This window comes from Nuphar pumila, chromosome 3, assembly GCF_984573655.1.
Source record: "Nuphar pumila chromosome 3, dmNupPumi1.hap1.1, whole genome shotgun sequence".
NCBI classification, from domain to species: domain Eukaryota; kingdom Viridiplantae; phylum Streptophyta; class Magnoliopsida; order Nymphaeales; family Nymphaeaceae; genus Nuphar; species Nuphar pumila.
In genome coordinates, this window is record NC_143251.1 from 36,051,505 (window position 1) to 36,123,593 (window position 72,089).

Sequence of the window (72,089 nt, forward strand, 5' to 3'; positions counted from 1 at the left end):
AGTCCAAGAATAAGTGTATTTGTCGACATCCCGCTGCCTAGAAGGTAACATAAGTTAGAAGTCTAACCTATGGGTAGGTTTAGACCAAATGTGTATATTTATTGATATTGTTTTTTTTTCATCAAGGTAGATGTCTCTCCATCCAAAAAGCTAGAAGCGGCAGAGGGACTTCTTTATTCAAGCCCTCGATACCTTGACGTAGCTCATGCAAGCCTAGTAGGACCAGCAAGCATGACCTCCACAGCCTCAGGTAGTCACCTTCAAGCAGTTCATGGAGTGGAAACTGTCATCTTTTACGGGGAAGACTGACTCATAAAAGATCCATGAGATTGAGCAGATTTTTCTCATCCTCAAAATTTCAAAGGATAAGAAAACCTTGTTTGGGTCCTACAGACTGATTGAGAACACTGAGAAATGGTGGGAACCACCTATGAGGTGTGATTCGCAACAATGCCTATCATGGGTAGAGTTTAGCCTATAGACCCACTTATTGTGAAGAGGTTTCTTTCCTTCAGGCAATTAGACCAAATCCTGGGTTCGATTTGTCATCAAGGAGTCCATCTCCTCATCCATAGCTTTTTGCCAATTTGTGCTGCTATCTACCTGTAAAGCTTCTTTAAAACACACTGGTTCACAATTGTCAATTAGCAATAAATGATGTAAAGATGGAGAATATCAACTAGGATCTTTAATCATTCTTGTAGATCTCCTAGTAACAATAGGGGCCTCTGGTTCTGCAGGTTCCATCCTCATAGAGGTCTCTGGTATTGCAGGTGCCACCCTAATCTCTTTACCTTTTAAAACATCTTTTTCATTTATTTCTTCTAACTCTATATATTCTTTTATTTCATATTGTCTTTTAGATTTGTCTTTGTATATAATGTTTTCATTGAATATGACATCCTTGATTCTATTGACTTTTCAATTTTCTTCGTCCCAAAATCGATACCCCAGTTCATTTTGTCCATATCCAATGAAAATGCACTTTCTAGACTTGGCATCCAATTTGTTTATATTTTCAGAATCAATATGAACACAAGATATCCAACCAAAAGTTTTTAGGTGTGATAGATTTACCTCATTCCCAGTTCATGCCTCCTTTGGCTATGCTTCATTTAGTGGAACTGAAGGCCCCCTGTTTATCAAATATGCAGTAGTGTTCACCGCATCTTCCCAAAACTATTTAGGCAACCTAGTATGTAGCCTCATGCTCCTAGCATGCTCCATAATAGTGTAGTTCATGCGCTCAACTACACCATTACGCTATGGTGTCCTTGGAATCCTCTTTTGTCATATGATTTCATGAGTAGCACATAATATTCTTCAAATTATTTGCTTACAGTACTCTCCCCCCTTGTCTAATCTCATACACTTCAATTTCAGTCTTATTTCATTTTCAACCAAAGTTTTTCACTTTTTGAAGACATCAAACACATTAGATTTATTTTTCAAAAAATTAACCCACAATTTTTTTGCAGCATAATCTATGAAGGTTATAAAGTAAGAAAAACTACCAAATGAGCATACCTGGGTTGGTCAAAAGACATTAGTATGGACCAACTCCAACCTTTGTGAACATCGTGGTCATCTCAACTTTGAGAAGCTTACTCTCCTCTACTTTCCATAGATGCACTCTTCACAAAACTCCAAATACATTGATTTGAGCCTTGGGAGCTTTTCCTAGGAATGCATGATTTGCATTCTCTTCTCGCTCATCTGTCCAAGTCTATTGTGTCATAAAGCTAAATTTATATTTAACTCTGCAACTGAGATAAAACTCATGGTGTCTTCTGTCACATAATGAGTGTCCTCCTTCTTACTATAGGCTAGTACCATAGCTCCTCTAGTGATTTTCTATGAATCACTAGCAAACACAGTAACATAATCTCTACTAGCAAGTTGTCCCATGGATATGAGACTTTTTTTTTAGATTGGGCACATGTCTCACATCTGTCAGCTTCATAATAGAACTATTGGACATGTTATCTGAACTTCGCTTTTACCAACAATATTACAAGGCTCTCCATCTCCAAAATCTCCTTGGACATAATTCTTGAGAATGTCTTTTTATGTAGTAGCATGAAAGGAAGCGTTAGAGTCTATAACCCATTACTCAAACAGACTATCTAAAGACAAAATTAAGGCATCGGTGTCAGAATCATCAGAAATATTTATTGAAGGGATTGTCTCTTGAGTGGTGCTCTCTGTCTAATTTTTATAAGCCTTGCAAAAATGCATGATATGCCTCTTTTGCCACAATGCCAGCAACCATCTCCTTTGTTTTTGGTAGATCTAGATTTGCTCCTTGATTTGGATCTTCCATGGGTCTTTGATCTGTTATGTGATCGGCCCCTACCCTCCATATGTAGAGTTGTTCTCGATGCTTCTCTAGAGGATTTTCTTTGGATCTCCTCGCTGAGCAAAACACCTACATCATCATACTTTAGATTTGATAATCTTGAGGAGTTGCTCACGATTATCATAAGACCGTTATAGCTTTTTGGTAGGAAAGATAAGATCAGTAGCTCACGGATCTTATCATCGAAGTTGATGTTGACCGAGTTCAATTGACCGGCAATGGTATTGAACTCGTTTAGATGTTCAGAAACACTTTCGCTTTTGGCCATCTTCAAATTAGACAACTTCATAAAAAATACCTTATTGGATGCTAACGGTTTCTCGTACATCTTGGCCAAGGCACTCATGAGACTTGCATTCGTCATCTCCTTTGAAATATTAAAGGCAACAAATGCTGCTAAGTAGTGACAGATCCTTCTGAGGGCTTTCCGATCTAGGATCTCCCAATTGTCATTGCTCATGTCATTCGACTTTTTGGATTTTCCTCTGAGCAGTTGATAAAGATCCTTCTGATAAATGTAGTCCACAATATGCATCTTCTAGAGTCTGAAGTTCATCCTGTTGAATATCTTGATTCTCAGTTCCTGTCTTTCATCGCTCTCACTCGAACCACAACTGAGCTCTCATACTAGTTGTTGGGATACCGATGAATCGACAAACAAGAAAATGAAAGAAGCAAAAGAAAGAATCAAACCACACATGAGGAACAAAGATTTTATGTAGTTCGACAAGAGTTGCTTAAATCCGCGGTCACACTGAAATTTCTTATTCAATTGAGATACCACATATCTATAGAAGACAGATTTGCGTTCACTAAATAAGAGTCTATGAATGTTACATGGAGTCTAGGCTTGGATATGCAGAAATTAGGGATTTATATCAAGGTAGGAAACATGCTCCACACACCTTCAATAAGTTTGTCCCCTGATAAGATCGAAGTTGAGTGTACATCTTCCTCGGCAATAGGGTTTCATTTTTATCAGCAGGAAGCCCACTAATGTGACTGGTGATGAAGGTTTTCCTTGGCCAAGCCTAGCCTTAAAAAAAATGGCAGAAAGCAATGAGTACAATGAGAAGAGTCCCCTGTGACAATTCAAACTATTGATCCATACTAATCAGGGGTAGCTTGTTCATGCCCTTATTCACTTCTCTCAAAGAATGTGACAAATTTTTTGGAACTATTTATGACCTCATTATGACACTCCATGATGTGTTCTCAAATTATTTACCCACGTAGAGAGTTCCAAAGTTGACCATTCAACGAAAAACTAAATTCTATGTTTACATTTAAGTTAGGTGTCCAAGCCTAAGTACAAAGGGAATGACGACAAGCTTTTCTTTTTCAAGTGGAAGCAGAAGCAATTTTGGGTCTGCTTCAATAGAATGCAACGTTTGGCACCACCAATGTTTTGTTCTCAATCTTCTGTGGCTGAGCGTTTGTTGGCTTACCAAATTAAGAAATATTATGAGAATGTTTTTGTCTGAACATAATGTGGTTTTACATGTTTACATTTTAAAATTGGATGATTTCAATCGACATCCCCTTTGCCAAGATAATAATCCTAAAGAGGCTTTTTATCAAGAGGGATGATTTGGATATAAAATCATGGTTCCAGTCAGATATCCAACAAACCCGATTCCGTCTAGTCAGGTTTGGTAGACCCTATCCGAAATGAATTGATAATCCATCATCTTTTATAAGGGGATCTCAATAATGGTTTAACAGGTTGGTTGCAGCCAGAAATCTGCTAGCCCGAGATCTTATGCAAGGTGCCATACTAGTGTAACTTAACTGAGTCCAGATATGTTTATGTTAAATCAGATTAGGGTAAATCAGTTTTACCACGTCCTATACATGTCCTTGGGTCTAAATGAAAAAGAAAGGTGGACCCCCTTGGCATGAGTTGGAAGGGATGCAAACGGGTCCGATTAGGTTCGCATATCAACATTACTGAAACTAACCTAATCAGATTCCCAGCTGGATTAGAAAAGCTCATACTAAATCTTGGACCAGCTAGCTTATATAGCTAATCGGATATGTAACTTGATTTGGATATTCAATGGATCTGGAAACGTTGGGATTGAGATTGAGATTTTGATTAAAAAATCTATACAGCAACTGAATTAAATTATTATACGGATACTGCTTATCCAAACGAAATCCAGATTTGGTCGGATCGGTATCCCCAATGACATCAGTATGCAAAAAAAGACAACTCACAGAGCACTTGGTTAAAATTTCCACTGGAGAAGAGAATCCATTCAAAAAGATACCAGTAACTCTCGTCCATAAGTTGCCTAATTCTGGTCCTGTTTGTTATCTTCCCTGTCTCCATCCATCTTACTCTTGGTTAACAACAATTGGATGGCGGGCACCTTTCAAGTCATTGGTTGTTTAATGTTTGCCTCATAAATTTCAAAGGATCTGGATAGGCTCTGTTGGGATCATTTCATCTAAAACTAGGTCATTCTAAAGACTTTCTTTCTCAATTTGGCTGTTTGCATGAGCTGACTTTTTAACACCATGACTTTTTTCCTACTTTGATCTCCCTCACATCTTTCTTTTCACATTAACAATCCGAGCACGAATTTGTTTATCTTGACATTTTACATGGTCAAAGAATACAATCAATTCTTACACCCTCAATTGTCAGAAGCATGTGTTGGAGGTTGGTTAAATTTTGTTAATTTCCCATAGAAAAAACCTGGAAAGCACAGGTAGACTTCACACAGAAAGCACTTGTAGATCACTAGAACAATGCTGCTGAGGTCATACCAGAAAAAATATAGAACAAGGATCATCTTTCAAATATATTAGGAGTTTTGTGCCAACCCATAGTCTCCCTTCTCCCAGCCGCCGTTGGGGCCTGCATTGCTAGTCGTTAGCCATTAAGGGTCATTCATTGCTAGCCATTTGTTACCTTTGTAAGGCTGGTGGAGCATACCCCGGTTCCCTCTCATTCTTCTCATCACACAAGCTCTCTCTCTCTCTCTCTCTCTCTCTCTCTCTCTCTCTCTCTCTCTCTCTCTCTCTCTCATGGGTTCAAATCTTGACTTAGTCAAGGCTATGCTTAAGTTGAGCCTAAGATTTAAGCCTAGCCTAGGGTTTAAGTTTATGTTAAGCCTAGGGTCTACCAAACCTAGCCAAGAGGCTATTCAAGGTGGTCCATGTTGAGTTGTTGAGTCTTACCCAGTGTAGGGTATTGACCGACCTTTGCAAAAAGGCAAGCTCGATTGTATCTTGGGAGCGAGGTTGCACGAATACCCATTAAACCAAGGACATGGTTCTAAGTGGGCAACTATTGCTTAAAAGATTTTACGTCTAACACATGCCTCTAAACATACATAGTTCAAGCTTAGTTGTCACACCCATTAAGATAATTTTTTAACAATTTTAAAGTGATAGTTTTGCAACACGACTAGTGCATCCAAAGGTAAAAACGAATATCGTGTAGTATGATTTTTAACCTTATATTCAGTTTGTTACATTCAGCTAGATGCTTCTACATATGCCATGTGGGTGATCATATCCTTTGTCTACCTACTAGAATCATTGAAAATATTTTAAAACATTTTCTTATTTTGAAACCACTATAATATATAGAAAATATGAGTATTTTTCATGATTAAAAGGTAGAAAATGACTATGTTCTTGTTCTTTTATTTTTACCCTTTTTGGATCCAAATTTTGTTGTTTGGATCTTATCTAGGATCCAAATCCATTGCTATAATTGATCTTCTTGAAATTCGAGTTAATATATTTTGCCTTAAGAGTTTTTTTTTAAACGGGTGTATTCACCTGAGGTCATTAATGTTTTTGCCCTTGAGATATTGTTTGTGGATCCTATCTTGGATTTGGTTCTATTTTTAAAATGATTTTTTGAATCTGTTTGTGATTGTGATCTGTCTAGTCATTATTTGTAGTTGGGCATATAAGAGATGCATTTTATTAATTTATGGCTTTTACCAGATCTTGAATTTGATTTATTTAGATATTAACCTGCTTCTTATGTTTTCTGGATCTGGACCTATACTTGTTATTTTTATCAGATCCAATTGTACTGAAGATCTTTAAATGTCATATGCTTGCTTTTGAGTAGTATGCCTTTTTAGATAATATTGGACCATTTTGTGATTCATTTTAATCCTGATCCATGATTTTTGTTTTGGGATCTGATTTAGATCCATAATTTTTTAGACTTGGATATCAAGTATGATATCACATTTAAACTAATATTTTGAGCATGATATGCATATTTTGATGCCTATGTGCTATTTAACATGGTTCAATGTATTAATTGTTTATCTTATGTGATGAACAAACAATTTATGTATGGATTAAAGCAATAGTGTATTATTCTTTGAGATATCCAATTCAAGAAACTATTACTTGGTATATTTGGACACATATTCAAAATCATTCTTGAACGATGGCTACACTACAAGAGAAACCTCTTTTACTATTGTGTCCCCCCTGGCATGCCAGTAAAAGGGCATTTTCAATGGTGCTATTTTACGTAGTGCCAATGAAAATGTTTTTTATATTAACACTAGATGTATTGTGCCAACATAATAAACTTTTTCTAGTGCACACAAAAAGTGCACTAGTAAGTAATATTTTATGGTGCAAAAAAAAATTCCTAGAGCAAATAAAATGTAAAAATACTCTCTTTTTTGTTCATATCAGGGAAATTGATAGCTTCCTTAAAAGAAAGTCAATTGCAAGCAATTTGAATTTAAATCTTGATTCTACGATGTTAAGCCCAATCGGAGGTAATACGTCAGGTAGAAAAGAGAGAATATTTTTGTATCAATGTGCATCATTTTCAATTATTTTGAATCAACAATAGTTTTCAATATTTTGACAATATTTTCTGGTTATCCTAGCGTGAAGTGAGAGCTTGAGGTTCATCTTTGGCACATCTTGACACCATTTGTTATCCCTTGTCAGCACTTAATAACAGGAGTTTTCAAGATTTCTTTCCTTGTGTGGTATAATCTGAACGCCTAGGCTCTCAGATTCGCACACTTCCCTGTGTCTCCACTGTCTCACCATAGACAGTCTAATTTTGACTTGAGATTAAGCCACCAATCATTTTCTTGCAAAAGGTCATCAATTTCAAAAGTTATTTAGTCTCAGCAATGGGGCGCCCAAAATCAAACCCCCTTTCAAGCTTTAGGGACCCCAATTTCATCCTTTTGCAAAACCCCTATCAGATTCATTGTGCGGAAGTCCGAAGGTCCTATCATGGATTCTTCAGTCGAAGATTCCGTCATTTTCTTTTTCGGTCAGGTTAAAGGTTAAACCTGAGCCTCATTTTGATGAGGTATTTTATTTTTCAGTCAAGTTAAGGGTTAAACCTGAGCTTCATTTTGATGAGGTATTTCATTTTTCGGTCAGGTTAAGGGTCAAACCTGAGCCTCGTTTTTACATGAGGTATTTCTCGTCCCATCCAGGTTAAGGGCAAAACCTAAATCTCACTCCTTTGAAGTAAATATTTCTTATTAATTCTCCATTTCATATCTACCATTTTCATCAGGGTTAATTTCTTCATATTTAGTCAGATCCTTCTAACTGGGGCATTTTTATAGCCCAAATTTGGTGTGTTTTTCTTTTCCACTAAGTTCGGCCCTAAACCGGCTTAGCAGCAAAGAGAGGCATCTGTAAACACCCAAAATTTTCTTCATCCATTCTCAGACAACCCTCCTCGTGTAGTGTCAACCCTGTTAGATCTATGTAGGAGTCCAACCCCAAGTTTGTGTTTTTCTTTTTCACTAAGTTTGGCCCTAAACCGACTTAGTAGCAAAGAGGGGCATCTGTAAACACCCAAAATTTTCTTCATCCATTCTCAGACAACCCTCCTCGTGCAGTGCCAACCCTGTTAGATCTATGTAGGAGTCCAACCCCAAGTTTGTGTCAAAAAACTACCATTTTACCCACTTTTATTAAGAAATTTATCATTTTACCCCTAGGTCATCCCAGACCCCCAGTCAGTTGGAGTCAACCAAGCTCATTGGTCAGTTCAGAATAGTTAGAATATCAGTCATTTCAAGCTCATCTGAGCTCACAATGAACAAACCATTTTCATTTCTGACCATTCCTGCTAAAATGAGATCATTTCTTCATAAATGAGCTCATTTCTCACTTAAATCCAAGCCAATTATCTCCAAGTCAGTCATTCTCGATCAATCCTATTCTTCTGAGTCTAGCTTGGGCTTACCAGGAGTTCAAGTACCTCAGTTTCAGTTCAAAACTACTTTCAAGTGTCTAGGAGCCCATTTTAGCCTGTTTCAGCTCTTTCAGCTGAAACTGAGCTGAGTCCAGCCAGTTGAGCTAGTGTTCCAACTTCAATTTTAGTTTATCTCAGTATTATTGACCTTTGTTTCAGTTCAAACCCAGCTCTGGTCCGCAATTCACTTCACTCTAGTGACCATTTCTGTAAAAATGACAGTTTTTCTTGACAATTTAGTCCGAGAGTTCAATTGAATCAGTGTCTTGTTAGTTTATTTGAGTTCTGAAACTCTAAAACCCAGCTCAATCCAGTTTATTTCAGTTTAATCCAGCTCACACCCTAATTTTCAGTATCACTCTAGTCCGGTAGAGCCCAAAAACCATTTCTTGAACCATTTTGCGATTTTTATCAAAATTATCATTTTCTGGACTAGTACAACTGTCAATCGGGGTCTAATGTTCAAAATTCTTCATTCAGGGTCTGCATTTCGCATGACATTTCATATCATTTTACATCATTTCATATCATTTCTTATCATTTCATAACATTTCATCACATTTCATTTCATTTTCGAGATCCAAAACTCTAGTTTTATAAATTTCAATCCAGATTGAGTTTTAAAAGTTTTCATAAATCAATTTCAAACCCTGGGTTTCCAAAATTGACATTTTTATCCCCAAGATTCTAAATTTAGAAATATTTTCTCGAGAAAAACAATATGGATTCCTTTCAAACTCAAAATTTCAAATTCTAAACTGGATTTGCTTCGCAATGGGGTATGAAACTTCAAATTCTGAGCTCATTTCAAAAACTGCCAAAAATAGCTCGTTTCATCCAGAAATTTTCTAAAAAGACTATTCTACCCCTATGATCCTCAAAATGAATTTCAAATTTGGAAAGTGAGCCCACTCTGAGATGGTTTCTTCATTTACATTTACATTTTTATTTTGAATAAAAAATAAATAAAATAAAATAAGTATATTTTCTTGTTTATTATTTTATTTTCTTTCATTTTGTGGGACCCACAAGAGGGTCGATCAGCCCTCTCCCCTTCTTCCATTTTTTCTTTCCTTTTCCCTTTTTCTTCTTTCCTTTCTTTTTTCCTCTTTTCTTTCCTTCTTCTTTCTTTTTCTTTTTCTTTTCCTTCTTCTTTTCCTTCTTTCCTTCCCCTCCTCTTTCTATTTTGGCCCCAAGGCACCATACGGATGCCTCTCCTCTCTTTCATTGGACTTAGCCTTAATCCTATCATCCCCATTAAAACCCTAAGTTTGCCTTTTAATAGAATCTAACAACACTACATGGCTGCCCCCCTTGGAGTCTCTCTCTCTCTCTTTGGGTCAAGCCACCAAAGCATGCTGGTTTTCTCATTTTTCACCAAGGGAGCAACGGGACCATCCCTCTCATCCAGCCGGCAGCCACCACCTTCACCACCGGTTCACCACAACCTCAATTGCAGCCTCCTCCACTCTTGCCTTCAGCAGCTACAGCTCCAACCACAACAAGCAGCAACTTCAACCTTTGTTCCAGCCTCCTATAGGCAGCAACTTCAACCTTCAGTCGGCGCCTTCCAACACCTCCAGCACCACCTCCAGTTCCTTCATTGCAGCGGGTTCAGCTACATCAAAGTGGTGATAGCCACCATATCAAACAGAAACCACCTCCTTTGTGACGCCACCTGCTACCACCACAACCTTCTCACCAACCTATCCAAGCTATCCCAAGGTAAGATATCCACTTTGTTTTTTCCTGTTTTTCCTTTGTTTCATGCTTTTGCTATTGAGAGAGAAGGATTCGTCCGATCAATGGATTGGACCCTCCTTTCTCATAGCCACAAAAATAAAAGAATATGATTCGTATCTTCCTAAGTTTTCATGTTTTATTCCATGTTTTAGATAAACTTTTATGTTTTATGTTACTTATTTCAATTTATAATAGTTTGTTATGATCTACCTTAGGCATCCAGTCCAGTCGTAATTTCATGTTTGATTTCCCACCAATAAATCCTAAAAATTTCGTTGAGAATGTCTCTATCTATCTGTGATATTCTGCCAAAAATTTGAATCCATTTGAGTTCTTGAATTCCAGCAAATAAACTGAATCCCAAACTGAGATTTTACCCTTCTAGAAATTCTAGGTTTTGTTTTAGCATACAAGAATATCTGAGATCTCGTAAATGGACGATCTAAATCCTTCTCTAAAAAACACAGTGGATCCCTGTTAGAACCTATTATTTTTCAGTATTTTCCCAAATTTTTCCAATGAGGTTTGATTTATGTCAAAAATTGAATTTCTCAGGTCCCTGTGAAAACCTTGATTTTTCCTTGTTAGAGTCTAGACCGACTCTAATTCGTTGTGATGCTTCAATTTATAGGTTGGATGTCAAAACCTTCAATAGTTAAGTTATTCTTAACTATTCCCTTTGTCATTCTTTAAAATTTGAGAATTTTAGGAGCATTCTATGTATTTTTCCCGAAATTAAATTCTCTGTCTGCCAAATTCCAGTGTCTGAGAATTGCAGCTGATAATCCTTTGCTCTTTTCCAAACCGTTCATATAATCCCAAAACTGTAAAAAAAAGAATTTTCCCTATGTTTGTCAAGAACATTCTTCCAAAATTTCAGTCATTTTCTCTACTATTTTCTATTTTTCCCATAATTTTTCTCAAAACCTGTCAGTCTGCCCTAAGTCCTAGAGTCGCCGGATTCTGATCTGACTTGTCAGAGCTGTCAAGCTCCGACCATAGGTCAAAACTAGAATATGTAAAAGGAAAAAATCTTTGCCTAACTGTCATTTGTCACCCCATAAAATTTGGGAAATTTTTATGGTAGTTTAGTACTCAAAATTCAGTTTAGAGTTAGGATTTTAGTCAAAATCTTGATTTTTAGGATTTTAGTTAATTTTTATATTAAAAAAATATCAAAAAATATATTTTTGAGTTTTATTCTATTTTTAGGGTTAGTCTAGGTGTTTGTGCCAAATTTGGCTCAATTCCAAGTTCATTTACTTTATGTGTTAGTTTACTTTTAAATTTAGAGGCGAAAATCAAGTTAAATTCGATAATTTGTGATATTTTTGCCATTTTAGGATTTTTATCATGTAAATAAGCATATAGTATCATATTAGGGTTAATTTCAATATCATTTGCATTTCATATTCCAACTTTTTGCAAAATTTATTTCAGAAAACCCTAGTCTCAAGGTCATAGTCTTGCTATCAGGGGCATTTCGGTTATTTTGACCTCAATTTCGAAATTCCAATCTTTAATTCTCTAATTTTTCATGCATATCATCATATTTCATCATATTGTGTTTAATTTTATTTCATTTGATTTTCAAATTTCCAAATTTTATAAAAATTCTCTCAGAAAACCCTGATTTCAAGGTCATCAGGGGTATTTTGGTCATTTTTACTCTAATTTCGAATTTCCAAGTTTATTTTTGAATTTTATTACTTATTTATCATGTTTATAGCAAATGGAGTATGAATTAGGGTTTATATCTAAATAATATCCTATAATTTTTGATATTTTCGGATAAATCCAAATAAACCTACATTTTTGTTCTAACATGTTTTCTAGTTTTGCAGAAACATTCAAGAAGAAGACTTAGCTATTTTATTTATTATTCAATTCATTGTAATATCAAGATGTAATATTTGGAATAAGAGTTACATTTCCTGCATAGAATAGGACTGCATTGCATATAGTTTAATTTCTGTAAATTTCAATGCCTGATATATGATGCATATGCACATTTTCCAAAATTACTATGGTTGACATGAATGGCATGTGCACAAGCTCTTAGAGAGTTCATAAACTCGGTGAAATTCGTATTTATGGTCATAGTCAGAATACGAAGAAAACCAAGATTTGTGATCTTCGTATTAACCACATTCAACCTACACTCTTAGGCTAATTTAAAAATTGCACTGCATTTCTCAAAAACTCAAAAGAATTTTCTCAATTCCTCAATGAAATATCTTTCAAATTCATATTCATTCATTTAATTTGCGTCATTTTCAAACTCATTTCCCAATTCCATTTCAGAGAAATCGATTTAAAAAAAAAATCAAGTCTTTCTCGGGATTTGATTTTCTCAGAACTCTGAATTTTCAAATGAGATTCTAAATATTTTCCAAGTTCAAATCATGATTTCCCAAGATTTCCACATTCTCAATTTCATTTTCAAATCCCAAAATCGATTTTTCCAAAGTCCCTGAATTACTTATGAAATTGATTTTTCTCAGAATTCTCAAATCCATTTTAGAAATTGTTTTCCTCAGAAAAGCAATCCAAATCTTAAAATCGATTTTCTCAAAGCTCAAGTTTCCCTGAGAATTCATTTTCCAATACAAATTTCTGATTTCCAATAAAATTCAATGATTTTCCCAGGAATTCCATTTTCAAGCACTTTTCCAATCATTTTCCAAGTACAACTCAATTTTCCAAAGCAAACATAATATTTCTCAAACTTACATATTTTCAAAATTCCATAGCACATGCTTGATATTTTGTGCATTCTTGGAAAATAGAACATGATTTAGATATTTGATTCAAGTTAAAACACACATTTGATCCTTGGTTTGATTACCTCTGGTAAAGGCGTCAGGAACGGTTGAACCTCGTACCGACAGGCGGATCCCATTCCACAAAATTTTTCCGCAAATTTTCAAAACAGAGGCGAGTAATTTTTAAAAACCATTTTCAAAACTTTGGTCGAGTTTGACTCGCAGAATCGTTTCTCTCTCTCTCTCAGAGAGGGGGGGGGGGATTTTGCGATGATAACAATGTCCTACTCAGGTTAGAATTTTGAAAAAAGTTAAAATCGATTTTAAATCTTATTTTCACCCTAGTATTTTAAACCTTGGTTTTAATATGTAAATGAAGCTTTAAAAACTAAATGTGGGCCCGGATAGGTGGAGCCACATTTGAGATTTCTCTTAAACCACTAGGAGTCTTAGTTAGGCTTAATTAATTTCAATTAGGTAGTACCTTGATAGGTTAGAACTCTACCAAAAATCGCCCCCCCCTACTTGGCCTATCTTAATTAATTAAAATAAAAAATTCCAACTCTTTAACTAAGAGTTGAAAAATTTATAAAAAGGGGGCCATAGAGGTCGATCCCCTCATGGTATTCTCCCCTCTTTCTTGCTCTCTCTCTCTCCTCCAGTAGACTCTCTCTCAAGCTCCTCCTTCCATTGTTGCAGCCCAAGGTGAGTTCTTCTTCTTTTACTTGTCTTTCTTTATTTTTATGTGTTTTCACCATAGCCGCCCCTATGTGTGTGCTCTTTTCATTTTTTTTTGTTCAAGCAACCATGAAAACGATTCAAGAATGTGATCTACCGAATATCTATGTTTATTTTCACATTTTTTATCCATTCAAATCATTGGTAATATGCTTATTATATTAAATGCCCAAAAAAAGATCGAGATTCGACCGTTCAATGGGTTGAATCCCTTTTTTAATGTTAAATCAAATTCCAACCATGTTTTCCTTGATTTTTTTTATTATTTCATCATGTTTCATGTTTGTTTTACTTATTCAAGTATAAAATCAAAATTCGTTATGTTATTTACAAGTTTTTCTTTATTATTTTTCATGTTTTGATTAGGGTTATTCATGCTTTATCGATAGTATACGTATATTGATTCTGGCCATGCGGGAATGACGTTATTTCATGTATGTTTTTTTGTCAATAAAATTTGATTTTTTTTATTGATTTATGCATGTGTCAGTGACTTTTTATAAAAAAAATGGATTATTTTGGGTTATGTAACACTGCTGAAAAATTGAAAACCAAACTCTAACTTTTGTACCATGAAAACACTATATGGAATCAAGGACGGTTTGTCGAAGTGATATCTCCCTCATCAGAGATCCGATCGACAATCCGTAAAAAAAAGTGTGTTCATCATAATGTCTACTATATTATGTAAAAGTTTTAGATTTTTTCTATGGTTTTTTGCTATTTGTACTCTATCAAAAATTGGAATATGTTTCTTAGAGTCTGTTATTCATCGTTTAAGCCCTAGGTCAACTTATACGGATCGTATCTCCCTAACCAAAGGTCATTTTTTTTATTCATAAGAAGTCATGGATTCAACATCATGTCTAGTTTTATCAGTGTGATTTATGTAATTTTTTAACTCTGTTTTCTATTTTTAATCAAACCAAAATCAAAACTATCTTTTCTGAATCCGTTACACATTTGTCAGAATCAAGCATATATTGTTAGAACAATATCTCTCTAACTGAAGATGATTTTTCTGATCTGTAAAAAAGATTATTTTTGTTCAAATGTCTAGTTTCTACATGTAAAATTTTATATTTTTTCATTTTTTTTTATGCCTAATTTGGGTCTGACACTGTGACAGATACGTGCCCACAGGCAAAATTACATATTTTTATGTTTTTATTCAATTTTCATATCAAATTAATACTAAAAATAAATTTTTTTTTTATCTTAATTTTAGGGTTATTAGAAGTATCCATGCTAATTTTTATGAATTTTGAAATTCATTTGGTATATTATTTAGTTAAATCATGAAAATAGGATGCCCGCAAAGTCCTCATTCAAGTGAAACATGGGTAAAAATTGTTTTTCTAATATTATGATTTTTTTTTTTATAAAAAACATTATATTTTTAGGGTTTAATCATGTTCATAATCATATTAGGGTGCTCTCCACCAGATTTTGCATCATTTTCAATCCGTTTGATCCCCGGATTAAACAAATTACCAAACTTTTTTTTTGAAAAAACTGTTTTTAACCCAGTTTGCAATAAAAGTCAATTTTGATGGGTATTTTTGGCCATTTTTCTAAAAAAATCAATTTTTAAAGTTATTTATTTTTATTATTTATTCAATTTTGCATCATCCTTTATTATGTTTATTTCAGAAAAACATGGAAAAAGACTTATATTTGGATAAATCCATTAATTTCTAGATATTATTGGATAAACCCTAAAAAAACGACATTTATCCACTAATAAGTTTGCTAATTTTGCAGGGACACTCAAGATTATATTTTCCTTTATTCTTTTTATCTTTTCTTTTTTATTTCAATTTATTATTGATGTAAATTATAATATTAGTATAAGAATTTACTCTTTCTGCTTAGATTAGGGTTGCAATGCATATAGTTTATTTTAATAATATAATTTGTGTGATGAATGATGATTTATGAATATTCAAATTCATAATGATCTACACAAATAGCACGTGCACTCGCTTCTAAGAAGTTGGTAAAGTCAATTGAGTTTGTATTTGTAGTCATAGTCAGAATACGAATAATATCTAGATTTATCATCTTCTTTTAAGCTACAAACAACCTACACTCTTAGGCCATCTTCATAAATCATTGCATATTCTCATAAGTTTTCTAAGTATTTTCCCCCTTTAGAATTAATGAGATATATTCAATACGTATTCGTAGCCATAGTCAGGGATATGTACTGAGTTTATTTCATCTAAGTTCTATAAGGCACAATAATTCTTTTGTCAAAGATTTCTCATAAATTCTTCAAAAAATATTTTCTCAAATTGCATTTATTCATCCATCTATGTTTAGATTGCATCATAAAAGGATTCCACAGGACCAGATGCCCATCCCTTTTGACCTATTTCATAATTCAACCTCAAAAAAATTGATTTTCTCAAAGTCACCTAAATTTTCCTCAAAATCAATTTTCTCAAAAGCTCTTTTCCAAATATTCTTCTAAGTCCAAATTCATGATTTTCCTTTCTTCAAAAAAATGTTTTTCAAGTGTGAAAAATGATTTTCCAAGCATCCCTTTTTCTAAGAATTTCCAAATATTTCAAGCATAAATCATGTTTTCAGTCAAATTTCTTCTAAGTCATAGCACATGCTTGATTCTTTGTGCATCTAAAAAATAGAACCATGATTTAGACAGATGAGTAAAGCAAAGCACATGATTGATCCTTGGTTCAATTACCCTCGGTTATGGCGCCAGAAACGGTTGAATCTCGTACTGACACGCGAGTCCCTTTCCCACAAATTTTTAAAAATGGAGGCGAGTTATTTTTAAAAAAAAATTCAAATATCAGTTTGACTTGCAAAAGTAAAATTTTGCGATGATAACAAAGAGTTTTGAAGTTATTGAAGGGCGCCCAATATGCCTATTTGCTCACCACCCAAGCGGTAGAGTCAAAATCAGCCCTAATTCCCGCGGACGTTCCTACTAATTTGGCATGTTTGTTAGCTAAATTTTCTAATGTATTTGATGAGCCACACAGGTTTCCACTTATGAAGTCTCAAGACTACAAAATCTCCTTAAAGGTAGGTATAGGTCTCATGAATATGAGGCCATATAGGTATGCACACTCATAGAAGGATGAGATTGAAAAACTTGTGAGAGAGATGTTGAGCCAAGGAATCATCCGCCCTAGTGTAAGTTTAATCTTCTCACTTGTGCTTTTGGTGAAGAAGGACAACTCATGGAGGTTTTTAATGGATTACCAAACTCTTAATAAGGTCACAATAAAGGATAAGTTCCTGATCCCAGTTATCGATAAACTACTAGATGAGTTGCATCATACTGGTTACTTCACCAAGCTAGATCTCCATTCTGGGTACCACCAAGTGCATATGGCCCATGAAGATGTGTACAAGATAGCTTTTCGTACTCACAAGGGCCTCTATGAGTTTCTGGTCATTTCTTTCGGACTGACCAATGCATTGGCTACCTTCCAAGCAATTATGAATGATGTTTTCAAACTGATACTTCAGAAGTTTGTGTTAGTCTTCTTCAATGAAATTTTGGTGTATAGTCATACTTGGGACACACACTTGCAGCATGTGTATATTGTTTTGAGGACTTTGTGGGAGCACTACTTGAGTGTTAAGATGTCCAAGTGCCTTTTTGGATAAACCAATGTGAGCTACCTTGGCCAGTTCATTTTCAGACATGGTGTCCAAGCCGATCCACAAACTGTGAGAGCGCTTCAGGGATTCTTGGAGATGATCAGACACTATCAAAGATTTATGAGGGATCACACTCACATTGCTCAGCCCCTTCCCTCTTGAAGAAGGATAGGTTTGTGTAGTTCGATAAGGCCACCGATACATTTGAGAGGTTGAAGGATGCAATGTGCCAAACCCTCGTGCTTGTCTTGCTAGACTTACACATGGCAATCATGACTCTTCGAGCCAAAACTTGTGTTCTTTCGTGCATACACATTACAACATGTTTGTTGAATAACCATGTGGAACTTTTATATTTTTCAACACTTTATATAATATAGTTTTCTCCCTCTTACTCATAGAAAAGCATGCAACAAGTATGAACACTTTAGTATAATTAGCATACCTTCATGGATGAAGTGTACATCTTATATTCATTGCTTGTAAATCAAACCGAGTATTGAGATTATCCTTTCTCTTCTTATCAATGTTTAATAACGTTCCAATGATGTTATCACATACGTTCTTCTCAATGTGCATGACATCCAAGTTATGATAAAGCAAATTATGCTCCCAATAAGACAACTAAAAAAATACTTTTCTTCTTTCGGTTCCAGGAAAAATTAAGTTCATGAGTGATTGAAATATATGCATCAGTCATTTCCTATAACATATTCATGCCTGAAAGAGGAGATGGAGTTGTATTCATTTTAACTATGCCATTGAATGCGTGTTTGTCCTGTTGATATCTATGATCCATAGGCAAGAACTTGTGATGGCCCATATAACACATTTTCTTACTGGATTCTAATTGCATAGAACATGTGTCCTTATGGCATAATGGGCATGCTAACTTCCCTTTTGTACATCCTAGTAGATCTTTGTATATAGGGAAATCGTTGATAGCCCATATCAAAGTTGCACGTAACTGAAAGTACTCATTATTTGATGCATCATAAGTGCAAATACTACCGGCTCACAATGTCTTCAAATCCTCAATAAGAGGTTGCAAAAACACATTGATGTATTTTCTGAGAGATTGTGGTCATAAAATAAGCATTGAAATTATCATGTAAGACTGCTTTATATACATCCATAGAGGCAAGTTGTATGCAATGATAATGACTTGCCATATGTTATAAGTGATACTCAAAGTTTTGTAGAGATTGAAACCATAACTTGCTAATTCTAGTTTAACATTATGATTGTCAACTGTAAATGATGGATGTGAATGATCAAGTTTTTCATATACATGACTCTGCAGGATGCCTTAAACTGCAAAGTGTTCATGGTGGAGATGAACACTTGTGATAGTGTGTTAGGTGTTGTCCTCTCCTAAGAAGAACACCCCATTGCATTCATGAGCAAGTCCTTGTCGAATCAGATCCAAGCCTTATCTACTTACGATAAGAAATGCTTGCTACGATACTTGCAGTAGAGAAATGGTGCCTCTACCTCCTCGAGTGCAAGTTTTTTTTACATACCGACCACCAGAGCCTCAAGTATTTGTTAGGGCAGAGGATCACCATCATCAGCCAATAAATATGGGTTGCGAAGCTCATGGGATATGACTTTGAGATCCAATATAAGAAGGGCATTGAAAACAAGGTTGTTGATGCACTTTCTCGGCAATTCAAGGAGCCATTAAATTTATACATACTCACCACTATTGAATGTAATGTATGGAATTAGGCATGTAACGCCCAAAAGGGCCATAATAGAATACAAAAAATTATGGGTGGATTGGGTAAAAACCCGGAGAGTCACCCTAACCACATTGTTAGAGGTGGGTTCATGTTCTATAAAGGATAGATCTACTTACCATCGGAGAGCAAAGTGATCCGGGATCTTTTGCATGAGGTGCACCTTCGAGTGGATGACACAGAGGTGTGTCTAAGACTTATCAAAGGGTGAAGGCATTCTTCGTGAGTATGTGCATAAATGATTGGTTTGTCAATTCAACAAGTATGAAGTCATGAAATCGCCAGGGTTGCTACGGCCCTTGTCGGTCTCAAAGCGAGTATGGCAAGACATATCCATAGATTTCGTGGAAGCCATGCCCTCTTGTGAGTGGAAGGAGATCATCATGACTGTGGTTGATAGATTTTCAAATTACTCTCACTTCGTTGGATTTCTCTGAGAATACCCTGTAGAGTTGGTGGCAAAACAATTTGTGAACCATATAGTGAAGCTTCACGGTTTGCCCTAGAGTATTGTGAGTGATCGAGACTCCATATTTTTTAGTCAATTCTACTTCAAATTGAGTATGACCAAATTGAACTATAATACCACTCACCGCCCACAAACGGATGTCCAAACGAAGATTGTGAATGAAGCAGTAGAAACTTACCTCCATTGCTTTGTGAAAGACTGCCCAAACAAATGGCTCCATTATTTACCTTTGGCGGAATATGCACACAATATGAGTTATCACTCTTTCATTGAGATGACTCCATTTGAGGTACTATATGTGTTATCTCCCTTATCGATGGCGGCTTATGAGCATGAGTGTTGCATCTCCCGAGGTTGATTGAGATTTGAGAATGCGAAATGAGATACTCGCCACTTTGAGGCAAAATATTGTCAAAGCTTAGCTGCCTATAAAGCAGATCTATGACAAGGGTCGATCTAACCGAACCTTCAAGGTAAGAGATTGGGTGTGGTTGAAGTGAAGACCGTGGGGTCAAAAAACTCAAGCTTCTGCACAAATACTACAGACCATACAAGGTTGAAGAGCGGGTTGGTAAACTTGAATACTATCACCTTGTTGATTGTTCCCCCGCGTAGGTTGTTTGGCAGGTTGTTGTTGACCCTGTTGATGCCCTTGACCGTTATTGCTAGACGTCTAACTTTGTCCAGTGTCCTTTTGCAACTGTGACGATTGCTGGATGGTCAGACTGAATCTTCTTCTTAAAGAGAAGTTGGGACCCTGAAATCCTCCTCTTCTATTGTTGCCTCTTCCTTGATGTTGAGTCATGAAGGCAACATTTTGATTTATGGGTTTATGATCTCAGAGCTATGCATGTTTCTAAGAGTCTCATGGCTTTGGAGCAATGGTATAAGAGATCTCTTTGTATGTGAGAGACGCGGCTTGAGCATTGTCGTCACAAATGCCTCATAGCCACTTAGGCCATTCAACAAGGTGAACACCTTGGTGGTGTCATTCACTGGCTTGCCAATGGCAGCAGGTTCATCACAAATATTCTTGAACACACAAACGTATTCAGCTAGAGTTTGGTTGTGCTTAGGTTGCATCTGAAGCTTTTGGAGAAGCACACTCACACTCGTGAGAGTCGAGAGCAATCGCCTCCTCCAGCGATATCGAGACTTGAAATGCGGTGTCCACACCAACCATCAGCCCAAGAACCTCTGACGCTGTTTTTGTGATCCAACCATGCATGAGCCTGTGGGACTTCCTCCATGCGGCATAATCAGGATTTTCAGTAGTAGCAGCAGTCACCTAAACCGGTAGCGACAAGTTTGTCAAGCATGATGAACTTGCTGTCAATGAACCCAAGGAGGTCTTGGCTCTCAATCAGCCAGAGCATTTGAGTTTTCCAGAGAAGATAGTTGGAACGCCTCAGTTTTATGACATGAAATTCACTACGTTCAATGTCGACAGGTACGCAAACTTAGACACTGAAGAGGTTGAAACAAAGGGCATCACGACCAGCTCAGAGCAAAGAGGCAAAACGATGTGTGTAGTTCGGCTATTAGGAGCCTACCTCCACGGGCAAGAGAGAGATAATTCCACTATGAATGGCAATAGCCCATATATGCACAATTACTGCATGGATTGAAGTTATTTTCCTTAACGACCGTTCTTTCCTCATGTTTATAAATTATCCTTTTTTTTATTGATTTCTTGGTTGGGCGATGAGCAGGCGGATCTTATCTTAGTTGCATTTCCTCCATTAGTGGAAATCTTAGATGCATTCTCTCCATCAGTAGATCCTTCTAGAGCTTTATCCTTATCATCTTCTTGAGAGCATTTGGATCGTCATTTGCAGCTTGGACAATGGATCGGGATCAACCCTAGATCTTCAATAGTTTTACATTATCATCAATCCATATAACTTGTGTTCGTAGAATTTTTACCATCAAGGGGGAAAAGGAGACTTTTATTGCAATAAAAACCTCTGATAAACCATCAAGGTTTTTGTTTCATTTCTTACAGATCCAAACTACAGGAGAACAGTGGAACAATTATAAAAGACTCCACTGTTTTCAATAAATTCAAGGATCTTCATTTACATTACGGGCATTTCATATTAGTAGTGCAAAGTTCTTCATAAAATTTTGAGTATCAAGTAAAAGATTTGTTATGATGAAACCTCTGGCAAGTCATAAGGTTTTCTTGTAATTTCTTACAGGTGATGACTACAGGAGAGCAGTGAAAGGCTGTGTCAAGCGTCTAAGCATATTTTACAGATGTGAACCATCATTTAGCTCAGGAACAGGTGGGGCATCTTCATCGTCATCCAAGATTCCACGCAATTGTGTTCGGGAGAGCTGCTGGAACTTGGTAAGTGCCGACTCCTTCTTCTTAAAACATTTCTTGGCTAAGAGAATAGTAGCCACAACTACCAGTAATGAAGATGACAAGGCCAGAACGGCTATAAACCACTGCAAGAGTGAAAATGCATGTCTAAGAACAATTAATGTACCATAAATGTTGGAAAGCAAGTGTAGCGAGGTCATATATGACCATCATCAAGAAAAAAAATATTAAATTTTCTGACTGTCTTCTCAAAAATTTAACTGAATATTCTAGGAATAATATTCTAGATGAAGACAAGGATTTACAAACTATACAGGCACTTCGTTGACAGGAAAGGAACCACGATAAGAACTTGCAGATTTAGTGTCTAAGAAATGAAATTATGAGCAATATAACATTAGGTACTAGCATAGCTTTAAGCTTTTCTGTGTATCCTTACTCCTGACTATATTATCTCTGGTTGCTGCATATATCAACTCTTGAGTACATATTTATATTTTCAACTCATTTCTCTCCTTTCCGATAAACACTCCATACAGAAATGCAAGCAAAAGAGTTGTCTAGCAACAACATATCATAATATCACACTTGCATAGGTCAACTAAAACAAAAAAGTCATATCACAAGATCATAGATTCCAGTACTTCTGTCTATTGGAAAACAAGATTATTATAAGATGTCACTAGTATGGTTAGTGCAAGAATAAGGAAAAGGTTTGTATGATAAATATGTACCTTTCTGATTTTAAGACATAAACTAACAAGATAGCTGCAAGATGTAGTATTATATTGTGCAATGGATAATTTGAAGCCTATTAAAATAACTAGAAGAAAAAGCGCAGTAAAGCCATAAAAGGAAATAATAAAGATGAAATGTGCATCACGGTTTATCTTTACAGTAGTATATAGGCCACCCAATTTTGACCAAAAGGACTTCTAGGAATCAAATCGTTTAGATCATGTTTCTTAATAATAGTGTTCCGAGTCCATAATAGGGAGTATCCCATCTTAGGTGCAATTTTTACCACCGAAATGGTGTTTTAAAAGTTTTCATCAAAAAGAAGATTAAAGTACAAGATATCAGCTTTCCTATGTGATAAAAATCACTTCAATAAGATGCTGAGATTAAAAGTTGAGAGTGAAACAATTCAGGCTATTCTGAATATAGTACAGAAAGCCTAACTACATGACAGGCTGACGTTAGCATTTGGTCTAACTACAACCTAGGTTGTCTTAGCAGTTAATCTTGTCAGTAGCACTTGTTTGGCTTGTCTAATGACAACCTAGGTTGTTGTTAGCCTATTCTGCATTATTTTGCTCCAAATTGCACAAGAAAGGAGAATATTGCTCTACCAACTTTTCAAACCTAAATTTCTTAATTGTGAGGTTCAAACTCGATCCTGAATCAACCAATAGGATTCAAGATTGCATTTTATTAATTAGTCAGAAAATTTTATCCAGAATTCAGAACAATCAAGAGCCACATTTCCTGCATGGCATATGGATCTAGATTCTTGGGTCCAAAGATCCACTTAGGAAACCTATATATAGGGATCAACACCTTTGATTTGACTACTGGTGAGAATATTGAATCCTTGAAAGGTGAGCATACATTATAGCACCTCCAAGTCAAGATCTCTGTCAAACCACACACCCTAGCTTAGTCTAGATCCCTGCTACTAGGTCCAAACCTGTTGCCTATCTCTTTTTAAGTCTGTGACTTACCAGAATACTATCGCACTTGCTGCAACCTAGAAAGGTTCACCTAGACCCGAGATGAGCATTTTGCCATTTATTTGCTTTAATTTTGCTTATTTTTTTCAAATTAGAATATAAATCTAGATATCCTATGTTTTGCATATTTTTTCTGTGCCTCTATGGTGTGGAAGCTCTCTTTTCATATATTTGGAGTTCAAGAGCAGGGTATGAATCTTAAGGCACTAAAGAGCCAGTACAAAGAAGATGAACGTCCTGTTGAAGTTGATCCATCTTCGGCAGAACAGGAAAGGCTATCAACTAGCAATATAGATGAAAATTTCTGCCCACACATTGTAATGCTAGATACTTCTGAAGTTGTAAGAACCAATACAGAGGAGAAAGTTCAAATTTCCTATATAGATTAACCAAAATGGGTAAGAAATACAGAAGAAATTGTTCTTCAGTAACTGGGTGTGATGTACAACAAGAATTTGTAAGAAACACGAAAAGGCACACAAGGAAAAAGGAAAATGCATGGGAACCATGAGCAAGAAATGGCTATGGCACCTTCACCAAAAATGAAAACATTATGATAATCATTTCGATCTAATGATTTTCCTATGTATCATTATTTTGTCTATTAAAAATCACAAGATTTTCGGTCTGAGCACCCTTTGGGTAGCAAAAGCATACATACAATAAAGGCCTTCTTCATTCAATCTAATAACTTATATACAAGAGATATTTGGTTCAAGTGCTTTATTTTGGGATCCAAGCATCAAAAGGCCACTATATCAATAAACCGTACAAATCTGGATTGCTAAATATGATGGGAACTGTGAGAAAATAGGTTACATACCTTTCCAATATGACTGCCTTTATCAGGTGGCATGATAGCGGGAGTGCTCTTAACAAATGAATCTGCCATTATAAGATGAAAATGATGAAATTCCTTTAGCATATACATTACAAATTTTGAATAGGTACCAGCATAGAGTTAGTATCATACTAGGTAACAAAATTTTGAAACCTTCTAAAAATATTAATATGTTATGGACAGATGAAAGATGAAATTTATCCATCATATGCCTTGCGAATGTCAAATAGCTACCAGCACAAAAATAATATATTACTAGGTAGCTAAAATTTGAAACCTTCTTAACAACTTAATCTACTATGAACAGATGAAAAGATGAAATTTTATCTATCATATGATTTGCAATTTTGAATAGCTACTACCACTATAAAACAAGTGTCCTAGGAGGGGCTGAAATGTTGAAAGTTACAATGGTAAGGAAGTCTTAAGAGGGGCTGAGGAACTTGAGACAAAAAAAACACCAAAAATTGCAAAACTCAACTCTCAATAATATCATGATGTCAACTTGGATAGAAAAAGGAGGATCAAACCATTGCATCAACCATCACGTTCAAGTCAGTGATGTAACAAATGCAACAAAATTCATCATGTCATGTTCAATCAATCACAAAATAACATAAATAACCAAAAAAGAATTATAAGTTTATACTTTGTATTGTGCTACATTTAATTTATGCAACAATTACTAATTCAGGTACTTTGCACATATGACATAAAACAAAAACAAAAAAACTACTGAAGGCTCTACACTGGATATGCACTCTCTTCCCTTGGAATTTCACTTTCACTGTGAACAGAAAAATAGATGAGGATGGGTGCAGTGTCATCAGTATCGTACAATCGGATACATTGTATTGAAGTATCAGTAGGAGAACTGATAGGATAATAGCCCCTGTATCATTAAACTTGGGTTTACTGGTTCGTAACGGACCGTATCATACGATACAAGGGTTTATCATACGAATAGACCACGTATAATACAAGTCAATGGCTTTTTTTTAAGTTTTTTGTCACCAGAAAGGTGGCGACCAACCACTTGTGGAGGTCCTTTTTAAGCCTCTAGAGGTCATTTTGAACCCAATTTTCGCATTCTCCCTCCCCATACCGCGTTGCTTAGCTAACCCATTGATTATTGAGATCAAATCTACCCCAAAATTTTGGACTTTTGATAGATCCAAGCCTTAGAGGTGTGATTTACCCTAAAGTTACCCCTTTCCATCCTAGACAACCATTTTTTTTTTGCCTCTACCCCTTAAAACCAAGTTGTAGGGGTTTGCTTAAAGGTGTTTGGACATGGCTACATCAAAAGTCCTGGCATGGGACCATTGCACACTGGTTTAGGAAGAAAATAGGTTGCTTAACCAGTGCAATCATTATAAAAGGGAGGTTTACAGGGGGATTTCAGGAATCAAACATCATTTAACTAGCATGAAGCAAAATGTGGACGCATGAACTTCTAGCATACTGTCAGATGCTGTGAAATGGCAAATGAATGAAACATCATAGGAGAACCAATAAAATAGAATGACAAAAAAAAAAGATGTCAACCAAAATTGGGGTTGGGGTATGTCCTAGACATGGAAAGATCTAAAGGTACCTCTTGAGGAGTATGTGGAAGCAATCAGCAATGTCAGTGCCCTACTAAAGAAGAGCTAGAGAACCTTTGACAGCAGCAGCAGGGCAAGGGTCTAGCAGTGGGGACAAGCAGCAGTGGCACTGGTTGTACACCACCCCTTGATGATAGCAGTAGGGGGAAGAAGAGGATGAGGGAGGGGCTTTACGAGTCCAAGATGCAGGGTTGGCTCCTATATCCTACCTAGGATGACCCTAGGAGTCCGCATGGCCTCCAAGCAAATAACCGACCAAGCAAACTTAGGTTTTTTCTATGAGACTTGTGTGAAAGTGTCTTCAAAAGAGACACTATGATCAAGACACTAAGTCTTTGATGAATGAAGTGTGCACAAAGGCACAATAAGAACACTTGTGCACAAAGACACCACCCACAATGGCTCACAAATGCACAAAGGCATAAAAGAATATGAAAAAACTTTATTGAACAATAAATGGCTTTGACTCAAAGCCTTAAGAATTACAAGGGGAAGAACCCCTATTTATAACACACTTAAAGGGGCCTTGGAGGGGCTCCACTCATAGACGTTGGAGCCCCTCCAACGGTCACAAATGTGACCGTTGGAGGGGCCCAACGTCTATTTGAGTGAGGCCCCCAAGGTACCTTTAGGTACAAAAAGTAAAAAGAAAAAAAAAAAGAGAAAGTAAAAAAAATAAAAATAAAGATTACAATCACATTCATGAAAATGAATGTGCGTAAAACTGAAAATGACTAAACTACCCCTCTGGCTAAAATAAGAAAATATACATATTTAATATATATATATATATATAAGTGGATAGATACATATACATATATATCATATATGTATATGTATCATCCGTTATATATATAAAATATATATAAGATTACAAGGTTTCGGTAATATAACTTAACACCCCCCTCAAACTTAGGGCAAGATGACCGAAAGTTTGCCAAGAAGAAAGTTGAAACGCGAAGCATACAACGCTTTGGTGAAAAAATCTGCCAACTGATATTCTGAAGTTACATATGGAAGATCAATAATTCCTTTCAGATGTGTTTCACGAACATAGTGACAATCCATCTAAATGTGTTTGGTACGCTCATAAAATGTGTGATTTTTGACAATATAAATTGTACTTTTGTTATCACAGCAAAGCTTGGTGGGCTCTTCTACATTAATTCCCATATCTTCTAATAGCTAATGAATCCACACAATTTCCATGGTAGTCATTACCATGGATCAATATTCAGCTTCGGTAGAGGATAGAGACACTTTTTGTTGCTTCTTACATCTCCATGAGATTAGCGAGTCTCCTAAAAACACACAAAAGTCAGTGGTGGAGTGACGGTTATTTGGGTCACCTCTCCAGTCAGAATCAATATAAGCAATTAATTTCAATTCAGATGAAGAAGATAAGAATACTCCCTTATTTGAGGTACCCTTTATGTATCTGATGATCCACAAAATGGCACTCATGTGAACAGATATTGGTGCATGTTGAAACTGGCTTGCAGTTAAACGACATGAGAAATATCTGGTCTAGTAATACTTAGATACATCAATGATCTCACAAGTTGTCTGTAGGGAGTGAGATCTATGAAGGGAATGTCATCATCAATTTTCGTTTTGGCTCCTACTATAGCAGGAGTTTCACAAACTTTATCATCTGTAATATCTGACCTGTCAAGAATCCCAGAGGCAAGCTTAGTTTGAGATAAAAAAATACCCTTTATGCAAGTAAGCGACTTCAATACCCAAAAAATAAGTTAGAAATCCCATGTCAGACATCTCAAATTTATCCTTTAAAATTGATTTTATGCTTTTAACTCCTTTAGTATCACTTTCAGTTATTAGTATATCATTCACATATAAAAGCAGTATTATTATCTCTGCATTGGTTTTCCTAACAAACAAAGCAGTGTCAGTGAAACAGGATGAGAATCCATTTTCTAACATTACAAAATTAAATCTATCATACTAAGTCTTGGGGGCTTGTTTTAGACCATAAAGTGTTTTTCGAAGACGAAGCACATTTCCTTTGGGAGTCTCCATTCCTGGCGGCGCATCCATATATACTTCTTCATTTAGATCACCATTTAAAAATGCATTTTTAACATCCATTTGATAGATGTTACATTTGTTAATTGAAGCAACAGTGATGAGGCATCTGACAGTGACCATTCGGGCCACAGGGGCAAATGTTTCTTCATATTCAATATCGTATTCTTGACTATATCCCTTACCAACTAGCTGAGCTTTATATCTCTCAAGAGATTCGTCGCTCTTAGTTTTTATCTTAAATACCCATCTACACCCTATTGTTTTCTTACCTTTGGAAAGATCTTGAAATTCCCAAATTTTTGCCTTGTTGAGGGCACTAAGTTCACAATCCATCGCTTTTAACCATTCATCATTCTTTTTGGCTTCTTCGAAGTTTCTAAGTTCTATATAGGAGTGAATAGCACGGAGACAAGCTCTATATTTAGGTGTAAAAGAATCGTATGAGATGAACCTAGAAGGTACCTTTCTATTTCTCTCAGTTCTTCGTAGGTTTTCTTCATTTGTTGAAGTGGAGCCACTAGGTTCACTGTATTTTTCAATTGCACTTCTAAAGCTACTTCTGACTCTATGAGTATATGTTATAGGATCCCTCGATGCTCCTTCATCACTGTGTTGGTGTGTAGATGAATGGAAGGAAATATTTTCCTCATCCTTATTATCACTGGCCTCATTATGAGTGAGTTCATCATCACTATCATCATTTTTAGCTAACAGCTCAAATAAAAAGGAGTAATGGTCATCGTCAGAATAGTGGTTTGTATACTTCGTTACCCATTCATGAACGACCGTGGGAGCACGTATCCATGGATTTTATCGTGGCCTTCCCCAAACACCATGTCGTTTTGATTCTATTTTAGTAGTTGTTGATCGGTTCTCCAAAATGGCTATCTTTGTCCCGTGTAAGCGAACCACTGATGCCTCTTTAGTCGCCTCATATTATTTCAAGGACGTTGCCCGTTTCCATGGTCTACCCCACACAATCACTTCTGATCGTGACACGCGTTTTATGAGTCACTTTTGGAAATCGTTATGGGCCCTGTTGAAGACTAAGCTTCAGTTCAGTAGTGCGTATCACCCCCAGACCGATGGCCAAACCGAAGTTGTGAACCGCACCTTAGGAAATTTGTTACGGAGCCTAGTGGGGGAAAATGTCAAAACTTGGGACCTCGTATTGCCCCAAGCCGAGTTCGCATATAACAACTCCATTAACCGTTCTACTGGTAAATCTTCGTTCCAAGTAGTGTATGGTCGGTCACCCACCCATGTCTTTGACCTAGCCCCTGTGTCAGATCTCTCAGCTCCAGCTCCGGATGCCTTTGATGTCGTCGAATATATGCGTGACATTCACAGACAAGTCCGTGCCAAACTTGTTGAAAGCTACGAGGCCTACAAAGCTTTCATAGATCAGGGTCGTCGTGATGTCCACTTCCAGGTCGGTCAACTCGTCTGGGTGTATCTGCGTCCAGAGCGTTTTCCTGTAGGCACCTATAGCAAATTAAGTCCTAAGAAGTATGGCCCTTTTAGGATCCTTCAGCGATTGGGTTCGAATGCCTACCTCCTTGAGTTGCCCGATGATTGGTATATTTCCCCTGTTTTCAACGTGGCTGATCTATATGCTTACTGTGGCAACAACAAGTCGTCAGAGCCGACTTCTTCCTAACCAGGGGAGAATGATGCAGGGCAGGACCTGATTGGGCCCATCGTGCCACCCGATCCGCCACAAAGGACAGATGAGCGCCTTCGCGTGTATGACCCACTTGCAGGGACGGAGCCACGACGCAGGGAGGTACCCCTGCGCACCTACTCCAGGCGTGGTGGAGTTCGCACGTCAGAGAACCAGCAGCAGATGGAAGTTGACCAGGATCGCGGTTCGGATCCAAGTCTGGACCCGTGACCCGGGTCTAGTAAATAGCCTTTAAAAGGCTCACGCCTTTGCCCCATTGATTATTGGAACTTATTGAGAATAATAAAGAGTTTGGGCCACACCGATTCACGGTGGGCTTCTGTTTTCATTCCTCCTCCGACGTGGACTGCATCAGTTGGTCAGATTCATGTACGTGATCAGCTTCATGTATATGAATCGGCTGATCAGAAAAAAATACTAAGTGTTGATCAGGTTCATGTATATGATCAACTTCATGTATATGAATCGGCTAACACAAAAATACATATATGCTGATCATATTCATGTACATGAATCGGCTGACATAAAAATATAAATGTGTTCATCGGGCTCATATACAAGAATCGGCTGATCAGAAATATATGTGTTAATCAGATTCATGTCCATGATCAGCTTCATGTACATGAATCGGATGACCAGAAAAATATGTATATGCATGAGGAAGAATCGGCAAGCAAGTAGAACACATGCTTATGATCAACAACGTATAGAACCAACCCTTCCAGATCATGTATACGATTAGCAAACATGTAGAACATGTCTGTCCAGACCATACACATGGTCTACAACCTGATATATATACATATATCAGATTTCAATGCTTGATATGAAATACATACATATATATATATATACATATATATATATCATATTCAAGAACATGATCTGATACATATATTTAGATCAGATTCATCATTGATCAGCAATCTGAAACATATGTATATACCTGATCCGTAGTCTAATATATATATATATATATATATATATATATATATATATATATATATATATATATATATATATATATATATATATCAGATTTCAGACAAAATCGGCAGAACTGAAAATAAATGTGTAATATATGATTGAAACTCATCACATCGACCAACTGAAATTATGCACCTAAACATTAGGTTCATGCAAATGAAATCAGTAGACTAAAAATATGTTTCAGCTGTATGAACATGAAAATCGGCAAAACTAAAAATTAAAAACATGTACTTGAAGCATGCTCATGGAATCGACAAACCATAAATGATCAGATTCATGCTCATAAAATCGACCATTGAAAAGAAACACATATTTCGGATGCATGAACACGAACTCGACAAAACTGAAATATATATATATATAGATAGATAGATAGATAGATATAGATATAGATATTCTTCGAATGCATGAACATGAAATTGGCAAATCTGAAAATACATATATATTTCAGATGCATGAGCATGAAATAGGCAGAGCATTCGAAGAATATATATATGTATTTTCAGATTTGCCAATTTCATGTTCATGCATTCGAAGAATATATATATATATATATATATATATATATATATATATATATATATATATATATATATATATATTAATCAGATTCATAAAATCGGCAAACCTGAAAATATATGTATATATATACATATATTTACATATATCAGATTTCCTTTTTTTCTCTATAAACCCATACTCGAATCGATTCATACCAATCTCTTTCCCATGTGGATTAAGAGAGAAACCTGTACCTTGATTCGAAGTTATGAAAATCTAGAGAAATTCGTCAGAATGCTTCTTCTTTTCTTTTCTTTCTTTTCTTCTCTTTCTCCTTTATCTCACAATTTTTCCTCTTCCTATTTTTTTTTCTGAACTCTTTCCCTCTATAATTTTTTAAAAACTTCTAGAGAGGGGGTGACGCCTAGAACTCTACCTCTAACCTCCCTTATCTCTTCTAGATTTAAAGATGTTAATCCTTTTTTTTAATTCCTAAGGAATATTCTAGGCGGGGGGGACGCCCCTTCTAAGTATCCATTTAAATTTAAAAGTTTATTTTTAAAACTTTAAATTCATTTTAGTTTTAAAATGACATGGATGGATCCATGATTCAAATCTATATCCAAACCAAATGGATCTCAACCCGGACCGGATCCTAGTCAATATAGATCTTGGATTGGGTCCAAATCCATATTAACATGGGTCCAACAGAGCGGGTTTAGTCTGATCAAAACCAGAAAAGGCTCAAAAATAGAGGCAGGTCATTTTAGAAAAATGCATTTTTCGAGCCAACCGTTATCCGATTTTGAGAAAACAGATCTCCTACGAGATCTACGTTCCAAGGAAGATCTAACGATGGTCTATCTCAATTTCGCTTCCGAATTTCGCCTGAATTTAACCAAAATTTTAATCGAATTTAAACGTTAAAAACAATTAATTTCACATATTTTACTTAACATTTATGGATCTTGTCGGCGGGCTCTAGACCAAGTCCAAACCCAGCTGACGTCACCCTATATTTAATTATTTTCCATGATTTTATCAAATTAAATATAAATATTACATTTTTAGGCTTAAAATCATGAGAAATTACAAGATATTACATCAACTAGTATGAAAGTTGAGTACCTAAAGAATATCTTAATGGAAATATCATTAGGAGATAAGTTGGTACCCCCGATAGCTATGCATTGAGATAATATTTAGTATATAAAAATTATTTATCATTGAAATATTATTAAAAAATGTTAAAAATAATAAAAACAATAATAATATGTAAATTAATATTTAAACACGCCATAGCATGTCATGTGTTGTGTCCATATGTTGTGTCATGGGAGTCACTCATTCGGTGAGAATCATTATGGATCGCATGCTCTCAAAATCTTCATGTGAGTTTTTTTCATTATGAGTTGATTTCTTGAACCCTTGATTATAGAAATAAGGGTCGGGTCGCTTCATTGCAAATTGAGGCCAGCACCTAGGGCGTCCAAATTTTGGAGGGGCCTCGGACCCACAAAAATCTCATATGGGTCAAGGACCCAAAGTCCCAGGCCCACATAAAAACTTAAAAGGGGGAGGGGGGGGGGGGGGGCACATGACGTTTTGTCTCCCCCACACTACTCTCTCTCTCTCTCTCTCTCTCTCTCTCTCTCTCTCTCTCTCTCTCTCTCTCTCTCTCTCTTTTGTTTTTGTTCTTTAGGGTTCCTATAAGGCTGTAAGTTAGGGATTGCAACCAGAATCCTAAATTTGAGGTGTTATGGGATAAGAAGAATCTTGAATATCTAGAAGCTGCAATTTTGTTGGAAAGAAAGGCTACCATAAACATTCATATACCACATCATAAAAGTATATTATTTTATTCCAATTTGTTTGGGTTTTGTTGCCTTTTCTATCACATTTTCTGGTGGGCTTTGCTTCCTGTATCTCGCTATTTCTTTGTTTTTCACGATCTTGTTGTTCCTCAGTTTTGCGTCATAGATGTTATGCATTTCTCTACTAGGAACTTTTAGTATATCTTCAGATATTCCTATTTGTTGATGATTCTGGTTAGACCAACTTCATTGTCATGATTACATGGCAAGAATCATCTTAAATAGGTTTAACAGATTTAGTGGTCATTTAGTACTTATGTTGTTTACATTCTTAATTATTATACCCATCATTGAGATTTTCTTTCATCCTTTCCTTTCTCTTTTTGTTCTATCTGATCTTTTATATGTAGTTTTTATGTTGCTCAAATATGATAAATATATGAGATCATCTTTGGATGCACAACCAAGGATGTTGGTAAAACATCCTAAGTTCCTAACATATGCATATAAATGCTATAATCTAGTCAGTGTCATACCTGCTGATTTGTGTTAATTGTGGTTTTATTTTGTCTTATAAGAGGGACTGATGGAGGGATGCAGAGAGGGCTAACTTGTGCTTTGTTTGTAATGTTAGGCATCTGGTTCCCAATTTTTAAGCATAGATTTAATTAATCCATGAGTCTCTCATACCGGATAAATAACACAGTAGGGTTCGCATTTAAGAATGGATTCCTTTGCGGCTTGCAAATGATTAGTCTATTCTGGAATAGTAACTGAATAATGATTATCACAGTATGTGTATAACAAAGTGTGGTAATATTCCAAATGCTATGAGCCTATGAGGAGAAACCCATCATATTTATCTGATAACTACCACCATCAAATCGTCTACTATTTAATTATTATGTAACCTACTGTATAACACATATGAGACATAAAATACATGAAACATCATCAATTATCAATTAGCATAAATGTATAATTTATGATGTTTGTAGGAATTAGGGTTTTGATTTGGTTTTTTTATATTGGCAAGAATGTTTAGTTATGGTTTTAAAGTTTGTATGTGTTTTTCTTTTTTAATTAGCATTAAGCAATAATTCATGAACAATGAATATTTGATTTTGGCTAGAATATTAATATATTTTTGTTTAATTAATTATCATAAATTATCTCTCTATCATGTTAAAAAAAAATAAAATAATCTTATGTACTCCATGTCCAGGTTTACTAGGTCTCTCACGTGTGTGGTGTGCCTAACAACCGTTGGATTCATTCTCATGAAATTATCAGGTTTTATTGTTCATTTATTTACATTTTTATTTTCTATCTTGTTAAAATTATTATGTCTTCTAGAAAATTTGAATCGGGACATAAAAAACATAAAAGAAAAAAAGAAAAATAAAAAATTTAGTTGCTTCTCAAAATTGTGCTCTTGATAAGTTTGTTATTAAAAGGAAAATATAAATTACTTAAATGATGATACCATTACCCACAATGAGAAAAATTTAGAAGATGTTGAAATGAAAGAAAGTGAGAAAATTGTTAATAATTTATAAGAACTAAAAATAATACTTGAAAGAATTCATGAAAATATAGAGGAAGAACATGGAAAAGTAAATGAGGAACTTCAAGAACATTTAGAAGGAGAACCACAAATAATAGTTGATGATTCCATCAATATTTATGACCCAAGACATTGGCCAACAATAGATATAAAATTATGAGATTTATTAGTTGAAAGAGGCCCAATTAGAGAAAAGAAAAGAAAATTTCCTCTTGATAAAGACTCTAGACATTTTTTTTATATTCTATTATTATCAAGAATTACCAAATGGAGAAAAATATGATAGAAAATGGTTAATTTATTCAAAAAATGTTGATAAAGTGGTTTGTTTTTGTTGTAAATTATTCATATTGAAACCTAATAGAATTCAATTAGCTAATGAAGGAAGTAAAGATTGGAAGAACCTTCGTAGAATATTAAAAAGTCACGAAACATCAAGTGAACATATTACTAACATGAATGCTTGGGTTGAGTTAGATAAAATATTATTAGAAAAAAAGACAATTGACAAAAGTATTAGAAAAGAAATTAATAGAGAAAAAGAACATTGGAAAAAAGTTTTGGTAAGGATTATTGCTATTATTAAGACTCTTGCAACAAATAACCTAGCATTTCATAGACGTAATGAGAAGATATATCAAGAAAACAATGGAAAATTTTTAAGTTTAAATGAAATGATAGCAGAATTTGATCCAACAATGAAAGAACATATGAGGCATATTAAAAATAATGAAATACAAAATCATTATCTTGGACATAAGATACAAAATGAATTTATATTATTGTTAGCTAATAGTGTAAAAATATTATTATTTCAAAAATTAAAGAATCAAAATATTTTTCAATAATACTTGATTGTACACCCGATGTGAGTCATGAAGAACAAATGACACTTATTTTAAGATGTGTTGATGTTTTCGCTATTCCAATACAAATAGAAGAGTTCTTTTTAGCTTTTTTAGATGTTAATGACACATTTGGACAAGATCTTTTCAGTAATTGCAATAAACGGGCTTGGACTTTATATTAATAATGTAAGAGGACAATGGATCTAATATGAAGGGAAAACATCAAGTGTGCAAAAAAGAATACTAGATTTAAATCCTAGGGTATTTTACACACCCTATGGTTGTCACAATCTTAACTTAATACTTAGTGATATGGCTAATTCTTGTCCTAAAGCTATGTCTTTTTTTTTAATTATACAACATATTTTTTGCTTATTTTCTTCTTCTACAAAACGATGAAAAATTATACAAGACACTCTTCCATTTCTAAGTCTTAAACCATTGTCCACAACACGATGGGAAAGTCGAGTTGAAAGTGTTAAAGCAATAATATATCAAACACCATACATAAGAGATGCATTATTTAAATTATCAGAAATTAGTAAAGATGCTAAAATAAGAAGTGAAGCAGAAAGTTTAGCTACACATGACATAAAGGAATTTGAATTTTTATTAGGGATGGTTATTTGGTATGATATGTTGTTTGCCATTAATACAATTAGTAAAAATTTGCAATCTAAAGATATGCATATTGATGTTGCCATGAGTCAATTAAAAGGCCTTCTTAAATTTTTTTAAAATTTTAGAGAAAATGGGTTTGAATCATCTTTAACTCGTGCCAAAGAGATTGCAAGTAACATGAAGATAGAGCCTATGTTTCGTGTAAAACATAATTTTTTTAGGAAAACCCATTTTGATGAGAATGTTAGTGATGAATCTATGCAATCTGTGGAAGAATCTTTTAGAATTAATTATTTTATATTTATTGTTGATCAAGCCATCTCTTCCATTAACATTAGATTTGAACAATTTAAAAAATATGAAGATTATTTTGGTTTTTTGTTTGACTTAGAAAAACTAAGAACATTAGATGATAAAAGTTTAAAAGCATGTTGTGTTAAACTTGCATGTTTTTTAAATTTTGATATATACTTAGATATAGATGACTCAGATTTATTTTTAGAGTTAAAAGTCTTATGAGAAATTTTAGAAAAATAGATAAAGAATGCAATTGACATACTAACTTTCATAAAAAGATCAAATTCTTTTTCTAAATGCATATATTGCTTATAGAATACTCTTGACCATACATGTTACCGTTGCTTATGCCAAAAGAAGTTTTTCAAAATTAAAATTGATTAAGTCATATCTAAGAACAACTATGTCACACGAAAGATTAGATGGATTAGCTATGCTATCTATTGAAAGATATATAATGATAAAGCTTGACTATAAAGATTTAATCAATACATTTGCATCATTAAAAGAAAGAAATGTGGATTTTAGATAATATTTTTTAAACTATTTTATGTTTTTCTGGTGTAGTATGATGAATATATATATATATATATATATATGAACCCAATTAGTAAATATGGAGGATATTAAGGATTTAAGAAAGAAAAAAGGTGCAACCCCTTTAATAATTAATAAATAATAGATTTTTTATGTACAATGAAAAAAAAAATTAGGGCCTCATTTGGAGGTTTCGCCTTGGGCCTCAACTTCTCTTGGGCCACCCCTGATACAAATTTATTACTGTTGATTCTTGACTTATTAGCTATAGATGGGTCCTAATTTGACACATTATCAGTTCATATTTATTGTCAACTTGTGACTAGCTGATTCATTAAAACATATATTTTGTTTATCAATCAGACTCAGCAGCCAAGAAGCAACATCCAGCATTTTTTTATTACTTATTAACTTCTACATCGTTATGCCTTGTTTTTCTTAATATTTCCTTAGCTTTCTTACTCTTTGATTTTGTTTTGTTTTTTTGGGTGGGGAGAGGATGATTTACACAATACATCAAAAAGTCTAACCACATTGCCTCAGCTATCACATTATAAATACTGTCTTCTAGATTGTGTAGCTGCACTTTGAACCCCGTCCTCTAAGAGTTCAGTAACTTCAGTAAAAAGAATTACTTCCCAATTTATATATCTAAGGCTCTGTGAGAACTGCATCACATGGATATGGCTACAGGTATGGGGATCCAGCAATTTTTATGAAGTCTTCAATATGACTAATATATAAGGTGACACGATACAGAGGCCAAAATGAAGAATCCGTGTGACATAGAATGAGAACACCAACAGACTTCTTAGATGAAGGCTGTTTTGACATGGTAGCGGATCTAACAAGAGTGGAACTAGACTACTCTGAAGATCACTTGTCCCCCTTCCACATAGCATCTATAGAGGCACTGATTTCGGATTTACAAGTCAAAATCCTATGGAAATCAAGGAATCAGGATTGCCACCGTATGCATTATAGATAGCTTGAGTTTGACTGACATTCTTATGATCTCTTTCATGTTAGGTAGAAATAAGATTTTATAGTTTAAAGAAAAAGCTTCCATGCATTGTCTTGCAGAAAACAGATGTGTAGAAAATTAAAGAAAAAAGGCTATAAATTAAGATCAGAGTTATGCAGATATTTGTAGCAATTACCATTAGCAAAATAAAAGAATAATAAGAAAGAAACATGAGATGGGTAAATTGGAGGAAGCAATTACCATTAGTACTAGTGAGCAAGAAGCAATCAGGGCTGCCCCTCCAATCAGGCGGGCACCCACAAACGCCCTCGTCAACTAGGCATTCTGCCCCATGAAAGCAGAAAACCTCCCCACAAGGAGCCCCAACCAATTCACATCGGCGCCCGGCGTAGCCGCTGGGGCAGGCGCACAAGTACTCCTCCTCCCCCTCCACGACCTTTTGGCACCTTCCTCCATGCTCACACCAGAACGAGTTGCTATCGTCGCACATTACCTGCAGCTCGTCGCACAACCTTCCCCTGCAACGATTTTCTGCTGCCCTTCAGTCTCAAAATAGAAGGGAAGAAGGTAAAGGAAACAGTAAAGTGAAGAAGATGTCATAATACCCAAAAAAGGGGCGGCCTGCGTCTAAGATGATGGAAGGGTCGGGGAGGATGCAAATGCAGGTCCCATCCTCTGCACAGACTCCGGTTTTGCATCTGAGATCCTCACAAGGCAGAGAGAAGATGGTGGGAAGAGATGGGCAAAAAAGAAGAGTCAAGAGAACCACCAGGTTTTTATGAAGAAGCATTGCTTCCACAGTCACAGGGAGAGAGAGAGAGAGAGATGCTGCCCAGCTACAGTATGGTTTTCAGTTATCTTCTGTAACATGGATCAGAAGTTGAGGTGAAGAAGTAAATGGTGCGGATCTGCGGGATGGTGGTGACATACTCTTGAGTTCAATAGATGGTGGTGGTGGTAACTCATGAAGAAACGGGGATGGAGCACTCCTTGGGGTAGGCATAGAATATGTAATGGTCATGGTTGCCATTGGTGAGGAGGAGAAGGTAGCTGCTCCCTCTTGAAGATCCCCATTCACTTCATTAAAGAGAGAGAGAGAGAGAGAGAGAGAGAGAGAGAGGTTTAATGCAGAGGGACTGTGGCAGTTGGCAGGTTGTGGACAGCACCGCATTAAATAACTGACCGAGAGGGGACGACATCGTGTTGTGTGAACACGGCTAAATGTTGGTGTTTGCTCTAATTCTGAGCGAACAAGTCCGACAAGAAAGGGAAGCAATTTATACTTCAATTTGAATCGGCGGGGAAGGAAAAGCTTGGGGATTTGATCCTTATAACGTCCCTTTCCCTTCTTTCTCTTGGTTAACATGGCGTCACTGTGATTAATCCTATGATCCTACGCATGGTGGTTGGAACTTCAAACACTATCATATCATAATTTGAATTAGCTACCACTATTTACTCCATTTTGCATTTGATTTCTGTCTCTTCTGTTCATTTCTTAGGCTCTTGAAGCTACTTAAAGGTGTGTTTTTTGTTGCATGCCCCGCCTTGTAAAGCATGTGCACGTGGAAGGCAACCATGCTTCTTGGTGAGGGGCACAACGACAAATATAAGAAATTTTTTTTTTCGACATAGAAAGCTGGGGTTAGGCAGACTCCTAAGAAATTAAATTTACCAATTCACATCGGAGGAACCCAATCCGGGTTAAGTTACACCATACTCTATCCACCTCTGTAGTGACTAGAGTAGCAAGGGTTCTCGCCGTGGTATTGAATTCACGAGGAACAACAAGACCTGAGTGGGAACATCTGCCTTCCAAACACCTATTGATGAAATGCTGATAAAATATCGGAATTTTTTTTACATGCAAGAAAACATGCAAATATTTGCACAAAGTATCCTCAGAAATTATTTTTTATTTTATTTAAATTATTCAATTTATCACAAGAATTCGAAGGCGGATTTTTTTTTTTTAAAAGGCAAGTTGGGGTTATGTAGACCCTACCAATTACACAACTATACCATTGGGTTTTGAACCTGCAACGTCCCAATAGAAGGTGACGTGCACTAGCTGCTCTAACCAGACAAGTGGAAGCCCCGTTGTTCGGCTGCTGATATTTACCAAAACATAAACGTTTTGTCACCGTGGAGAGGGGTCGGGGACGTGGTTTTAATACGAAGCCCCAAGTTTCATGTGAAAAGCATGAGGTCGATCGCAGGAATCCCACGGGGGCGTTTAATTTGTTTCACCCTCTATGAGAAAGACGCCCTCCTTTTTATGAAAGTGAAGCTTTTTCATATGAAAAATGGTGAGCAAATCAAGCTAAATGTTTTGTCACCATTGAGAAAATTATATAGCCAGAGAGAGTATATCTTTAGGATCTTTTGTGAAAAGATGGTGTGCTTGCCCCGATTATAGTTTTGCCCGGTGTTCACCCACCTTAAACCATCCAATCAAATGATTGGATTGTCAAAAGGCCTTACAAAACTTTAACTAAGCGCTTTACAAAGCTTTCCGTAATTTGATCGATTGATTCTTTTTCTACAAATGGATGAACGGGACATAAATATAGAAGACAATATAAAAGGGGCTATGAAACTAGTAGATTTTGTTTCTCGTCCCATTTATCTGGTTTATACAATTGTTGATTTAAGGAAAAGAAAGATGGAATTTAGTTTAATGTTATTATGATGATCAAATTAAAGTCTAAGAGATATTAGTAATTACAGTTACTCGTGATTGCCCAATTTTGCTAATTGATTCAGAGATCAAATTGAGTCTTTACCAGAGAATTGCTTTCCAACAATGATGCCAAAGTACGAGATTTTTTTAATGTGAAGCCATTTTTCATTTTTAATGAATCTTTGATACTCGATGAAGTTTGAGATTAGTGACATTTACTGAATCATTTTGAGTCAGTTACTAATTCATTCTTTTTCGGTATCAAAAATCTAATTAAAGATCTTTAGTTTAGTCGTTCGAGCAAGAATTGACTCATTTCAATCATGACTGATCGTCACAAATGAATGGACTTTCCATAAAACCTATTTTATTGACAGAATTTATCACTACTTCAGCTGCTTCAGCCAGCTCGGCCAGTTAAAAAATCATGATCTTATTTCAAAAAGATAAACCACATTCGAATGTAAGCAAACTACTTGTAACCACATTTATAAAGTTAAATTAAGTCATGGATGTTTTTGACCTCAGTGCACACAGGGGCACCACCACTTGGGGAACACCAACCAATTTCTCATGTCTTGGTGATCGGAATTTGAAGGCGGTTCTGGTTGTTTAAGAGTGTGTATGAGATCCATCATAGTCTTGCATATCTTTTTTTTCCATATTTTACATGAGAAAACTACCGCTCTTGATTACAACTTTTGCACTGTAGCTTTGGGCTTCTATACATGTATCAGTTAAGCGTTCCCTACGGAGGGCATTCGGATGTTACGAATTACAAGTTTACTAACTATGCTCTTTTCCTAAAGGATGGTCTGCAGACTGCAAAACATCGCACTCTTCTTAAAAATTAGATTATGAAGAGTATATTCTTGGATCAACAGTGCTTTCCCCTGCCAGACTAGGTCTGTGATCGGCTTTGATGCATGAATTAAATCGTTTTAGCTTAATCTAGCCTGAGTCTTAAGGTTCCTTACAGGCAACCACAAAACTTAATAAATAAATGTTTTTATGAAATAAATCTGTTTTAGGTTAGGGATAATACTAATCCTAGAGGGATGTTTTTTTGCCACAAACCTGTAAAAAAACAGATTTTGGAGTGACCACCATGGTTAAATTAATGTTATATCCCGCCTCTTTAAATTAATAGGCTAATTACCACCTATTTATTAGTTCAGCTAGGGATGGAAGCTAGAACGGTAGGCTTAAAACAAAGAGTCAGAATTAAATTTATCCAACCCCATGTTGAGATATAGATTTGACCAAGTTGATCAAGTCTAGTAAGATTCAGCTTAATTGGAGTGGGAATGTCAAATTGCAAAGTTTTGCTGAAATGCAGCTGGTAATACAAGTCCAATCCTTATCAGTCATGGTTGATTATGCAAGACCAAGCTAAATGACTTGGTTCTTGATAGGACCAGTTGATTTAATTAAGGCTCAACTATGTCAACCAACTTTACTTGTCTTTGATTGATTTGGATATTGTGTTGGGACAGCTCTAGTTTGAGCCGCGTCAAAGGTGTGAATCGTAGACTAGAGCAATGGTGAACGGTCTGTGATCGCAGAGGTGCATTTTACTTTAGTGTTTTTCCAAAAAATAGTGGCAATTTTCCTCTTTCTCCTCTAATGAAATCCAAGTAAAATGTTAAGCCAATATCCCATTCAAAAGTCACAGTGGAGCCACGCAACCATGCTTTTCATAAAATCAAGGGAATTGCCAACACCATATTCAAGAAAATCTTTTGCAATTTAACTATGAAATCAAGAGTGCATTTGAGATAACAGTCACAGTAAGTTCCATATGCAGAACAGAAATAACAGAGAATTATTCAATCAAAGGAGATATTGCATTAATTTCTAGCGTGTCTTTTGTCAGCTAGAAACAGAGAACAAAGAAAAGTACATAAGATGATCGATGTATATACACGCATACATGTTGCCTGTGTAATCTATGCTAAAAATATTATATACATGATGATTACTTCACATTTGTCACTCGAATATATTTGATCGAAACTGGCCGGCCATATCTGCTAACAAAGGAAGCAATGATGAAAGAAGTGGCTGGAGCTGGATTCTCCCCTCAACCTAGCATATCATGGCATGAACTTGGATTTCCTCATGCCACAAACATTACCAAACCTGTCCATGATGAAAAACAGAAGTTTTTCACAAAAGGCAAGGTTTTTCTCTGCGTGTGCGTGTAGCTAAGGACATGTTTGATTGGAAAGCACTTGTCACTGCCTGCAATTCCTGGGAATTGTGATGGAAGGAAGGATACCTCCTTAGTAAAGAGGCAGATTTTACATTACTTTCAAGACCATATCTCATGAGAAGAAATAATTAGACCAGTATTTGCAGAACTTCAAGTTGCATTGGCTTGATTCCTGTACTTGAGAGCTTTTTAAAAGTGAATTATACTTTACACCGAAAGTAACATTTGATATTCTTAAAAAAAAATGAAGAGATGTCTCGTTTGCTTATGACCTTGCTACTTAGGAAACTGTATCTAGGTTTTCCCCAGTTTGGGCACCAAATCCGGTGTCTCTCCATGTCAATGCTAACGTTCTCTAGTTCACTAACAGGACCAACTGAGCTCCTTCAAATCTTGCCTACACTAGGTCGGGTCTCTAACTTTTGAACAGAGGTTGATCTGACTTCTGTGCAAATTAGGTAACCACTTTCCTGAAAGTCTCTTGCACCATATTTACCAGATTAGGTCATTCCACTTTAAGATATTTCTTGTTAGAAAGATTGTTTGCCTGCTCCCGGTTAGTTGGCTTTGCTTACATCTGCATGAAAATTAAGCAATACAAAGGGTGAACAGCTCTCATCCTCTTTCTGCTCCTCAATCTCACTGAGCAATCTTCTGGCTATGATAAAAACCTGGTACTAATCCATTTTTGTAAACAAACACCTGCACATATATCAAGGGCCATTCAGCCATTCTCAAACCCAGCTTTATATATATATAGATATATAGATATAGATATAGATATATATAGAGAGAGAGAGAGGAAATCTTACAGCTTCTGGATCAACTCTGTGCAACACGAGCTTCTTTCTCTCCCTGCGCCTGGTGTTATAGGCAGCTGCAATGTGACCAACCGCCAAAACCAGGGAGCACATCAGCATCACCTGCATTCCCTTCGCCAGCCATACCCCATGATGATGTTGCTGCTTCTGATGATGATGATAGATTAATCTTCCACCATCATTAGCAGTACCAAACACACACGCCTTGAGAGCAACTACCATTACCGACGCCAACGAGCTCATAACGGTAATGCCAACATAAGGCCCATAAGAGAGGCCACGCCCATCACACAGTGAATACACACCTGCCATCCAAACAATCAAACAATTAACCACTATGGCACAAGACCAACATACACACACCAGTTCTTCAAGTTGCAGAGTGTGGCTTACATATGATCACGAACGATCTCGCGATCGAAATCAACGGTATGTCGACGAGCGAAGACCGGAAATCGTAATTCCGAAGAAGAACAGCAAGCGACTGCATCGAGAAGAAGGGTGTGAAAACATACAACAGAGCGCAGGGAACCAGTGTATCTGTCAGCACCAGAAGCAGGGGAGCTGTGAAAACGAGCAGAGAGAGCAACGAAGCGATCATGGCGATGAAGAAGAACGCCGTCTTCATCGCCCGCCTGATCCTCGCAGGCTTCTTTTCCTTACCGGAACTCATATTTTTCCGGCGACCCGATAATGAAAATCAACTTGCGGAGGCCCACCCCTCCTACCTGAATGCTGAGGTCTCATAATAAGATGATTTGAGGAAAATTGGGACGATGGTGACGTAGAGGACAGGAAGATTCAATGCTAAGCCGCCAAGTGGAGATGACTTTGGACTCCAATTACTTCTACTTTGGCACGCTCTCTCTTGGTCAAATAGAGGCTTCTCTTGGGATGGGAAACTCCTTGGAAAATCACCAACTACCAAAATCTCTCTGAAAAATCAAAACTTAAGCAGTTGCATATAATCTGAAGAAGACTGTGTAGATGGGGAAAAAAAAACAGATCAAATTTTGATATTTTTTTGGATAATTTTAAAGAAAAAACCTCATCTGGTAAAACCATGAGGTCCCCTCTGCCCACCCGGAAGTACACCCGGCTTCGACCTGGACACCTCCCATATATAGATTTCAAACTTGTGGCATCCTATCAAGTTAGTGACATCCACAAGTTGCCACTACCAGATGAGCGGAGCCCTCGTGGGCAAATTTCGATAGTTTATTAGAGTAAAAACTCAAAGATCTTGGTGGTATATATCTCTTTTTTTTTTTTTGCCCGTATTTTCAATGGGGCAGACAAAAACAAACGGATGCAATTGAGGAGAAGGGGAGTGGAAAGCCGAAAGGCAAACACATGAGCTGGATCGGGCGGGGTAATCGCTGACCTCCACGTGTCCACCGTGGATTCCCAAGATATCTGTGATCTGTGGGGTCCACTTGCTTGCTACCTTCTTTGCCTTTCAATATTTGTTTTTTTTTTTTTTTTTGCTTTTTTTTAATGTATAAATCTGCGCACATGGCAGCGACGTGTATCTCATGTCACTGGGGACGTCAATGGGGTGAGTGGGTCCAGATTGGGTACGAGTTAGGTCCATGGATGACGCCGCCAATAGTTAAGGGTGCACGCCAGTGGCATGTTTCTTGTGCTGGTCAATGTCACAAAAATCTTGGAAAGTATCAGCAGATATGAAATATTAGAATATATATATATATAATGAAAATTTATAAAAATATAAAATAATCTTAATTCAGTTTTATTGAATAAGTATAAGGTTAATTATATCAGTAAAATTCCCATGGTTTGTAATATTTCGAAAATACCATGACATTTTTGGGATTATACCAATATTTGAAAATTATTTTTTCAAAATATTGATGGTTTGTGTGACATCATGAAAACTAGATATCTTCCAAACCTTAGTATTTATTTTAATCGAATTTCTTGGACGAGCCAACTTATCCCGAAAATGGGGATGAGCTAGAAATCTGCATGGTGGCTCTTACCACTTTTCTCTGCTCTCCGGGGTAAACTGGTGCACTAAAACATCAACTAAGCATTCGTTCGATTGTTCTGAAAAATAAAAACATCAGAAAAATGCATGATACCCACTTTTTATCTTAAAATAACATGAATAATTTTACCAAATAAAAGTTCATTGGAAGTATGGTTCCCACACCATTTTTATGGTGAAAAAACTCCCCAAACAATCAAGCTTGATTAAGCATTAGCAACAATGGGGAAAACCATGGAAATAGGTTCAACTAGTGCATCAACAACAGTCACCCGAGTGAGCAGAGCAGGTACTAGAAACGACATACAGACAAGCAGGCCAAGCCCATGTCCCAAAACCTCCTCACAACATGCTCTACTTCATTATTTTGATCTACGTGAAAGACTCACTCTTATGCCAAACACGATAGTGTGTCTGAAGAAACTACAGAATCAGATTGCATATCTACGGTTAAGTTTGGCTTGATTTCTTGCACATACACCATCATGTCTGCAAACACATGGAGACTGCTATGCTCACATTAACCTGCAAAGCACCAATCTTCATCGTCCGGGTGACAGTGCTAAATCAAGAAAATGACTGCATACGAATATTATTTACAAATGACAGAGCCCCAAGAGCATCAACAATGAGAACTCCTAAATTCCAACAATTTCTACTTCAGAAGCTTATTTATGTAATATATTTTGATTTTAGGTTATTGATAATTGTAAAACCCGTAAATTTTTGATATTTTATGAAAAATAATATCAAATTAAGGCTAAAAATATTATTTGAGATTAAGATGAGAATTAATTTATAATTCAAACATTTATTCAGACTCAGACTAAATTTTCAGTGAAGAATTTATTCTGAATCAGGATTTTGATTTTTAATCTGGTTTGAATTTGAAATCGGATTTAATAAATATGTCTTAAATATTATAATTAGATTTGAGTTTAATTCAAATCTAAATTAAGACTTAATCAAATGTTAATTAATATTTTAAAAAATATAATAAATTATATTTTTGAATCTATGATTTTAAATTTAGTTCAGAAGTAATACATGTAATTCTTGAAAGTATTTCTAATAAATAAATAACAATTTTTATGAGAAAGAAGTGTAAAAATATAAATTAGCATAAGAAAAATTATAAGAAATATTCTATGAAAAATTAAAGTTGATTCAAGTTACGAAATTCGCATTCATAATCAAATTTATGAAAAAGATCAAAATTTAATAAAATAACTGATAAATTTCAACAAAATAAAGTTGAATATGTTTTCAGACGAATTTAGGATAACTCGATATGTATGTAATGTAAATTCAATAAATTTAAATTTAGTTTCATAAGTTTGAAATCTAATCTACATAAATAAATAAATAAATAAATAAATAAAACACTCAAAACGACACTGGGTTTTGCTAACCATGGTAGAGATCACTTTTGAAGTTCATTTATGAGAAAACATTATTTTTAAAAAATAAATTAAACAGTCTAGATAATGATAATTTACGTTGAGTATAGAGTATGTAGGACAAACAAAATTTTCTAAGTATAAGAAACACCCCTACATGCCCAAGGGTCTCATCGACCCTATTGAGTTTTAATTTTTCAGAAATTATTTCTTAAAAATTTGAATTAACGTCTTAAAGAATATTTAAAATAAATAATTTAAATATATAGAAATTCAAAATTTTATAGATGAAATCTATTTGTATTTAAACCTGATTTAGAGTCATTTAATATCATTTCATCTAATTTCATATTTGAATATGTAAAGAATTGAACTTTAATTTAATCAGGCATGAAGTTAGAATTTAATCATAAATAAAATAAAATTTATACAAATTTAGACCTTAAATTAGGTAGTGTATTTAACTAATGATATTTGAATCAAACCCAATTAAGTTGGATATAATCCATAATATTTAGATTAATTTAGAGATAAATTAGATTGGATATAACTCAAGATATTTTAAATCATATATCATTGGATTGGACCCATAGGGCCAGACGCTCTGAAAAACATCATTATTGTTTTGACAGAAATTTTGCCTGATAAGTAGCTTATTTATTATATTGGAGTCGACCTTGACATTTTTCATTTTGAGGGGATCGAAATCGACTATTTACATGCCCAAATTAGTGTTGATTTGAGCATTTTATCATCAACTAAAGTTCATGCCTGATTGTATATCAAAAATTAATGTTATTCAATGCCAATTATAATTTTTTACCAATCCGTGTGCATATGATTAAATATAAGACCACTACGATGATCTATGTTTTGAGAGCTATCGAATCGATTATTTAAACATCGAATTCTGATAAGTCTTTGGGTCTGTAGGCCTTCCAAAAGGTTACCATGTCACTAGAGCCTAGCTAGGGTAAGAAGTCATTACTTTTCTCTTCTAGTTTAAGTAATTTCAAAATCTAATGAATTAGGATCCCTAATTTATTTACTTATTTTATTAATAAAATATATTAATAGATATTAACCTCTTATATTATAGATGAGACTCTTACCTAAGTTTATCTATAAATAAAGGCCCTCATGAGGGAGATTAACAAAGTTAGTTATCTCTCTTTCTCCTATTCTTTTTCTTTTTCTTCTTCTCCTTCCTCTTTTTTCTTTCTTCTTTCTTAGAGATTTTTCAGCAGCCACTAAAACTCCTCTAAGGTTTGAAGATGAGAGACGAAGGGTGATCTATGTTTGAGAACCCGATTAAGGTAGAGAGTTTTATACTCTATATGTAATCCAAGATTTGTGAGCATGAATACCTTCGATCTTTCATGAGTACATACCCTAAATCATGCCTCCCACACATGAGTTTGGTTTAGGGTTGTCGGATCATGTGGTTGAAAGGGGTTTTCAAAAGAAAAACCCTTTAAAAATCATTTTCTATCAAACTGATTTCTTTATAAATTAAAATTGTAAAAATTATAAAAGATCCATGATAATTGATTATTTTTTCAAATATTTTGATTTGGGTTAGTAGATTATAATAATATTAATATTCTAAAAAAAATTGAAGAATTTCTATGGTCATTTTTCTGAGAAAATATGTGTTTTACAATTAGGTTTCTTAGAAAAATTTTCAGTATCGTATTTTTGGCCTATCACCTGATCGGTAAATCACTTGTATCTCCCTCATTTGGAGGAATTTTAATGAGCAGATTATTGTGGTGGAAAGCTAACAAAATTTTTCATCTATTATAAAATTTTGAGCTTTATTCATAGACTGAGCACGGATTTGTGTTAAGCAGAACAAAAAAGTATAGGCCTGCACCAAAATATTCATAACTCCCTCATACGGATGAGTTTTTATGAACGGCTTGTGGCATCAGAAAGCTAAAAAAAATTACTACGATTTGGAAAAATTTTGAGTTTGTCCATTGTAAAAAAAAATTATAATTTCTATAACAGTCGGACAGAGTTGAAGTTTTTGTAGAATTCGAGATTTGGTTTAAGAACGGGCCCTCGATATAGGGTTTTGGTTGTTCTTGTTAAAGAAAGATGATCTGAGTACATAGGGTAGATTATTTTATGTCTAGCGTGATTAGCAGCATGTTAATGTACAAAGAATCCATGTTTTTCCGATTGTTTAGGGTTTATTATGATTCTTGCATAGATATAATCTTATTCGAGTTATTTCTTGATGATTTTACGATTCTTGGATGTTATATATTGTTGTTTTAACAAGATTAGCATGGGTATGAACAAATATTTATTGTATGATGATGAAAACATGTTTAGACCATCAAAATCATGATTAATATTGATTTGTATCTTGAGTCTTATTCTTTCTTGATGAATCTTGCATGAGTTTGCATTTTGTTCTTTCCTGTCTTCATTTTTTATCCTGACCTATTTTAGAAAAAAATTGATATCTCAGTGTTAATGAAGCCAATAAATTTAAATAAAAATACTGGAGTGTTCTACACATCCAGGGCTTGAATTTGGAGTCTTATTTATTTTGTTTAGATTAGTATTGGGAGCGAAACGTTCTTTGCAACAGAGTACAGATTTTTTACCCTGTCTGCAGAACTGTTCTGACACACAGTTTTGAGGACCTTAAAGATCCAACCTAGACTGATCAAAATAGATCAAGAAAAAATTGGATAAATCTTAACATACATAAGATGATCCTATAAAAAGGGTTTTGTGAAAAGATTTATCTAAAAGTTTAGAGAAATTTCCCAAATCGAAAAATAGTTTCTGCAGAAAATAGGGATTGTCTTATATTTCTCCTAAACAGGGTTTAGTCCCAGAATTTTTTTGATTTTAATATAATGAATTTTTCAGTTTTGTTTCTTGGATTGCCTTTCTGAGACATATGTGTATTTATAGAAAGTGTAATTCATTTTCTTTAATTCTTGGTGAATTTTCCGAAATCGGATTGACAAAATCCCAAAACTGCAATTTGTGATATATATGATTTCTTATTGAAATTGATGTTATGCATGCAAAATTTTGGAAGCTTATCAGAATGGTTATGTATATGTGCACATGGTGGCTGAGCAAGATGTATGAATGGATGATTATATGCCTATTCAAAACTTGTAATTTGTGGTCCTAAAATGACTGAATCAACTTTCATAAATTTGGTTATGGTACTGTATGAAAGAAATTAATGCAAATAAGTAAAACCATAACATTAAATCATTGGTTTACTAAGAAAGGGTAAGTGGTACAAAGTTGGCTTCGTAAAAAATTGTTTAAGTACATAAGGTTGTTCCTTTCCCCACTCACAAAGAGAGGGGAAACCTCTGCATAATCTGCAACGTAGAGGATATATAACAAATGAGGAAAATCCGATGCTTCAAGAAAATGTGTTGTTGAGAGTATCGCTCGCTCTTGTTGTCCCGCACACCGACTAGTGAAAGGGTACCCGGCCAGGCCAAAGTCACCTTTGTATGAAAACATTCCTGAGCTATGATCTTTTACCAGGTACTCGCCTGTGTTTGTACCCATAGGGCTAACAAGTGAAACCTAATTGTATGCACATTAGATGGACATGATATGATAAAAAAGAAAATATAATCTAAGATAAGAATTGATTCATGCATAAGAAGGGCTTCTGCATTGGTAAGTTCATACATTTTTAACTGTCTCTACATTTTACTATAATGAATGATAAATAAATGTTAACTTTTGTAATTTTCTGCTTGAGATATTTGCAATACTTGTTAAACATTGTCATATTTGAATTGTAAATGCATAAAAGTCTAAAGTGATTTCTACTTATGAATTCTAGATTACTTGTTTAGTATAGCTTGGCCTTACTAAGACATATTTGTCTGACCCTATGAATTTATAATATTTTTCGAGAAATGATTGAGTTTACATGCGATAGCGGGAGGTTGCGATGGGGACCAAGTCATACATTTTTCAACCCTCTAAAGTTAATGAATAAGCGCATATTAGTTGCTTAGGACTCTGATATATAAATTGATTTAATTCTTGATTTTTATTGTTATTGACGGACATGTGAAATTGTTTATTTCAATTATGAATGCTTAATTTTTCAAGTTGAAATGTCTTTTTGAATGTAAATGTAAATAAATTGTAACGCGCCAAGTTTTATTCCCGTTTGATTTTTCGCTACAATTTCATTAAAGAATTTAAAAGAAAAAAAATCATGATTTTCGAGACTTAAAATTTGGGGTATTAAAATAATGGTTCAATTTTGACAAATAATGGATATCAACGATATGGATTGCCACTGAGACTTTTTTATTAGACCTTCATATGCAAGAAATTATGCTACGGTAAATAATCTGCAGAAACATAAATCACACTTTAGTAAGCAAGATAAGAATGTTCTTTTATTTGCTTTTCTTAGACATTTTCCTTTTAAGACATCCGCATTACCACTGGAATTTGTTACTTTTTCCTTGTCTGACATAAAAATTGAGGACAGACGCTAACAAACTCAAAGATATGAACAAGAAAAATGACCAAAATGCCATGGCTGTCACTGTCACAAGCTTAATGGAAACAGTGTGCAGTACCTAGTAATCCTGGTCAGATCAGCCTGATAAGCTTAAAGAAACTACTGCACACACGCAAATGAAGCACATGGGCACAATTTTAGAGGCTCGCACATAAGATATCACATAAGCAGAAAGCAAGAAGAACGCAGATTACTTGAAGGAAACATCTTTGCATTAAGAAAACAATTGTACATCAGTAGAAAACTTGCATGCATTGAAGTGGCAGCTAACACAATCGTGCTTCTACTAATGCATACAGATAGGCTTTTAAGTCGGCCCAAGATTGCACAAACAATGAAACACCCACTATAAGTTAATCATTCTAAAAGAAAAGATAAGGCACAAATTTACGTCATATTTACAAGGACCAAGTGCCCAACTGACCACACAAGGCGTAGGTAAGGCTATACAGGGCTTAGTGGTAGTGCAAAAGAGGGGCCTAAGTTAGCACCATCTTCTATGCTATTTGTTGGTCGTAGCCTTCAATATGCTGATGAAACTAAAGGATGTTGTGTGGTGTCTTCCAACTGACGTCGCTTTCTACAAATCCCTTCCATTTCACGAGGTATTTCTTCATCCATTATAAACTCAACTTCTCGAAAGATTAGTGCTGGAGTTAATGATGGAAATCGTTGCAGGATGGGTGCTCACTGAGGATTGTTGCAGTTGGGATCTTCTTCATCTTTATTGAAGGGCTTGAGGTTGCATACATGAAAAACTGGATGGAATTAAAAACTGGTGAAAAGATCTAACTTGTACGCTAGGTTGTCGATCCGTTGGGTGATGATGAAGGCCCATCATACTTTCGAATGAATCCACGATGATGTCTTTGCAAAATCGTTGTCCTTTCGAGCTATAACTTGACTAACCCATTATCTCCTACTCGAATTTGGTTGGTCGACAGTTATGGTTTGCCCACTATTTTATTTTTCTTGGCAACTTTACACAGAAACGCTTTCGCCAATTCAGTTTGATCATGTTAGTTCTTATGATCCGAGGCTTCGCTTTTATAAAGATTGTAAGCAATATAGAGCAACTCCATCTGGTTCGCCCTAGCGATGCCGTAAGTATTCTTTTGGCATATGCGCTTAGTATCTCTCTAATGGATGGAAGCTAGTAGAAAAATGGAGTTTAGATTCCAACAATAAAAAAACTTCCCTCCAAAACTTACCTGTGAAACCAGCATCACGGTCACTGGCAATACTTTCTATGATGCCCCAATACTTTACAACATGCCTTAGGGTTGTGTCTTCGATCGAGCAAGTGGCATGGGCAGCTGCAAAAGTTTCCTACTTATATAACCGATTGGCCACTATGAATATGGAGTTATACCCTAACCCTCTCTTTCCCGGTTTCCCTCTCTCACGTGGTCCATCCCCCTCTCTACATCTCACTGGCCCTCTCTAGTGCGGTCATCCCCCTCTGGCCTTCGCTCCGACACTATTTTATGGCATTGACGACTGGGTTTTCGGTGGTAAGCTCACTTGAAGCCTGAAGGAGGTAACCCGGTGGTCTCCGCCCTCTTTCCGTCTCTCAAATCTCGACTCTCACATGCCGATCTCCTGTAGTCTATCCCCCTCCGGCCTCCGCCACCATTTTCCGGCATTGAAGACTGAATTTTTGGCGACAGACCTTCTCTGTGCGGGCTCTGCAGCGACGCTCACCGCCGCTAAGGAGCCATCGTCGGCAGACCTCCCCTGCACGACGCCCCTCGCTGTGCCAGAGCCACCATCGCTCGACCTCCTCCACAGCTACGCCCCGACCTTAGGGTCACCATCGCCGGACCTCTGCAGCGTCCTCCCTCACTGCATCGGAGCCACCATCGTCGGACCTCTTCAGCGTCTTCCCTCACCGCTTCGGAGACATAACCAGTTGCAATCGCCTCGACCCCCCTCTGCAACCATCCAACGTCCCTCCGACAGCCAGGTGCTCTCTCTCCTTTCTTCCTCATGAGTCGCTTGCCGCGTGTTTTTTGGGGTCTTGCTTCTGATCGCTCCTTGGAAGCAAATCAGAGGGCCCTCCATTTCATTCAGGATGCTCTTAATGACTGGGGCGCAGCATTCGCCCTTCGACGGTGGGGTTTCGATATTGACCTGCCTTTCAGACTCAAGCATCAATTATTTTTCAATCTCTCGGATGTTCTTGGTTCATGCTTGGATGCGGGCTCTCTTCATATCTCGAACGTCAGAAAATTTATCCGTGCTGTTAGGAGAGAGCCTCTCGAAGCATGTTCTGTCATGGCGCTGCTTGACCAGCCTTTCTTTTTTCGGGAGCTTCCGCATTGGGTCGCTGATCGGGGTTGGCAGCAGGTTCAATCTTCATGGCAACGCTCTTTTTGTGCCCTTCGCACAAGATCTTAGTTGCGACGCGCTAGACCGGGAGACTGGTTGTGCGCATCATGTTTGTCTTTGAATTTTCAGAAACGCTTTGACTGCCATAGGTGTGGTTCATCTTTCCTTGCTCGTCGTCATCCTGTTTGGAAGCGAAAGCGAATAAATGCTCCTCACCAACATTCAACCGGGAAGCCTCTTGACTCCAATGAACCTTCTGTGTTGGGGACCCACTTTGCCTGTCAGAGTTCTAAGCGACCTTCGCGACGTACTTCTTTTTCGCCATGGGTGCAGATTGGAGATCTTCAGGAGCCGCAGACTTCTTTTCATGCCATTAAGATTGGGACTATCTGGGTCCCGGTCCAGTTATCACATGCTCTGCCAAGGCAGCTTACCAGGAAATCTTGTTCTAATACGGTTCCGGCTTTATCATCTACATCTTCGACGTTCGTTGCCAAACCCAGCACGTCTGCTCGACTTCTCGCTTCTTGCTTTCAACGGCCGTCGAATGTGCTGCTGGGGAGCCCTAAGATATCTGCCGCAACTAGTTCTGAATATTATCCTACTGGTGATAAATCTATCATTATTCCACATGCTCATGCCCATCATGGTTTATCTGTTAGTGACTCTGTGCCTTACACGACTAGCGCCCCTTCTCGAGGTGGATCGGCAACTCGGTTAGACAGTCATGCTAAAGGTGAAAAAAGGTCAATTTTGTCATCGTCTTTCATTATTTTTCCATTGAGGCGCTTTGATTATATGGCAGTTCACATTATGGCGTTTAATGCTCGTTCGACTGAGGCTCACAGATGCATGATTATTGGTTTATCGGTTCCTTTTTCTTTATCGCCGGTCGTTACTGAGGCCACTATTACTGCATCTACCGTCACTGATTCTGTGTGTAGTTCTTGGAGGTGTGAGGCTCTCCCAAGTGTGGCTCTCCCTTCCTCTCCACCTGTTCCTCGACAGTCCCCCCCTCTGTCGCCCTTGGGTGTTGAGGTTGAAGAGGCAGCCCGGATACTTGATATCTCTCTCTCCTCAGCTCAGCTGCATCATATAACTGTCGATATGGTATCTACCATTTCGGTAGTCTCTACTATCCTAGGTGGCTCATTAGGTCATTCACTTGATGTTGTCTCTGATCTAAGGGGTGATTCTCCCGGTCCTTCGAGGGCTACTCAGCGTATGGGGGTTGTTCGGCACCGACAAGTTAGCAGTGGTAGTAGAAGCAAGAGGAGCAACCCACTCAATGTTACGACTTTCGATGGCAGGTCTCCACGAAGGTCAGCGAGGTCACACACACCCCGGATTTTTCCAGATTGTGTGTCATGAAGTCTCTTTGCTGGAATATCAGGGGCTTGAATTGCCCCACTAAGCGTAGGTTTCTGGCGAATTGGGTTAGTCAGGAGAAGCCTGACCTGATTGCTATTTGTGAAACTAAGATGGATGAAGTTTCTCACTCTGTTGCCTCTAGTATATGGAGGGGTGCTGACTATTTTTTTAAGCCTGCGGTCAACCATGCCGGTGGCATCCTTATTTTGGGGAAGCAATCTTTAAATATTTCTCAACTGGACATGGGTCTGTTTTCTTTGTCTGTTGCCTTCACTTTGCAAGACAGTGGCAGGAGGGTTGTGGTCACTGTTGTATATGGCCTTAATCACGCTGTCATGAGGCCTGCTTTCTGGAACGACTTAAATAGGATCGTCGTCTCAAACGGGGAGTACCATTTTCTTATGGGAGACTTTAATTGCCTTTTGTCTATTCAGGATTCTAATAACCCCGTTCTTCCAAATCCATCTATGCGAGGTTTTCAAGATTTTGTTCATCGGCATCACCTGTACCCAATCCCTTTTAGTGGGGAGCGTTACTCTTGGTCGAATAGGCGAATTCGCCCATGCTGCAGAGTTCTTGACAGGGTTTTTGTCACTCCAAATTTGCTGGATCTCATTCCAGATGTCAAATGTGTCTTGTTGGCTCCTTCTATCTCAGACCATGGTCAGTTAATCACTACTTGGGGGGGTGGTTTTAATTCCGCCAGAAGTTTTGTGTTTGAACAATGGTGGCTCCAGGAGCCAGATTTTCATACTATTATTTCAGACTCTTGGAACAAGCCCTCCAATGAGCAGTGGGCAGCTATTCGGTGTCATGAGAAGTTGTCTCGTCTCGCTAAGGATATCAAAGCTTGGCTCCATAATCGAGACGTGGTTAAATTTCAGCAAATGACTGCTTGGGAGCAAGAGATTTCAGCATTGTATCAAACTATGTCTTCCCCGGAGTCTCTATCTGATTCACACTTGCAAAGTTTGCAGGCCAGATCTATTGAGTTATCAACGCTTTTGAAGAACTGGAGGGTCAAAGAGGAAATTAGATGGAAGCAACGGGCAAGGGTGAAATGGCTTGCGGCCGGAGACGGTAATACTAAATTTTTTCACTCATATGCTTTTCATCTTCATAGGAGGAATGTCATCCCATCAATCACTATTGGGAATGTTTCGTTCCTTAATCAGCATGTTATTTCAGTTGTCACTCAGTATTTCAAAGATTTATATTCTGTTTCACTTACTGCGAATGGTGTCATTGGTCCTGTTTCTGTTGGTTCGATTCGGCAAGATCAAGCTAGAATTATGCAAATGAAGTTCTCTGAAGATGAGATTTTTAGGGCAATCAAAGGTTTGTCAGGGTGGAAAGCTCCAGGTTATGATGGGTTTCATGTGGATTTCTTCAGAATTTTTTGGCCTTGTGTGAAGCCTGATGTTATTAACATGTTTGATGAGTTCTATCGCAACTCCAGATTGCCTATTCAAACCCACTTGGCAATTATTTCTTTAATTCCGAAAGATGCTGCTGCTACTGATATCTCTAGGTTTCGTCCGATTTCTGTTATGAGTGCCCTTTATCGGATGATTGCCAAGGTGTTGGCTAATAGGTTGAAGGTCGTGGCTCACCAAATTTTTTCTAACTCTCAGTTTGCCTTTATCCACAATAAGAGGATTCAACATTCATTCATCTTGGCCTCTGAAGTCATTCACTCCTTACATCTTAGTGGTCAGGCCTATTTTTCTCTTAAATTAGATTTTCATAAAGCCTTTGATTTTGTGCATTGGCCCTTCTTATTTCAAATGTTATCCAATTTTGGCATTGGTCGTCGTTTTTCTGGGTGGGTGAGGGAATTGGTCTCTAATGCTCAGGCCATGATTAAGATTAACGGCACTAGAGGTGGTCAGATCAAATTGGGGCGTGGACTAAGGCAAGGCTGCCCTCTATCGCCTTTGTTGTTCAATGTCATTGCTGAGGGTCTCGTGGTGTTGCTCAAGCGTGCTGCGGAGAAGCGCCTGATAGATCCTCTAGATCTTCCAGATTTTTCAGACCATATTCTTATTTATGCTGATGATATGATTATTTTTGGGCGAGCAAACGTGCAACAAATGCTTAGATTCAAGCTTATTCTCCAGTTTTTTCTTTCTCTTTCTGGGCTTTCCCTAAATGATAGCAAATGCTCTATTACTATGTTCAATGTTCAGTATCCTATGCTTGCAGCGGGTCAACGGATTTTCAATTGTGCAATCTCTGAGTTGCCGATGACGTATTTGGGCCTGCCGTTACAAGTGAAGCGCCTATCTTCCGCTGCTTGGGCTCCAACTATTCAAAAAGTGAAAAACAAGCTTTTTTCGTGGCAGGCGTCTTATCTCTCCATTGCTGGTCGTCTGACTTTAATCAGACATGTTCTTTCTTCTATCCCTGAATTCTTCATGTCAATGTTCGTGATGCCGGTGGGCGTGGAGAAGCAGATTTGTCGTTTAATGACGGATTTTCTTTGGTCTCGGTGTCAGCTTAAGAGTAAGCGCCATTTGGTTGGTTGGCGAACATTGGTGTTACCTAAGCGTATGGCTGGCTTAGGTGTTTTTGCTCCAAGACAGAGGAGTATTTCTCTTGTGGCCAAGCAATGTTGGATGGCCCATCAACCAGGTTCTCCTTGTGCTCGTTTGCTTCATGCTAAATATGGTGCTCCTGATTTATCTAACTCTCGTCATGGAACCCGGGGGCTGGCGATCTCGCACTTGCGAAGCATGTGGCTGAGAGCCTTATCGTCCTTCAGAGATCAAATTGGGGATACAAGTAATTATGATCAGTGGTTGCATTAGGCTATTGCACCAAATGGTGCGTTCCACACCCATAAAGTGTATAGATCGTTGCTCGCCCCAGGGGCAGATTGGTTCCCTGAGTGTGCGTTATGGGGTAAGGGCCCTACCCCAAGATCTCAGGTCTTGGCTTGGTTAATTTTACATGATAGGGTTCAGACTCACAGTTATTTAAAGAAGTTGGGCTTTCAGTTCCCAAGTTGGTGTGTGTTGTGTCAAGCTGCTGAAGAAACTACTTTTCATTTATTCTGGTCCTGCCCAATCTTCGTGGCCCTATTTAATAGCACGTGGAGATCTCCGAACGTAATTGTTAAAGAGGAGTCTTTTGCGCTTGATCTGCTCCTAGGCCCTATTGAAATTAGACGTTGCAAGCGGTGGAGACTGATCTGGAAGACATGGTTGCTTACTACTTGGTGGTTTGTTTGGATGGCACGCAATGATGCTACTTTCCGTCAAATTCCGGTCATCCTTAACAATCTTGTCCATAAAATCTTGGTTGATGTATACGCGATTCTACGTATGCATCTTAGAGACCTCTCCTTCCGTCTGAACAACGTTCACTCATCGGTGGTTCCTTCTTTTCCAGAGGATCCTGGTTGAGCTTGGCTTTGTTGTTTGTTGCTAGCTGGCTGTAGTTTCTTTTCCTTTTGCTTTTGTTTTTCTATATTTTAGTTTTGTTTTCTATTTTGTTGGGTTCAACATTTTGTTGATCTTCATGTGTGATAATGTTGATCCTCTTTCGGCTCTCTCTCTCTCTCTCTCTCTCTCTCTCTCTCTTGGCCATAAGCCAAAGCTAGTAGCTGCAGCCTGGCGGCCTGCTCTCTCTCTCTCAACTAGCCGACCACTGCTAGGCACCTTAACCCATTTGCATCATTCTGTGATTTTGTTTTCCAAGTGAATTTGGAAAATAAGACAAGGTTTATATTCCCTTGTTTTTTAATTCTTGTTGTTTTCACCGATTTTGATGGATGCCATATGGTTTTCCATGCTCGTTGTGGCATTTATGCCAACTGATATACTTGGAATCTGCCCCTTCTAACTGCTTCTCAACCACAATATACTGAATTAACGTAGATCAATGGTTGTGAACCATCAGGCCATCATGGTCATTAGTAAATTTCTGAAATACGAGCGGTCCATCACAATATCAACAGAAAAACACTGCTCTATTTGGTATGCTCATCTTTGGATTTTGCGCTTGACTGCCTTGATCTTTACGGTACTGGGGCATCTTCACGATTGAATTTTCATGGTAAATACTAAAGGCTTCATCTCTGTTAGATTCAAAAGAATTCAGCCTTTCTACAAGCTGCAACATTCTGTTCAAGTGCACTCTTGCTGGAATGGCACGCGCACCTTTCTTGGTTGCATTTTTTAGTGTCAATGGAATTTTATTAGAGATTTGTTGATTTTACTAGCCTTTACATCTCTCTTTCATGTACTTTATATCGTCGCTCAGCAACATTCAATTTTTGACTCTCGTAGCTCAATACCTTGTCCTTCATCTTTATTTCACCATCCAACTTAGCAAAATGATCGCTCGCTCGAACATCCACTAAAAATTTTACCAACTTCTCAGCTCTCGTCATCCGTCCCTCTAACGGACTCACCATTCCTTATAGGTGGGACCTCTCCACAGTCTCCTTGATGGCATTGTCTTTGTCCCCCTTGTTGCCTTTATGGGGCCTTTCCAAAGAGTTCACTCATTTTTGGAGTACATGTCAATTCGAAACAATCACCAAGAGTTTTGATAACTATACTTCTTTCTTCCTCTTCCTCAACCATTGAACCTGGATCTGATACCAGTTGTCACAGACTTGATGAAAGCACCATGCGACACCTGGTGATCCTAACCAGGTCAGGCTGACAAGCTTAAGAAAACTATTGCACACACACACACAAGAACTAACGTAAGATCACAAAGAAGGTGCATAGGCGCAGTCTCACGAACACGCATGTTTCTACCAGTAAAATGATTTCCATGTATAGCCAATTATCCAGCATATTTTTCAAGGAATATAGGAGTCCTCGCATGGATCCTTGAGGTTCAATAAAGGAAAAAAGTAAATACCCACCAAACTCCCATCATCCACATTAATTACATCACTTTTGCAGAAATGCTTCTCAGATTATTTGGAAGATTTGAAACTCAGTTCAATGTTGGACTTCATGTAATTATTTGCAGAATGCTGAAGAAATATAATAATTCATTTCAATGGCAGAACTCCATAAGGAATAACAAATCATACTCATGAATATGGGAACCCATCACAGACACATGCTCCATTTGCATCTTAAACATATTATTTCAATTTACAAGGTTAATTTTTTCTATTCAATAGAGAAGTATTTCACATGAATAATCAGCTGAAGCATCGATATCTTTTGCATTGATGTAAACCATAAGCACAGAATGATTGCAACACCGCAGCCTTGTACAGAATTTAATTACACTCAGCACTGAACCCATGAAAGGGAAAAGACACGAGTCAACAAAATCTGCAAAGGCATGATAAGGTTTTCACAAGTGCTGGCAAGATGAAAGCAGGTCCATACCTAACATGACTCTAGCTGCTAGAAAAGACTCCCAATGTTAATTTCACAGCCCAAGGAAGCACCGACAAAGGAAACTTTGGGAACTACCATTCGGTTTTGATAATCATCAAGGCCTTCTCCTTCTGGAATCCATATCATCACCATCTCTGACTCCAAAAGGCTTGAAGTTTGGGTTACTCCTCCCTTCTCTACCATACGTAAAATGACCTGCCCCTCTGGTTGAAACTCTCCTGGATGGATCCCCAAGCCTACTTTCTATACTCCGCTGATACTCCCTTGGACTTCCTCTTCTGTGGAACTCTGCTGCATTTCCACGAGAACTGTGCCCCCTAAACCCATCTTCTACATCACAGCGGAAGCGCCTGTCACCACCATCAATATCAAATGGCCTTACAGGATGATCTAATCCATATCGTTCGCCATGTTTCCTCATCTCCTCCTCGGATATATCATACCTTCGTCCTCGACAATCAACATCTAACTCAGGGGACCTGCCAGAATTAAGAGACCTAAAATACTCGTCTGCCTTAACCCTTCGTGGAGAGCCCAGCATGTCATACCTATGGCCACTTCGAGCGAACACTCTTCCAGGTGGGCTCCTTTCCAATGCAGATCTCCGAAACTCATGTTCTCTGAACTGAACCACATCCCTCCTTTCATCAATCCATCTGGATGCACGAGATGGAGAAGAGTGATCACGAGATGATAGTACAAAATCATCCAAGTGTTCTACAAAAATAGGCCTGCGCCGAGGTGATTTAATCCTCCTCTCCATTCTAGACTCTGTCCTGAAATTTGGGGATCTACTATGTCTGAGTAATCCTTGGCCCTCATCAATTCCAACTTCATTTCTTCCTCTAGGTGAAGTCCACAGCCGAGGCGAACGAGTTCTTGTTCTTGTGGGAGACTTGGTATGAGATCGAGATACACAGAGAGGAGAAGCTCTTCTATGACCAGGTGAAAAGCTCCCTTCTCTTCTGCTCATAGAATGTGAACTAATCCCTTCAGCATCTAATGAGCCTCGATACCTTTCCCTAGGACTCAGACCAATCATCCTAGGACCATATCCACGTGACCGGCCCCTGCCCACCGTAATAACCCGATCAGGGCTGATGTCTCTGACAGATTCAAGTCCTAACTGAATATCAAAACTCAAATCCTCCTCTCTGTCTGTTGGTGATCCTCTTCTCACAAGTTCACCACGCAAGCTTCTCAGTGACGTGCCTTGTCTATTGATCATGCCACTAGTCCCCATTCCACCTGCCTTTACAATGGTACCATCAGGTGCAATAACGAAGCCACTGCTGTGTAACTTTGCTGCAGCAACTGCAGCAGCATTGTTTGGCCTAGTATGTCCAAAACCAGATGGACCATAATAAGTTGGTGAACGACGTCGATTTGGACCCCAGTAATCACCTGGAGAGTCCAACCAATCACCTCTGCTTCCTCTGGCATGCATATGCATGGAAGATCCCCTCCAAATTGATTTACCTCGACCAACCCCCCTTTCATCATGAGCATCAAATCTGAATCCATAAAAGGAAAGTGAGAACCCCATTTTCACAAGATTAAGAATTAATTTTTCTCATTATGAAAAGAAAATGAAAAACAGAAAATGAACATGTCTAGGCATGGTAAAGAGGATTGCCTGCTTCCATGCGCATATGTCCTTTCTTTTCCAACAGCAGAATCAGAGGAGACTGGACCTTCAATCAGGGAAGATAGCTCCCTCCCTGATGTTGCCCCACCCCTTTTCAGGGCCTCTCCAGCACTGGGCCCATTGGGGCCAACATCTTTATGACTTCTCTTGGTGCTTCCATCTTCAATAGTCTTAGCTTCTTGAGAACTGTTACAAACATTTGACAATGTATTCCTTCCAGATGATTTCACAATTGGACTACCCGAATTGCCCAATTCCATGCCATCTTCTCCTTTAAGACAAGCTTCCTTGCCAGTTGACATTTCATCCCTACTTCCACTGGATCTTTCAATGGCCTTAGCCTTGCCGCCAACCTTTCCACTGGTTTGTTTTCTTTCAATTTGACCCTTTGAGACTTTCCTCACGACCTTCATTGATCTATTTCTGCCAGACCCAGTATCTGAAACTTCCATTTGTAATGGCTCTTTCTGATGGCTCCCGACACTGGCCTCTCTTGCATTCTTCGCAGTGCACGTTGTGTCCTCCGAAATGACTGAAGGAAGTGATGAATCCAAACGCAATTTCCCTTTACATTCTGTACTCTCAACTTGTATTGATTCTGCATTATGATCATCTGTAGCAGTACCAAGGTCATCAACATCTCTATTGTCTGAATATCCGTAATCAACATGTTCAGCTTCCACGTCTTCAACAGCATCTTCTTCCCAACCATGTACGACAAACCTGAATTCGCCATCCTCATACTGAGAATCATCATCTGCATGTGGTTCGGTCGGCATTTCTGTACCAATAGCAGCAAGTTTATGAACCCCTTGAGAACTATCTGACTCATAGTCACTTTCATAATCATCTCCACGTACATCTTCAACTAAGCTGTTAACATAATCGTAAATATAATTTTTAGAAGCCTCACTGTGGGAGCTCAATTCAACTGAAACAGGCTCTGCACAAGTTGGAGTTGGCTCCATGCCCACACATACAAGTTTCTTGCCTTCATTGCTATCTTGCAATTCAGAAGCAGCAATATCACCACCAGCAATGGCAGGGAATTCCATCTCTTGCTTACCCACATCAATTGTTTCTAATGGAACTTCCAGATGTCCAGAGACCTCATTGAAACATTCATTTTTGATATCTTTAACAGTTGCATTGTCATTATCAATCTCATCCTCAATAGAAGAATGAACCACACCAGCATCACAACCAATTGTTACAACATCATTCAGCCCAAGGGAACCATTTTCAGTATCGTTATTTCCACAATATTCCCCAACTTTAGGACTGCTTAAGTGTGTATTTGGATAATTTTGATTGCTAGAACTGTTCATTTCATGGTCCACCAGCGAATCACCAACCACATCTGACTTTTCCTCAGATATGGCTGCACATCCCACACGATGATCATTTTCAGAAGGATTTGATAATTTTCCAATGACATTTATTTCAACACAACTAAGATGCACATCGTTACTCGCTGCAGGTCCACAACCTTGTTCAGAAGAAGTAGACATAATTATACCAGTATTTGTAACAGCAATACCTTCATTAGAGGGACATTCTTCCCTCTCTGATAAAGCCTTGTTTCCATCAGCTGCTGGCACTGTACTAGAAGTATCTAGTCCAGTATCAGTGCTCGCAATACCTCTGTCAAAGAGAGATTCTTCCCTCTCCAATGAGTCCTCGTTTCCATTAGGCATTGTATCCACTAAATGCCCTTCCACTTTGACAAATGAAGCATCTGGAATAGCAGGAAGACATTCAACCCTATCCTCCTCTGATTTACACCCTACTTGACAACTCTGGCAAGGATAAGCAGGACCTTCAGATAATTTAGAGCCAAGATCTAGCCTCTGCGATTCAGGTTTTCCCAAGGAAATATATTCAGAGGTTCCCGCAATTGAGTTGTTCACCCTTGATGTTGGATGATCACCTAGCTCTTTACTGGAACTTAATTCAAAACCAGATGCTAAATATAATTGCATGTGCATGGAAACATTAGAATCCAATTGCAGAGAAACTTTGCAAGTTGTTTCCCTTGAACTATGACCATTTTCATCCTCATTTTCAGTAACTGCTTCCCCAAGTAAACCCTCTGAAAGCATTTGAGTGCGAAGTTTTTCCTCTCCGTCAACCATGTTCATTTGGTGACCCTCCAGGTTGTCCATAGTTTCCTTGTTTGTATCATCTTGATCAATAGCAGTGTCATCCGAAGGGCTCTTCCATGCATCCATGACAGTATTCAAATCCCAGCTTGTCCTGTCCTTCCACAAAAAAGAAGAATCAGGCTTCCCCAACAACCCTCTTTCTTTGTCCAACGAGCTGCTTGGAAGGCTTTTCAAGTCCTCTGGAGAAAGAGAACCTGACATGTCCATGGAATCTATTGCATGGGATCCATAAATGTCAATACCTTTTTGGCTGACACTGCAGGCACCAGCAGAGTTGCTTGTTCTGCAGACTAAAATTTCCTTCCCACTATCTGCATCTTCCTGACCATTTAAAACTTGGGAGGTGAGACCGTTCAATATCCTATGTTCACAAATTTTATTCTGCTCCAAGAGTGAGTCATTATTCACCCCGGCTGACATTATTGATTCATCATCGAAAGATGGATGACCAACCATGGTTTTGCAAGGAGTGACACTGCTTCCTGGTCCACTGTTGCAAGCAGCAGCTGCCAACATTGAAATACCAGAGAAATCTACCATGTCATCAGGTTGATCTGAGAGAGAGATATGAGATACAGGAACAGTTTGTTCTATCCCTGGCTCCAAGGGATGCACATTCTCCACCCTCCTTTTTGTATTTTCCATTTGTAGCCGTTCCTTCAAAACACTATCATCCATATGACCATGACAATCTTTATCAAAATCTAGTAAGGACTCTTCAGGCTCTGAAGGAGACAGTTCCTTTAAATTGTAATCAGGCTCTGTTAGGCTTGGGTAAGGCGTTCGAGGTGGAGGTGATGGAGATCGGACCAATGGGATACGTCTCTTCTTAATGGGAACACTAACAACTGTATCACTAAATCGCCTACCAAGAACAGAAACTCCAAGCTGCAGAAAGAAAAAAGACATTATTTAATTCATTGGAGAGAGAGGACCGATGAGCAAAGGAATGAGAAAAATGCAAATGGAAGCTCCAAGATATAATACCGACCTTCTCAGATTCAGAGACCTGCATGTTCTCCATTGCCCTGGAGGCATTATCTTTAGCATCTTCGTTTTGAGATGAACTTTCTGTAATTGTCGTCTTCTTAAGACCACCAGTCAATGCAGTTCTAGCTCGTCTGATGGCCCTTTTATTACCTTTTGGCGCTTTTGAATCTGTTTTCCAGTTAAGGCCTGGGTCAATAACTCTCGGAATCTCTGTTTCCACTTTACTCGGCATTTTCACTGATAGATCTCCTCTTCCATCAACGAGTATTTTCCTACCACAGATCTCACACAAGCTACTCTCTGTTAGATTTCCAGCAGACACCAAAGCAGAGACACATACAGCATGAGCAGAAGCCGGTCCTCCACTGCAGGTACAATAATAAATCTGCAAGTTTTGCAGGCGTTTACGTTAAACAGCAATCACAGACTCCATGTAGCATGCCACACATCAAGATGGCTGCATCTGCATCTAAACCCACCATAGGAATCATAAAGATGATCATAACCGATCACAGAGTTGTGTATAAAAACCAATACCCCGTACGCTAGAGTAACACGCACAGAGTTCGATGCAAAGACAGATATGACCTACCATTGACCCAGATTCTTCATTGTGACTACTCTTGCATACACAACAAACAGGATTCATTCCAATCACCATGATAGTCTCAAGATCTTGACAAGTATCATCATGATCAGCTGTGCCACGCCTCTGCAAAATAAACAATAGCATAGATCAAGTAACAGATCGAGACTAACAAATGACAATTTCGCAATTCAATGCATTGTGCTGAAGCTCTAAGGCTGGTATATCTTCTCCGCTGGTACCTGTTCCTAAAGATATTACCTTGCGGCAGATCATTAACCAGAAGTAGGGTTTTATCAACAGATTCAGATCAAATATGGTTTTCACGGAAATAGGGGTTTCAAGAAGTTCGATCAAATACTTGCGCAAATCCAACCAAAACATATGGGCGTTCAAAGAGACCTCAAGAATATATTCAAACTAGACTATGATTATCAAACTCATTGTTGGCTGAACCACTACAACTCATCTAGCACAAAATTTGCCGAGAACCCATCAGCATTCAGATCCTATTTGTTTCACAACAACACACCAGATGCCCGAGAGAGGCAAATCCATAAGCTAGCACCACCTCCACAAATATGAGGACGCTGTGAGTGCAAGCCCAACCAATATCCCATCTTTTGTTCTATAAGCAGATCTATGGCGATCAGAAGTCATGATCCCAAGCCACCGTAGATTGCCACAGCATACAAATCACACAAGTTCCCACAGATAGCTAGATGCAGGAGATGCTGAAAAGCAAAAAAGGGAGAGTAAGCCCAAATCACACCCATAAGATCATAGGCAAATTCACTGGGAACCACGAAATCCCGATCTCCATCTTGATGAAGAATTCTCACAACCACAAGATATGAGGATAAGGCATCTCACAGAAACGAAGCTTTGATGGTAAAGATGGTCACCATCTCCCCTAAAACCATGTTCATACCGCTCCGATAAACCCAACAATTGGAGAAGAGAAGAAATCCTAGCTAACAACCCCCCTTTTCTTCACCACCACTGCTGCAGGATGGAGCGGCAACGAACACAAAGACGGAAGGAAGATTAACGAAGTGAAACAGAGAACTCTAACAGAGCAAGCTAAACCACAGCCGATCATCACTTTGAAACTGCCTACTGAGGAGCCAGAACAAGGAGCGACGGAAATCTACTAAACGGCGGATTCGATCCAGAAGCCCTTCCTCGCTTGGTTCCCCAAATTTCCTTCCTTAGATCAATCACATAACCGAAAAGGAGCAAAACCCTAGCCTTCACAGATTCCCACGATGAACGCAGAAGCAAACCCTTGTGGAGCGCCATCAACCAGATAAAGACCCTCTTCGCTGGAACCCGAAAACCGACCGGAATTTCGGTGAAACCCCACCACCGACAATGCGAGAGGAACCCTAACAAAACACACAACAACTCAGGATTTGAGACGCAGTACCTTGGTCGGAAGCTGCCGCCGCTGCGACGGCAACGATCTCCTTCTCCGCAGCCGCTGCCCCGCCAAAACCCTAAACGGCGATGCCGATGCCGACGACAAAGAAGAAGACGATGATGAAGAGGGGTATGTGGTTGTAGAAGAAAGCGTTGCCGCCGCTGTTGTTGTCGTCGTTGCTGCTGATGGTGAGGGAGATGTCTTCCCTGTCCAACGATTCCTGGCTTCGACAGCCACCGCCAAAGCCTTCGTTCTGTGGGAAAGGAAAGTAAGCAAAAGAGGCCGTTTCGGCCAATTTATCAACGCACATTGCTTCCCTTCCCTAAACCAAACACCCAAATTGCCCCTTGGTTTCATTTCCTTTCTCTCTGTCTCGCTCACACTACAGTCAATGGGTCGGGATTCTTTCGGATCAAAGTTTACTTGAACCTCCCTGAATAATAACCAAACGGTTTGAGTACTATACCCGAACCATGTCGTTCAAGAAAATAAATCCTAAACCTGACCCATTGACAGTCGCTCTCTCTCTCTCTCTCTCTCTCTCTCTCTCTCTCTCTCTCTCTATATATATATATATATATATATATATATATATATATATATATATATATATATATATATTGAATGAGGATTATCCTGTCAAGATTATCTAAAAATCATAGTTTTAAGTGTTTTATGATTGATTTGAACCATGAGATGTTTTTATCATTATTTATTCAATAGAAGAGATGAATTTGAATGTAAATTTTAAAAAGGTAAAAAAAGCAACTATTGTATTATAGTAAAATTTGTTGATAAAATATTCATATTTTTACTTCAAAGTAATTTGAAACAAAGTTTGTTTCTTAATAAATAAGCAATGATAGACACATCTAACAATTCAGATTGAGCATGTATAAAACACCTCAAACTATAATTGCTAGAAGAAAACAAGAATTATGTTGCCCCCTTTTCATTAGGTCAACTTTAAGACCTTTCAAAAATCATAGTTTTAGGTGTTTTATGTTAGATTTGAACCTCTCTCTCTCTCTCTCTCTCTCTCTCTCTCTCTCTCTCTATATATATATATATATATATATATATATATATATATATATATATATATATATATATATATATATATATACACACATTGAATAAGGATGATCTTATAAGATTAATTAAAAATAATAGTTTTAGGTGTTTTATAATCGATTTGATCCATTATATGTTTTTATCATTATTTATTCAATAGAAAACATGAATTTGATTATCTTTATGCTTAGATGTGTATTTTAAAGAGGTAAAAAAAATTAATAATTGTATTATAGTAAAATTTGATGATAAAATATTCATAGTTTTACATCAAATTTATTTGAAATAAAGTTTGTTTCTTTATAAATAAGCAATGATAAACACATCTAATAGTCGAGATTGAGCATATATATATATATATATATATATATATATATATATATAACACCTCAAACTATGATTATTAGAGGAGAATAGGAATTATGTTGTTTTATTTTTTATTAGGTCACAGTTAAGATCTTCCAAAAATTATAGTTTTAGGTGTTTTGGTCGGAAAACATAGGGAAATAATCCTTATTTATCCCAAATTTGTTCATGTTGAACCATTGAAAAATGAAAAACTAAAATAAAGCATAGTGCAGAAGCGTACCTGAATCCATTGTTGTGCTGGTAGATCTTGATGGAGTTTTGATCTTTCAAAACCTTTATTAGTAGTTTTTACTTTCTCTAATTCAAATGAGAGATGAACGGTCTCTTTCTTGATGGAAAAGAAAAAAAAAACTGCCACTATATATGGTTTTGGAGACCATAACTCATTTATAATTGTCACATTATTTTTTTTTCTAATTCAACTCATCATAAAATAAAAAATTAACATATAAGGGCACATTAAATATCTACACATTATTATAATCATACTCTATAAGATGTCATATGGCCCAACCACATAAGATCATTTTAAATGGGCTCATACCTTAGTTTATAATGAGTGATTAATTATGTATGTAGGCCCACACAAAATATCTAACAATCTCTCACTTGGGCCACATATGTCATTATACAATCATGCATTATACAATAACTTTATGAGCTCAATAACACTATATTACCAAATGACATCTCTAACAATATGGTCAATTGATCATGTCAACATAGAACCAAAGTGATTTTCATTACATTCATCGTAAATAGACCCATCAATGATCACATATATTGACATAACCAATGAGATAGATCAAACATGGATGTGAAGCATAGAAATTACATGTAATGTGATCTGAACATGCTTATTTCCAACTGGTCCTACCTTATTCTTTAACGAGATCACAATAAACGAGTACAAAGTGAAACTAGAACTTGAACCTTATACTGCAGTACAAAAAACTTTATCTTTATTCCAGAACATCAAAATACAAACTCCCATTAAACCAACATATCATTAAATGATACAACACCATTCAAGTAGTATGCTCGTGAAAGACCTTGGGTGGTAAACCTTTGGTAAGTGGATCCGCAAACATAGAGTTTGTGCCAATATGTTCAATAGATACTTGACCATTTTGCACTTTTTTTTAATAAGAAACTTGATGTGTATATGTTTTGACTTTGACGAGCTCCTGTTGTTATTGGAATATAGTACTGTCGACTTATTGTCAAAAAAAACTTCAATGGTCTTTTAATGTTATCCAAAATCTAGAGCCCAGTGACAAAATTGTGCAACTATATTCTATGATTGGATGTCTCATAACAGGCTATGAACTCTATCATAATAGTGGAAAAAGTAATGAGTGTCTGCTTAGCACTCCTTCAAGAGATAGCACCTTCGGCTAACAGATAAACATAAATCGATGTGGATCTACGACTATTTTGGCACCCGATAAAGTCAGAATCAGAATACCTAATGATCTCTAACTAATTCAATTTTTTGTATCTGAGCATGTAATCTTTTGTTCTTTGTAAGTACCGCATAACCCGCTTGACTGCTTTCCAATGATTCATTCCTGAGTTACTCAAATATCTACTTAACATCCCACCAATGTATGCAATATCTGGACGTGTATACACTTAACCATACATAAGACTCCCTATAGCTGATGCATAGGAAATCTTTTTCATATTCTTTACTTTAAACTGATGTTTGGCGCACTGAGCGAGACTAAACTTGTCTCCCTTAGCAACATGGATGTCACCTTATTTACAATCCTTTATGTCAAATCTGTCAAGAATCCTTTCGATATAGCTCTTTTATGATAATTCAAGAATACCTCGAGAACGATCTTAATGTATTTGAATCCCTAATACAAAAAGTTGTCACCAAGATCTTTTATTTCAAATTTTTTTGTCAGAAATCTCTTGGTTTCGTGCAATAAACATATATCATTACTGGCAAGTAGTATGTCATCGACATATAAAACCAATAAAATATATTTACCTATATTGAATTTATGGTATATGCATTCATCAACTACATTAATCTCAAAACCAAATGAGAGGACAACTTGAGGCAATTTATGATATCATTGATGAGAAGTCTGCTTGAGTCCATAGATAGATTTCTTTAATTTACAAACCATTTTCTTTGCATTGCTTGAGACAAAATATTTTGGTTGCACCATATATATTGTTTCATCAATGTCACCATTAAAGAATGCAGTCTTTACATCCATCTGATATAGTTTCAAATCAAAATGAGTCACAAGTGCCATCATTATTCTGAAAGAGTCTTTTGTAGAAATTAGAGAGAAAGTCTCTGTATAGTCAATGCCTTCCTTTTCAGTAAACCCTTTCACAACAAGACAAACCTTATATATTTTCACATCACCCTTCGAATTCCTTTTGGTTTTAAATATCCATTTACAACCAATGGGTTTTACACCTTCAAGTAATGTGATAAGATCACATACATTATTGTCTTTCATGGATTTAAACTCTTCATGTATGACATTGATCCACTTTTCAGAGTTAAAACTCTATATAACTTGATGAAAGTTGATTGAATCATCTTCCTTTAAGCCAGTGTTACCCTCATGTTCTTGAAAAAAAAATAATATAATCATCTGGAATTGTCTTTCTCCTCTCTCTAGTAGATTTTCTCAATGACACTTGTTTTTAAATTTCTTGAGGTATTTCTTGAGGTTGTTGAGTTTGTTTTTCAGGAGTAAACTCTTGATTTTGTTTAGGGAGATCTTGAACATTGCCTTGTTCTTGATTTATTTGAATAATGTCAAAAATTAAAATTTTAACATTGTTAACAACAACTATAGGAAGAGAAATAAATTCTTCAAAAGCAATGTCTCTTAACTTATCACCTCCCCCAAATTCAACATCATAAAAAAACCAAGCATTTTTCGTATAAAAAAAGACTTATTCACAGGGTCATAAAATTTATAACCCCTAGATGTTTCAAAATATCCAACAAAATAGTAG

The 72,089-nt window shown here is 37.0% G+C and overlaps 3 protein-coding genes and 1 pseudogene across 3 annotated transcripts; 1 reads left to right on the top strand and 3 right to left on the bottom strand.

Moving 5' to 3' along the window:
- Nucleotides 1-21,603: 21,603 nt before the first annotated feature.
- Nucleotides 21,604-38,577, bottom strand: LOC149842579 (uncharacterized). Its single transcript, XM_090000692.1, has 3 exons — nt 38,328-38,577; nt 24,570-24,631; nt 21,604-22,138 (listed from the first exon to the last, which is right to left on the bottom strand). The coding sequence occupies exons 1-3, from the start codon at nt 38,575-38,577 to the stop codon at nt 21,938-21,940; spliced, it is 513 nt and encodes a 170-aa protein (XP_089856818.1). The 3' UTR covers nt 21,604-21,937.
- Nucleotides 26,165-37,097, top strand: LOC149842580 (uncharacterized; annotated as a pseudogene).
- Nucleotides 38,578-43,071: 4,494 nt separating the features above from the next.
- LOC149842581 (uncharacterized) lies at nt 43,072-44,525 on the bottom strand. The gene is made up of 3 exons (XM_089999299.1): nt 44,200-44,525; nt 43,798-44,111; nt 43,072-43,687 (listed from the first exon to the last, which is right to left on the bottom strand). Exons 1-3 carry the CDS (start codon nt 44,477-44,479, stop codon nt 43,625-43,627), a joined length of 657 nt encoding a protein of 218 aa, XP_089855425.1. The 5' UTR covers nt 44,480-44,525; the 3' UTR covers nt 43,072-43,624.
- A 15,934-nt stretch (nt 44,526-60,459) lies between these two features.
- On the bottom strand, nt 60,460-68,006 carry LOC149842582 (uncharacterized). Its single transcript, XM_090000693.1, has 5 exons — nt 67,656-68,006; nt 66,233-66,352; nt 65,642-66,025; nt 62,474-65,538; nt 60,460-62,351 (listed from the first exon to the last, which is right to left on the bottom strand). The coding sequence occupies exons 1-5, from the start codon at nt 68,004-68,006 to the stop codon at nt 60,932-60,934; spliced, it is 5,340 nt and encodes a 1,779-aa protein (XP_089856819.1). The 3' UTR covers nt 60,460-60,931.
- Between the last annotated feature and the right edge of the window lie 4,083 nt (nt 68,007-72,089).

What these genes read in the sequence shown, in the direction of transcription:
- LOC149842579 (XM_090000692.1), bottom strand. Translation starts at nt 38,577, where the DNA reads ATGTGCGACGATAGCAACTCGTTCTGGTGTGAGCATGGAGGAAGGTGC. An exon ending in CTTGCTCACTAGTACTAATG is followed by an intron (nt 24,632 to 38,327) that starts GTAATTGCTTCC and finishes TTATAATGGCAG; the next exon opens with ATTCATTTGTTAAGAGCACT. An exon ending in AAGGCAGTCATATTGGAAAG is followed by an intron (nt 22,139 to 24,569) that starts GTATGTAACCTA and finishes TCACTCTTGCAG; the next exon opens with TGGTTTATAGCCGTTCTGGC.
- LOC149842581 (XM_089999299.1), bottom strand. Translation starts at nt 44,479, where the DNA reads ATGAGTTCCGGTAAGGAAAAGAAGCCTGCGAGGATCAGGCGGGCGATG. An exon ending in GAGATCGTTCGTGATCATAT is followed by an intron (nt 44,112 to 44,199) that starts GTAAGCCACACT and finishes TTTGGATGGCAG; the next exon opens with GTGTGTATTCACTGTGTGAT. An exon ending in ACAGAGTTGATCCAGAAGCT is followed by an intron (nt 43,688 to 43,797) that starts GTAAGATTTCCT and finishes ATATATGTGCAG; the next exon opens with GTGTTTGTTTACAAAAATGG.
- LOC149842582 (XM_090000693.1), bottom strand. Translation starts at nt 68,006, where the DNA reads ATGAAACCAAGGGGCAATTTGGGTGTTTGGTTTAGGGAAGGGAAGCAA. An exon ending in ATGAAGAATCTGGGTCAATG is followed by an intron (nt 66,026 to 66,232) that starts GTAGGTCATATC and finishes CAAAACTTGCAG; the next exon opens with ATTTATTATTGTACCTGCAG. An exon ending in ACATATGCGCATGGAAGCAG is followed by an intron (nt 62,352 to 62,473) that starts GCAATCCTCTTT and finishes TTATGGATTCAG; the next exon opens with ATTTGATGCTCATGATGAAA.